At 36.2% G+C, this 72089-nt stretch overlaps 4 protein-coding genes across 7 annotated transcripts in view; 3 read left to right on the top strand and 1 right to left on the bottom strand.

Annotated features, from left to right (window-relative positions):
• Positions 1–22934: 22934 nt before the first annotated feature.
• Positions 22935–28338, top strand: LOC145165865 (agamous-like MADS-box protein AGL9 homolog). 3 transcript variants are annotated; one of them, XM_079084776.1, is made up of 8 exons: positions 22935–23305; positions 24745–24823; positions 27217–27284; positions 27407–27506; positions 27610–27651; positions 27748–27789; positions 27899–28056; positions 28146–28338. In XM_079084776.1, the coding sequence occupies exons 1-8, from the start codon at positions 23121–23123 to the stop codon at positions 28225–28227; spliced, it is 756 nt and encodes a 251-aa protein (XP_078940902.1). In that variant the 5' UTR covers positions 22935–23120; the 3' UTR covers positions 28228–28338. The 3 variants fall into 3 exon arrangements, with proteins under 3 accessions (XP_078940902.1, XP_078940901.1, XP_078940903.1); XM_079084775.1 differs by having other exon boundaries at positions 24742–24823; XM_079084777.1 differs by lacking the exon at positions 22935–23305 and adding an exon at positions 24347–24550.
• On the bottom strand, positions 25127–26051 carry LOC145165864 (AP2/ERF and B3 domain-containing transcription factor At1g50680-like). Its single transcript, XM_079084774.1, has one exon. It carries the CDS (start codon positions 26033–26035, stop codon positions 25127–25129), a length of 909 nt encoding a protein of 302 aa, XP_078940900.1. The 5' UTR covers positions 26036–26051.
• A 40621-nt stretch (positions 28339–68959) lies between the features above and the next one.
• Positions 68960–70502, top strand: LOC145165863 (uncharacterized). The gene is made up of 2 exons (XM_079084773.1): positions 68960–69676; positions 70154–70502. The coding sequence occupies exons 1-2, from the start codon at positions 69292–69294 to the stop codon at positions 70168–70170; spliced, it is 402 nt and encodes a 133-aa protein (XP_078940899.1). The 5' UTR covers positions 68960–69291; the 3' UTR covers positions 70171–70502.
• Positions 70503–71193: 691 nt separating this feature from the next.
• LOC145165861 (calmodulin-binding transcription activator 4-like) overlaps positions 71194–72089 on the top strand; it is a 4538-nt gene continuing 3642 nt past the window's right edge. The window contains exon 1 of one of the 2 annotated variants that reach the window (XM_079084771.1): positions 71194–71528. In XM_079084771.1, coding sequence (XP_078940897.1) covers positions 71516–71528 — 13 coding nt within the window. In that variant the 5' untranslated portion in view covers positions 71194–71515. Of the gene's footprint in view, positions 71529–71868; position 72089 lie in introns of those variants that run through there. The other variant, XM_079084769.1, reaches the window with a different exon arrangement.

The following is a 72089-nucleotide window of genomic DNA, read 5'->3' as shown; positions in this document are numbered from 1 at the left end:
AGGAAGGGCATAGAATTTCGCTGGGGGCCTGAGCAGCAGGCTGCGTTCGAGACACTGAGACAGAAGTTGTGTGAGGCTCCAATGTTGACCCTCCCAGAGGGTGTTGAGGATTTTGTTGTATAGTGTGATGCATCTATCATTAGTTTCGGGGTGGTGCTTACGCAGTGTGGGAGAGTCATTGCGTATGCTTCTAGGCGGCTGATGCCGCATGAGGGTTGGTATCCGACACATGATTTAGATTTGGGGGCAGTGGTGTTTATCCTCAAGATTTAGCAACATTATCTGTATGGGGTTCGGTGGACCATCTACACGGACCACAAGAGCTTGAGATATCTCATGGATCAGCCCAATCTAAACATAACACATCGCAGATGGCTTGATGTGGTCAAGGATTATGACAGTGAGATTCTGTAGCACCCAGGGAAAGCGAATGTGGTTGCTGATGCTTTAAGCCGCAAAACGAATAGTTCTGCTACCGAGAGCCTATGTATGAGGATATCGATTGAGTCACCATTGTTGGATTTGATTAGGGAGAATCGTGTTGAGGGAGTTAAGAATGAGAATTGGAAGCAGGAGAGACTCATGGGAGAGATTAACAGGTTTACTACTGACAATCGAGGGTTATTGACCCGGTATGGACGGGTTTGGGGGCCAGACTTTGGTGGGATCAGGAAGACTGTGTGGGAGGAGGCATACAAGTCAAGGTTTTCGATACACCCTGGAGCCACCAAGATGTATCGGGACTTGATACTTAGTTACTAGTGGTCGTGCATGAAGAGAGAGTTAACATGGTATATTGAGAGGTGCTTGACCTGTCGGATCGTCAAGGTCGAGCACCAGAGACCGCATGGCAAGCTGCAACCATTGGAGGTTCCCATGTGGAAATGGGAACATATTACTATGGATTTCATCACCAAGTTACCTTGGACGGCTAAGGGATTCAATGCGATATAGGTTATAGTGAACCGTCTATCCAAGAGCGCCCACTTTTTGATCGAGATGTTCGGTTCACATCCCATTTTCGACAGAAGTTCCACGAGGAACTGGGTACGAGGTTGCATCTTAGCATTGCTTACCATCCACAGACGGATGGTTAGAGTGAGCAGACCATTTAGACACTTGAGGACATGTTGAGAGCTTGTGTCATAGATTTCGGTGGGAGTTGGGACTCCTACCTTCCCTTACCTGAGTTTTCGTACAACAACAACTATCACTCCAACATTGGTGCACCGCCTTTCGAACACCTCTATGGGAGGAAGTGTGGAGAGGTGGGTCATTGGGTCATGGGAAGGACTGAGGTAGTCCTTCAGATGACAGAGCTTATTCAGCAGATTAGGCAGAGGCTACAAACATATCAGAGTCGGCAGAAGAGTTATGCCGACAAGCATCGATCTGAGTTGGAGTTACACGTTGGCGACATGGTTTTGCTGAAGGTATCGCCCTAGAAGGGTGTAATATGCTGCAGGAAGAGGGAAAGTTGGGGTCCCAGTATATTGGGCCATTTTGGGTGATTTCCATGGTTGGAAAGGTAGCTTATAGGCTGGATTTGACTGAGGATCTCAGTCGGATTCACAACACCTTCCATGTTTCTAAGCTTTGGAAGTGTGTGGCTGATGATTTAGCAGTTGTCCCCTTGAAGGATATCCAAGTTGATGATTGCCTGAATTATGTGGAGATACCAGAGGAAATTTTAGATCGAAAGACAAAGGCCTTGCGCAATAAGGTGGTGTCTTTGGTTAAGGTTCAATGGCAACATAAGAAGGGTTTTAAATGGACGTGGGAACCCGAGTCGGAGATGCAGGAGCATTACCCTGAGTTGTTCACAACAACGGACTTCGAGGACGAATTCTAGTTCAAGTGGGGGAGAATTGTAACATCTTGATGATGAGGTATTTCCAATTTTAACCCTAAGTATGAAGATTATTTGCATTTTAGCCCTTGTGTATGATAAGTATTGCAAAACGACCCATAGTGGCATTTTTGTAATTTTTGGGCGGGGCTCACGTATGTTGGGCGTACGTTCCAGAACCTCAAACCCTAATTATAGGGTTTGGACCCAATTTAAACATCCTTAGGTCCCAAGTCTCGTCCCTTCCATCAATCTCCAACCTCATTTCGACCCTTTTGCAAACCCTAAACCATTTGAGAGCATTTGTGAGCCTTTGAGTGTATTTTTGGTGACCTTGAAGGAGGAAGGAAGAATAGAAGATCGCCTTGGAGGAGTGGGACACTTTAGATCCAGAATCACATCAACATGTGGCATCATTTGGATGTAAAAATCTCTGAACTTGGTTAAGTGTTAATTAGATCTTGTTTAGTCATGACGTCTGGGTTCTTTTGGTCCCATTAGTTTGGTATTTTGAGTATGAATTACTTGAATCCACTTAGGTTGTCCTTTCAGATGTTTTGAAGTGTTTAGAAGCATAAAAATGTGGTATTGGTCATTATTTCCCTTCCATGCATGGGTTTAGATGTCTTAATGGGTTGAGAGCCTAGGGTTTTTGGTATTTAGCACTTAATGGTCACGCAAAACCATAAAGTTGAAAACTTTATGGTCAAGGACAACTTTTGGGGCCTAGATCTTTAGTTTGGACACAAGGACTTAAGCATTAAGCTATTAATAAGTTGGAAATGAGCCAGGCGCGTACATTGGGCGTACCAAGTGGTACGTTGCGTGTATGCAGTCAAACCCCCGCTTTTGGTTAATGCCCGAGTAGGCCCCGCGTACAGGCTGAGTACGCCAAGCGTACTCGGTTGACTTTTTGACTTTTGAATTTGACTAGGGTTTGACCAATCTTGACATAGGGGTATTTTGGGTATTTTGATTATATATTAATTTTGGCCATGATCTAATTAATAGGTGATGGGTAGAGCCGATATTCAGAGCAGAGATTTACTCAGCTATTGTTCGAACTGAGAGGTGAGTTTTCCTCACTGTACTTGTTGGTCGAAGGAACCAATGCCGACCACTCGGTTATGTATCCTGATATTTAGGATGATGTGTTATGCTAGTTATATGATATGTTAGTAGATCTGTATGATAACCTGTATTTACTGGATATGTGTTTATGTTATTTGTTCCATATGTCGACATATTGTGGTTGCATTGAGGCCGTCATGCTTGGTGCTGAAGGCCAAGATACCCAGGGCGGTCTAGATAGGCTGTAGGCCCTGCGAGGCGGTCCAGTCAGGCCGCAGGCCCGTAGAGCGGTCCAGATAGGTTGTAGACCCTGCGAGGCGGTCCAGTCAGGCTAAAGGGTCATTTTTGCATGCTATTATTGTTATGTAGTGTGATGGTACTTTTGGGGGGAACTCATCAAGCTTTGGCTTACGGTTTTAGTTTATTGTTTCAGATACTTCAGAGGATCGTGGGAAAGTGAAGACATGATCGTGCACATCTTCCAGTTTTTATGACAATGGATCTTTGGATACTCTGATGTTGATTATACTTTTGAAACAATGTTTTTGTAAACACTTTATGGTTAATGGATTGTTTTTGAAACATTTAAATTTCTTTGACTTTTGGGATGTTACATCGTGAATTCTTCATACGATCACATATTTTAACGATCGTTATATCCACACGTTTGTATTTGAGTCTACTACAATTTTTGTTTAGATTACTCTCCTTAAATAACAATATATTTTTAATTACGATTTTATAAAAAAAATATTCATACATACATTCATAAAGAACGCATGGATATAAAGATCAAAAGTAAAAATATATTACTTTTTAACGAGAGTAATCTAAACGAAAATTAAAGTAGACTCAAATACGAACACGTGGATATAAAGATCGTTAAAATCTGAGATCGTATGAAAAAGTTACGATGTTCATAACACAAGACCTAAGTCAAACCACAATAACTAAGCAACCAGACAGCCAAGGTCGTGATGACCATAACCATGAACAGCCCCCGGACGCCTTATTAATGATTGTGTCGCGTAGGATGACATGAAAAAAACCATAAAAACCGATTATAAGTACTGAATGTGTATAAAAAACAAGAAATACTTATTTTACAAAAAAAATATTAACGACTAAACGTGCAAAAAAAATATTAAGGACTAAATGTGTACAAAGTGAGAAATATATTACCCTTTGAACTCATTTTTTTTCGGATTACCTGGAGTAGCCGATTATAAGGACTAAATGTGTACAGTTAAACAAGTTGAAAGGGTAAATATGGACGATAAAAAAATCAGTGACCAAATATATACAAATAAAAAAATATATTACCTTTTTAACTGACAAAACTGCAAGATTGGTCTATGTGGTATTCAAAAAACTTTGGATAGGTTCCAAAAACTTTCCCACTTGCATAGAAGGTCTAAAATCAAGGTTTTTCCGTGTTTTTAGTCACTGAACAACTTGAAAACTTAGCATTTTCATTTCTTTTTTCTATTTTTTAAATCTATATTAATACATTTACAATTTAAAAATAAAAAAAATATATCTACCCACCCGTAACCCCTCCCATCCCCCTCTCTCTCTCTTTTTTGACTTTCTCCATCTCTTTGGCTCTCTCTCTCTCTCTCTCTCTCTCTCTCTCATTCTCACCACTGCTATTGTTGTCTCCATCCCTTCTCTGCACTTCAACCTGTAAAACTCACCTCTGTTCCAGATGTGTGAGGATGAGAAATCATTCAAATTTAAACCAAAATCAAACTAACAAAAAAAACCCAGAATCATGTTCATGTTCTTCACAACCACTGATCAAAAATAAAAAAAAAATAAAAAATAAAAAATAAAAAAAACTCTTCACACGTAGATACACAAACTTGCAACTAAAAAAACAGCTACAACTCTAAAAAAACAAAACCCACCCTCCCTTGTATCTTTCTTATGCAAACTAAAGAAATATAACATTATTCATCTTCATTGGATAACCAGAAATTACAAAAAAAATACATCAACACCCATTTCATAACCATGAACAGTAACACAAATGAAATTTTTGAAAACTCCATTCGACTATCTGCATTACCTTCCCATTCCAAAACTCACAAGAATCGATAAACAAAATCCCCATTCATCAACACAAAGAATTTCAGATAAAAATTTGGGCATTTATAGATCTTACATAGCTGATGCCAAAAAAACCGAAACAAATTTATTAGGAAAATCTTAAAATCGATCCATTTGCAGATTCAGATGAAGAAGAAGATGCACGGTTGAAGAGGATTTCAAGAACCAAAACTGCATCACAAATGAAAATCATACCCTGTATCTCTCTTATACACGAATCAAGACCTAGAACCCATCAAATTTCAATCAAAACTCCATCTTTATCCCTCGCCTTCTTCATAGATATCCAGATAAACAACAACCATCTATCTCCAAGAGATCAATCGGGATGAAGATCAAAACCCCATAATTGATTGTAAGGCGACCACCGGGCTGAACTCTTCTTTTCTGATCAGACGAACACCAACAGTAGGGTTCTTGATGATATGCAGTTCTTGTTGAGGTTTCGTCCCTGTCGGTTCCAACTCCTTAATGGTTCTTCTTACTACACTTCAAATCGAAAAAACCCATCACCGAAGCACAATCTTCGAATTGTAGCAGTATTTCCTCCTGGCTTTACCGGTAACTGTCCTTGAAGATGAAGATGCTTCTCAGATGGTTTTTGTTTCTACATAGCAAGTATCGATTTCCAGTAGAATTCGATTTTCAACAACCAATATTAATTACAATAGATTCTGTTTACTTAGCAAGCAATCGATTGTAATGAACCATCGATTTTCAGGAATCATTTGATTCTCACAGGAAATTGGTTCATGAAAGAAGACAACTCAAACGTTGACACATAATCAATCAATTCTTAGCAGCTAAATCGATTCATACTAGTGATTAGAGAGAGAGAGAGAGATGGGGGGGGGAAACGGTGGGTGGGGTGGGGGATAATTTTTTTTCTTTTTTCTTTATTTTTTAATTAAAATAGTATTAGAATAATTATAAAAATTTTAAAAAAGAAAATAAAAGGGCATAATCATATTTTCAAGTTTTTTTGGACCAAAATCACGGAAATGTTTTGATTTTGAACCTTCCATACAAGTTGAAAACTTACGGTTTCAGTTTATTGTTTCAGGTACTTCAGAGCATCGTGGGAAAGTGAAGACATGATCGTGCACATCGTCATGTTTTTATGACAATGGATCTTGGGATACTCTGATGTTGATTATACTTTTGAAACAATGTTTCGTAAACACTTTACGATTAATGGATTGTTTTCGAAAAATTTAAATTTATTTGATTTTTGGAATGTTACATCGTGAATTCTTCATACTATCACATATTTTAACGACCGTTATATCCACACGTTTGTATTTAAGTTTACTGTAATTTTCGTTTAGATTACTCCCGTTAAAAAATAATATATTTTTAATTACGCTTTTATAAAAAAATGTTCATACATACATTCATAAAGAACGCATGGATATAAACATAATAAGTAAAAATATATTACTTTTTAACGAGAGTAATCTAAACGAAAATTAAAGTAGACTCAAATACGAACACGTGGATATAAAGATCGTTAAAATCTAAGATCGTATGAAGAAGTTACGACGTTCAGAACACAAGACCTAAATGAAACCACAATAACTAAGCAACCAAGCAACCAAGACCGTGATGACCATAACCATGAACAGCCTCCGAACTCCTTATTAATGATTGTGCTACGTAGGATAACGTGAAAAAACCATAAAAAACCGATCATAAGTATTAAATGTATACAAAAAAAAGCAACAAAACCTTATTTCGCAACAAAAAAATATTAACGACTAAATGTGCAATATATATATATATATATATATATATATATATATATATATATATATATATATATATATTAAAGTCTAAATATGTACAAAATGAAAAATATATTATCCTTTTAAATCATTTTTTCCGGATTATCTGAAGTAGGTCATAAAGACTAAATATGTGCAGTTAAACAAATTGAAAGGGTAAATATGAACGAAAAAACCAAATACATACAAATAAAAAAATATATTACCTTTTCAACTCATTATCCCTTAATTTTATTCAAAATCCACATTATGGACTGATGTAAAGATGGTTTAATCTAATGATTTGTCGACACGTGCCACCATAGCCCCCGATTGGCTCAAGGATTATAAGGTGTTGATATGTCACGTTTGGACCGGGGATGGATGTTATATGATAGATCTTATCCCAAGAAACAAGATTGCTGCTCCCCTATATTACCATTTGTTCTACCATGTCTTATCATTGCTCCCCTATATTACATCCTTTAAATCATATTTTTAAATTATATTTGTTTATCACCGGACTTGAATATCTAATTTATTAGTTGAAGAACACCTTTCGATACAACTATACAATGGGCCACTACTTGTCCATAATGTGTCGTTCTAATTTTCATTTTTTCCTTTATGCAATTTGGAGTTGCATTAAGATAATATAACTTAATAGTTTTAAAAAATAGTTTTATATCAAGATGGTTGGAAAGCAGACAAAATTTGTATCGATAACCTTTTATGGATAACAATTTTTTTTTAAGTATTCTTAAAATTATAACTTGTAAGAGTACTGTGAATGATTTGTTGGACTTGTTAAAGAGCTTCACGACTCTTGGTAATGAAATCAAAAGTGTTAAATGCAAATAATACAAATATATATATATATATATATATATATATATATATATATATATATATATATATGGAAAAAAAATTAATGTGTTTATGTTTCGTTATAACATCGTGGTAGTGGTTGTATTTGCTAAAATACACAAAAGATATTAAGAGATAAAATAATTTTAATTGTTAATTTCTGATAAAAAAAAAGTTATAATGGTTAAAAACAATTGTTGTAAGATACATTCTCTATTGTCTTAACAATTACAAACATTGGTGTACAACAGAATAACTAAATAATAATTATAAATCTTATTTACCCAACTATTTATATGTACATATATCCACATAACATGTTTATGTGCATCATAGAAAAGTTTTCAGAAAATGAAAGCATTAATTTGTAGTTCAATTGCAAATTAACAATGATGCATGTTTGATAAAATTCCAAAAGGAAATATTAAAGCATAAATATCCAAAAGGAAACGTTAAAGCATCCGAGTATTGCAATTTTTAATATTGAAGCATGCAAAAATTGCAATTACTAAATATTAAACCATGTTTTCAGTACCATTACACATTAAAAATAGCAATTATTAATTCATAAAGTCAATAGCCTTTTGAAAATATTACATGCCTTTCTTGCCGTGAATGCTCACTTGTCTACATATTGCATCATTCTTACCCTTTTCACATGAGATTTAGGGGCCGTTTAATTCATAGAACAGATATTTCTAAAAAATAGAAGATAAAATTACAAAAATGGTCTCCATTGTATGCATTTTTTTTAGGTTTTAGTCCAAACCATGACTTTTTTGGATTGGTGGTCCTTTTGAGGTGGTTTGTTTGTGATTTTGGTCCCTCGGTAAATTGAAATGACTATAATGCCCTTCTGATTTATTTTTTATATGTTTTTTCTATTTAATTTAAATGAAAAAGAAAATAAATAATAAAGTTGGGCCCACCTCTCTCTCTCTCTCTCTCTCTCTCTCTCTCTCTCTCTCTCTCTCTCTCTCTCTCTCTCTCTCTCTCTCTCTCTCCTTCTTCGTTTGGATTGTTTGGAAGGGAATGGTGAGAATTTGATGAACAATGGGGATTCGGGGAAATGGGTGGTACTAGTGGTGATTCGGGTTCGGTTGGATCGATCAATTAGTCGATTTCAGCTTCAAATTTGACCTAAATTGGTGTTAACAACGAAGACGATGGAGTTGGTGGATAAGAAGGTTAAAGTATCTTTTGAAAGAGAGAGAGGTGGGCCCGGTTTTATATTTAATAATAATAATATTTTTAAAAAGTGAAAGAAAAATAAAAATTAAATTCATTAAGGGTATAATAGTCTTTTTAGTATGGACAGGGACCAAAACTGCATGTAAACTAGCTCAAAAGGACCGTCAATCCAAAAAAGTCGGGGTTTGGACCAAAACCCCAAAAAAATGCATACCACAGGGACAATTTTTGCAATTTTATCAAAATAGAATCAAACAACCTGAAATTTTAAAAAATATAAAATAAAATATGGAAATGTTTGTAAGGAAAAACTTAAAAATAATCTAAGAATTGGTTGTCAATATTGATAAATAACAAAATCATATATATATATATATATATATATATATATATATATATATATATATATATATATATATAATCGTATGAAAACTAACGACTATTGTGATAAATGTGTAACCAAATCCTGACCATTAGATGAAAACAATAAAAAAGATATGATCTTAGGGTGTATGTGATTATCATGGAATAACATGCACCATATAATACCATAAATATCAATAAAAATGTATTTTAGTCAATTAAAATTGGAAATTAGAAAAATATTTCTCTCTGTACATATATCACGTATTCTTCCTTTTTTAGTGTGCCATCGATTCAAATCTTCATATCATTCTCTTCTTCAACGGCAAGAGTCTCAATCGAACCTATTCAAGGCTACGACATCATTCTCCAACGGCACCATTTCTGGCAACCTTTGTGATTTTGTCGATATCTTCGTCTGGCGGCCACATTTCCGGCAGCCTCTGTCACTCCATTGACAGTCTCTTTCTTGTTTCCGACAACCAACAGGTATAGGTATGTGCCTCTCCCAAATCATTTCTTTTACCGACAATCTACCAGCCATCTTCGGTGCATGATGTACGATTCTACAATCTTCCCCCAATGTTTCTACTTAAATAATCACATTTCAAATCAGACGGGAACCTTGGCTGATCAAGGGCCTCATCCCCACCTCTTAATATCTCACAATCTAATGGTTTGCATACCATTGTAAGATTGAACTTCATGGGTAGCAACGACATATAAATATTACATATCACGTATGTGGCGCTTTCAAGATAATAAGACAAGTTTTTTTTTTCGAGTTAACAGAGGTACTCTTCTCATGTGATAAACTAATTATTCCCTTTTGCAACCATAAAGTCTAGTAATTTTGTACCATTACGAAACAGTGTTGATTTACTATCTGATGACCGATCATCGTCTCCTTTCTTTCAAGTTCATCATTTGATATTAGCATTCACAATATGTCTAAAATAGACTTACATATAGATTCTAAATCTGAATTGGAAATCAGTTATAGCTTGTTTCTTAATTCTGAATTCTTGTTGATTTGTTGCTAAATTGCTATTATAGTCTGATTATGGATAACAATCAGTTGACTGTTTTTATTGATTGAATTGATTTTTGTTGGTAGTATTCAAGACTTTTGTTGATAATAATTCTCCAAATGACAGATTATGTAACATCCCGAAAATTTCAACAAAATATAAAGTTTTTCAAAACAACCCTTATACTAATAGAAGTGTTACAAAACCATTGTTTTCAATTCATTATTTAAAATCAGAGTCTCCCAATATCAAGTCCGTTGAAAACCGAGGATGTGTACGGTCAAGCCTCCGACTTGCCACGGTCCACTGAAGTACCTGAAACCATAAACCAAAACTGTAAGCACAAAGCTTAGTGAGTTTCCCCAAATACCGCCACACAAACAGATAACATATACAAACAACACATGCTCAAATACTCCTGCCTGGCCCAACCAGCCTCAGGCTGGAATACCAGACATGTCTACGATGGGCCCAGTCATCCCCAGGAGGAATACCCTCGTATCATAAGCGGTTTGGTCCAATCAACTCTCGGGTTGGAATACCAACGTGTCGGGTCCAATCAACCATCGGGTTGGAATACCCCAGGCCTATTGACTGACACACAAAGCAATCCAGTCTCACCACATACCATATCGGGTCCAATCAACCATCAGGTTGGAATACCCCCAGTCCCACTCAACCATTAGGTTGGAATGCCAATATACAACGGGTATAGTCATCCTCGGGATGGAATATCCTCAAGCCCTCAGTACGCGTATAGCATACTGCCCGGTCATCAGCTCGTATCTGGAATGCTCCAGGGTTTGTTGGCTACAGCACGAAGCAGTACAACCTCAACCCAACACAACATGTTGATATATAACAGAGAAACATATAAACAGTCTACAGGAAGACATACAGATCTACAGATCACTAAGCATAGCATCCTATATACTAGGATACCGGTCCAACCGATCACTATGGTACAATAGCATGTAAAATCGGGTATCAATCCAATGGGTCGACATTGATGCCTTCGACCCTCAAGTATAGTGAGGAAAACTCACCTCTCAATCTGATCCGTAGCTGATGAGGTCCCAACTCCGAATGTCAGCTCCAACCAACACCTATCCATCCAAGTGACCAAATCTATCAAAATCCCAAAATATCAAAATGCCCAAAATACCCTTTAGTTCAAACTTGGTCAAAGTCAAAAGTCCAAGTCAAGGTCAACAGTCTATATTGACCCAACACACCGTGTTGACTTGCAAACACGTCGTGTTTTGCCATCATCCAAAAATTCAGGGAAAACCCCAGCCAACACGACGTGTTTTCCTGAGTTCTAACAACTTAATACATTAAGCTGCTTTCTTCGCCTCTAAGAGCTCCAAAGCTCAGATCTAGACCAAGATGTGATTAAGAAGGATAAAGTTTCCAACTCTATCCATTGGGACCACCAAAAAGGTCCAAAAACTCAAATCATAGGCTTGATGATACAAGGCTTAACCCAAAACGCACTTAATCCTTAAGTTCTGAAGTCTATCCTTTCTAGAAGTGATTTAAACACCTAAACCATCCCAAAGGTTGGTGCTTTTTAGACATACATCTCCAATGTATGTATTGAACCCATATTAGGTCAAAATGAGGGTTTATGACCTAACTTCTAACCATGGCATCATAACTCGATTATAGATCAGATCCAAGGCACTACTAGGTCACCTTGACCTGGAGATTTATAAAGTTGCAAACTTTATGAGATCTACCCATTCCAACATCCAAGAACAAGAAGAATAAGGGACAAAACTAGAGATCTAGCAACTTTGAATGATAAAAATTGGATCTTGGACACTTACAAAGGTCCAGAAGAGTGCCAAACTGAAGGATGTGACTTGCTTGCTGGATCTTTACTTCCTTCGTCCACCTTCTTCCTCAAAAACACCAAAATAGCTTCAAAATGGGAGGAAAAGATGATTAGGGTTTCTCTCAGGGTTTTAGTGGCTGATGGGGGATGAGGGTGAACAAACCCTAGCCTCAACTTTCCTTTAAATAGGGGGCAAAACCCTGAAAATTAGGGTTTCATTCCCAGCCACCAACACGTCGTGTTCCAAGAGGAAACACACCGTGTTGCCCAAATGAAACCCGTGCATTTTCTTATCTAGACATGTTGTGTTGGTGCCTCCAACACACCGTGTTAAATTCTCAAAAGGGAATTATACTCAAAGTTGCTCCTCAAATTTCCGGGTGTTATAGATTGTTCTTTCAAGAATGAAGTGTTGTTTTGAGCTTGATTCCTATGTTGAAATTTTGGTTATCCATTATTGTATTACGTTCAATTCATTTGTTTATTGTAGTTTTTTCAGAGCTAAAGTCACCTAAGCTATGTGTGATATTATGTCGATGAATGATTTTGCAATAATAAAAAAATAGATATAAAAATTATTTTTTTCAGAAATCACTTGTTATGTATGTTTCATCTACATTTCAAATCGATGAGAACTCATTTTGTTAATTTAACTGGAAAATGTATGAGATAAAATTTTAACATGGTCTTAAATCTTTGAATTTTAATCGATTTAATGAACAATAGTCTAAAATACAACAAGATGTGGAAGATGAGTATAATTATGGTGTGCTTTATATTCTTGTAATGTGTTGAGTTTATTGTTCTAATTGAATCATTTGAAAAAAATGATCAATTTGTTTTTAGGTCAAAACGGGTTTATATGCTTGCGATATGCAGTCGTCTATTTAAACTTTGATTATTTTATTGTTTGATTGTTTCAGTTCTAGTTATCATTCTTCAACTTTCTTTTCTCTTCTGAAATTAAAAGCTTTTTCGTTGCCGTTCACAATTATTAATTTGATGTTTTTTCAAATTTTTAGTTGCGAGATTGACAAATTCACGAGGTGAGAGATCGAAAATGTCATTATTAAAGAAACAAAAACAAAGAGAAAAATTGCATCCTTTCGTGACACATTTTTTCAAGAATAAGAATGCTGCTCCATTCTTAGAAATACTAGCAAATTATTAAACAATAGTCCTCTTAAAGAATAATAAGTCCATTCTATTATTGTTTCATCTTATCAAAAACTTTATATTTCTGTATTGTTTCAAGAAAAAGAGTGTATTGTGGCAGAATATCTTTCAGTCATTCAGTTGTTTTTTTTTTTCAATCTTAAAGAATGTAATTAGTTTAAATTAAAAAAAATATCAGTTTCTACTTTTTTTTTTGTTTTAATTATATGATTCTCATAAGAATTTAAGTACAAGTTTATCATTTGTCTTATTCTTTCAAGAATTTATTATATTTCTTTGAAATTCTTAAAAAAGAATATTTTAAATAAGGAAATCACATTCTTAAATAATCAAATGTGTTGATAAATGAACGAGAATGTTAAATTTAAAGTTTTAATTTTTTTATTCTTTCCGGAATAAAAAAAATTCGGAAACCGATGATTCTTTATTATAAATGTAGCTAATTGACACATTATTTAAAGAATAACAAAATAATTTTTGATAATTATAATTTAAATTCTTAAATTTTTTAAATTAATAGATTTATTTAACCATAAAATCCAAAAAATTTCTTATTTAACTTAATATTAATTGACTAAAATACCATTTTAGTGAGATTTGTGGTATTATATGGTGCATGCTATTCCATGATAATCACATATACCTTAAGATCATATATTTTTTATTTTTTTTTATCTAATGTTCAGAATTTGGTTACACATTTACACAATAGTTGTTATTTTTATTTGAAACTATATAAATACGTTTAGATATTTATTTATAATATATATATATATATATATATATATATATATATATATATATATATATATATATATATATATATATATATATATATTAAAAATAAATATCTAAACTTATTTATATATACTGAAAAATCCTTATATTTTAACTCATTAACAATTTAGTTTTTATTTTTTTAGTCAATTAAGTCTCAAAAATCAGTAATTGTTTGTATTTTGACATTTTTACGAGGTAAATCGGTTACCAACAAAATATGATGGCTTTTTCACAAATAAATAAACATATAATGATTTTTTTAACAATATATTATTTTTAATTTTTTAATATTATCTTATTATCTTAATAAATTTTTTTGTCTAACGGATTGTATTATCTTACATTAATTTTATGGTATTTTCTTTGTCTGATAGAGTATATTTATTATGAAAAAAAAATTCTTCTACAAATACGCTTTTTTATAATATTTATGTCTAATGAATTATATTATGTTACATTAATCTTATGATATTTTTTTGCCTCACAAATAATATCTATTATGAAAATTGTTTTTTTCTTTTATAAATAGTCGTTTTTAAAATATTTCAGTTTAATGGATTGTATTATCTTAATTAATCTTATGGTTTGTTCTTTTTCTGACAGAAAATATCTATTATAAAAATAGTTTTTTCATTTTAAAAGTAATTGTTTTTAATATTTCTATCTATCCCGTTATATTATTTTACATTAATCTTATGATATTTTCTTTGTCTGACAGAGAATATTTATGATAAAAATAGTTTTTATCTTCTAAAAACAATTGTTTTTATAATATTTTTGTCTACCGTATTGTATTATCTTATATTAATCTTATGATATTTTCTTATTCTATACAAGACTGTTCTTCCGCTTTGCAAAATCGTGATTGAAGATGCTATATAGGTTGTCAAGAATGTATGATCTTACCAAAATCATTTTAGAACATACAAATGTATTTTCATCCATTGATTACCATTCAGTTAACAATAAATACTTTAAGACCATGTGGTATGGGTTACCACAACGCTGTTAAGGCTAATGTCACATGCCCATAACACCGTGATAACATCAAAAACACCACCTCCAAATCTTGTTATGACAAATCTCATGGTAATGACAACGAGTTGCAAGAGAGAATTCAATTAATCAAATTTTTTTCTCTCTTCATCTCTCTCTCTCTCTCTCTCTCTCTCTCTCTCTCTCTCTTAACATTTTATAACAGGTGCAAATCGCCCCCACTTCTAGAAATTCTTGTGTTGGCATGCGATGTGGCTATTTTGGGTATTATAACATTGGACACATACCTATTGCTCTAAAACATGAAAGACATATCTAACATGTATCATTTTACCTAGGTGATCATAATATTATAGGATCAAGATCATGATTTTAACAACCTTGATATTATTTGTTTAACAATTTTTTTTCTAAAGATAACATTTTTATAACTTTTAGATTATTATTCAATTTTAAAGAGAATATTGTACGATAATAACAGAGTAAATAATAGTAAGATAATATTTTGTCACACAAAAACTATTACATTAAAATTATATTAAGATAATAAGATAATATTAAAAAAAATAAAAATGATATATTTAAAAAATCCTTATATTTTGATTTATTTGTGAAAAATTCATATATTGTCACACTCCCGGCCGGCGATGGAAACGTCGGGGTACGACACGTAGCGATGGATCACAGTTAACACATACATTGAGCGGTACAAAACTCGTAATAAAAACTACATGATTCCATTAACTTAAAATAACGATTATGTTGTTTATGCTCAAAAGGTACATCAAAACATTACAAGTGTATCTGAACATAACACTAAAACTTAACAGTTTCATGAACATATAGGCAATAACAAAAACAAGGAACAATGATTGATAACAAGGATTCCATATTATTCGTTGTGTGTGCACTCCCGGCTCTTAGGTTCTTGAGAATGCATGTGTTTTAAAATACGTCAACAATAATGTTGGTGAGTTTCATAGGTATTGACTCTACGTACTTTTAAAACCATATATATATATATATATATATATATATATATATATATATATATATATATGACTGGTTGACCAACTTATATAAAAAATGTACTTTTTATAACCAAAAAGTATAAAATTGGAGAATATAAGTACTTACCTTACTTATATGAATACGTGCTTGCAACCCCGTACAAGTGTGTTTGTTGTGTATAAGTTATGCCTGACATGTGTGATTTCATGCTTGTAACCCTATACAAGTGAGTATGTTGTTTATAATTAACTAGTTATAAAAATGTGAGTTTATTAACAAAAAAAGTTCATGTGATTCGTATATTTATAAGAATTTATTTTACTTATAAAATATATCGATACTTATCTATCGTTCTAAGTATGTGTTCATGCTACATTCAGTTATATTTTAACTCATATGAGTGCTTTTAGAGTGTACTATTGTAACATCCCAGTTTTGAGGTATTTTCAATTGTGACCCTATGTTTTAATAAACATTGCAATTTAGCCCTTGAGTGCAAGAAAGAGTGAAAAATGGCCCATGGTGGCATTTTGGTGATTTTGGATAAAGGGGAAGTATGATGGGCGTACGTTGTGTACGCTGAGCGTACTAGGGATGACCCTAGTACGATGGGCATACACCGCGTACGCAGGGCGTACGTGGAGAAACTTCTAACCTTAATTTTTTAGGGTTGGTCCATATATAAGCATCATTAACTCTTCATTACTCATTTCCCCTTCAGCTTCCAACCTTCATTTCGTCCTTTGAAACCCTAATCCCTTGTGTGTGATCATTTGAGCTCAAAAGTGTGTGTGTTTGTGGTGCCTTTGAAGCAAAGTGAAGAAAGAAGCGTCGTCTTGGAAGATCAAGACCTTCTAGATCCAGTAACACCTCACCTTCAAGATCCATTTTGAGGTATAAAGTTATGAACTTGATGATTCTATGCATATATCTAAGTTAGCCAAGGAGTTTGTGTCCTTTTGGTCCCATTATTTGGGTATTTTGAGTATAAGCTACTCTAGTCCCTTTAAGTTGTCCTTTCAGTCACCTTGAGGTGTTTAGAAGCATAAAAATGTAGTCTTGATCATGTCTTTCTCTCCATGCATGTGTTTTGAGGTCTAAATGGGTTAAGTAGTTGAGGTTTTTGATGTTAAGACCTTATGGGCCATGCAAGACCATAAAGTTGGAAACTTTATGGATAAAAACGTTATTTGGGACTAGGATCTGCATTTGGACGCGTTAAGTCGGAGTTTTAAGCTCTTAATCGGTAAAGAAGGGAGTTGTTGCGTACGTTGGGCGTACCAAAGGGTACGCTGCGCATCAGTAACATAATGTTATAAAACGTAGTATCATGTATGATTTGAGTATTGGATAAACCCATAATCAGAGAATTACTTCATGGATTCTATCACGAGTAATTCTAAGACGATAATATCTTATATTCTTAAAACGAAGATATATGAGTTGTAATTTACAAATCGGTTGTACATTGGTATTGCAAAAACGCATCAGTAACATAATGTTATAAAACGTAGTATCATGTATGATTTGGTGAGTAACGGATAGAAGCATATAAGTCAAAGTTTAGTCGTTCCTTTTTTCCTAACAGGAATAACGATATCCTTGGGTCCCTTGGTGGTTTGATGTTGACTTATAGTGCCGAGCCCATCCAGGACTTAATTGATGTGTTCAATTTGAAGTCTTATGACGTCATCACAAATCCAAAGTTGGGAAACATAATATAGGACAATGAGATTGATTTTAATCCATGTCTCATGTCCATACGATATCTTGAAGAACGAAGGAATGTTTGATCACTTGTCTAGTTTAGAAGTTATACTGGCAATTGTAGTTAAAGACTTATCCAAGTGGGAGACTGATGGATTAGGTGTCTAAGTCAATAACTAAATTGATATATACTTGAACTAGTAGCAAAGTCCTTTTGGGTTTCCCTCAAACCTAGTAATTGACTAGAATGCTTTTTGGAGAGAGATGTTGATTTATTGATCTTTTATAAGATTAATAAATTGCAATTAATGATTTACTAATATATTATGAGAATAATATATTAATTAGAAATATTATTATTTAATTAAGAATTAATAAGAAATTAATTAGAATTTATTTTGGGATTAATTGGATTAATAAAAGTACCATGCCCTAAGTTGTAACTGTTCAATAGTTGAACAAAAGGGGTTCCAGAACCTTCCCCAAAGTGGTGGACGGTTTCGGAGGTATATTCTAGGGTTTCTAGAATATCCCTTGGAGATAATTAGGAGATTAGATAATTAACTAATTTGAAATAATAGTATTATATTCAAATTAAGGTTTCCAAGGTTTCCTAGTTCAGCTATAAATAGGGCCTTAACCCTTCACATTTTCGTCCAGTCCTTATCTAAAGATAATAGCTGAAATTCTCCTCTATTCTCCTCTCTCCTCAAAGTGATCTAATTGCTAGGTGTTTGGGTACAAACCACTAGAGGCACGAGATTTCTGGTACTTGCTTCCAAGTCAATTCAAGAAGGATTATTTGATTATTTACTATAATAATCAAGAAGGTATGTAAACCTAAAACTTTTATGATTTTCGATTTTACTAGGTTTGCATTAGGGTTCTTGATGTTCAATATATTATAGCATTCAAGAGTGAAAACATAGATCCAATTAGGTTGCATGTGAACTTAAGAGTTAAGTTATTTTCCGTCACTTGAATTTTTGTAACTATAAATCCTAACAGTCTTGGAGTCGGTTGTCTTAGTTCCTTGAAATTGGCTCTTCTTGTGAAATGATGATGGAAGTGATGGGTTATGAGCATAACAACAAACCTATGTGTTCATGAAACCCTAATTGCTTTGGATCTAAGTTTTTCACTAATTGAACATGCAAGTTGAATACCAAAGCAATAAACCCTAGATCTGGCATACAATTTCGAAATTCATATACAAATTAGGGTTAGAAGATTACCTTACTTGTTATGTAGTAATAACAAGACAATGTTGAAGATACTTGACTGTTGAAAGCTTAGTGTCCCAAATGTTGCACCTCTAATGGTTCACAAACACCCAATGCAAGAGGATGAGAGGAGGGACAAGGATCATCAGCTAGGGTTAGTAATACAATGCATAGGCCGAAATTCGAAGGGTTTAGAGGGGTTTATATATGGATAGGTTGCTTAATCTTAAAGCTAGACTTGAATAAGGAAACGCTAGTTCCCATCCAAAGCCCTAACAAACCCATGGACCTCCTTAAGGAAGCCTTGGACGAAAATCTCATAGTGCCTCCTATAGTTTTCGTCCACTCCATTACAAGGAGTCCATTAGCCCTGTTTCACAACTAGTCAAGAGTACGGCTAACGACCCCCCACTAGTCAAGAGTACGGTGGGTAAGAATGGATACCCAATGACGGTCATTTTACAGGCCGCTTCCTTAAACACCCTTATAGACCAGCTTCGTGAATGAGGCCTACTAACGGTAAGACTGACTTTTCTTATACATATATATTATTAGACTTTTAATTCTATATAGTATAAGGGTGTATTTTAAACTTTTTAAAATACTAAGTGGTTTAATCCTTTAATAAATTAAACTTTTAATTTTGTTAAATTTAAACCATATATGGATTTATTAATTGTATTTTAATTAATCTTTTAATTAAATTATTAATAAAATCCACAATGATATCTTCTAGGTTTTCCATTTAAATTTTCCAAAAATAAACTTTTAATTTCAAATTCAAATTATAAAACCAAAAGGGTGTATTTTAAAAAACTTTCAAAATACTAGGTTAAATTTTAAATCAAAATAATCTTATCATTATCCAAATTTAACCAAATCCTTTAATTATGATAAGGATATCATATTACCTTTCAGAAAATTCGATTTTAGGCAGTAAAAACGGAAAAAGGCAATTATCCTAATCAAACGAAGATATCGAAATCGAAAAATCAGGGATCTGACGAGTCAACTCGTCGAGTTGGGCAATGGACTCGTCGAGTTTTATGAGCAGACAGCAAAATCGATTTTGTTTCTGCCTTGGACAGTTCACTATAGCATCAATTCAATTGAAAAACATCCTAGCTTTGATACCATTGATGGGTTATGAGCATAACAACAAACCTATGTGTTCATGCATCCCTAATTGCTTTGGATCTAAGTTTTTCACTAATTGAACATGCAAGTTGAATATCAAAGCAATAAATCCTAGATCTAGCATACTATTTCGAAATTCTTATACAAATTAGGGTTAGAAGATTACCTTACTTGTTATGTAGTAATAACATGACAATCTTGAAGATCCTTAACTCTTGAAAGCTTAGTGTCCCAAATGTTGCACCTCTAATGGTTCACAAACACCCAATGCAAGAGGATGAGAGGAGAGACAAGGAAAATCGGCTAGGGTTAGTAATACAATGCATAGGCCGAAATTCCAAGGGTTTAGAGGGGTTTATATATGGCTAGGTTGCTTAATCTTGAAGTTGGACTTGAATAAGCAAACCCTAGTTCTCATCCAAAACCCTAAGCAACCCATGGACCTACTTAAGGAAGCCTTGGACGAAAATCTCATAGGGCCTCCTATAGTTTTCGTCCACTCCATTGCAAGGAGTCCATTAGCCTAGTTTCACAACTATCAATGATTTGCAAAACAGCCCCTCCATTATTAATCAGTTCCTTTAATCCCAAAATTAATCCCAGATTAATTTCTGATTAAATACTAATTAATAATATGATTTCCAATTAATATATTAAACTTGTAATATATTAATAAAATCATTTTGAGTACCAATTTATTATTTCAAATAATAAATTCCACTCTCTCTCCGCTAGTCATCCTGTCAAATTGCTTGAGTGCAGGCAACCCAAAAGTATCATGCTACTATCAAATCAAGTACATACCAATAATAGTTATGGGCTTAGACACCTAATCCAACAGGAAGCTAAAAGTAGAGAAAGGCTCTATTTGGAGGAGGTGCATAGAAGTTATTCATAAGATTTCATTTGTGGACGGTAAGTCATTTGCAAAGAAACGTACTCCCCATGTTTGGTTGTCCGTCTCTCAAATTGGTGGGGATTTCAAGGAGTATGGGATTTTAATTAATAGTATTTTTCATTATATTGGTGTGGGGGGTAATACATATGTTTATGTCATGGAACCTAATAAAAATTGTTTTATTGCCTATAGAATTGCTATAGGGGTTGGCGGAGATGTTATTTGGACTTGGTTGTGGTGTAAATCACTGCAAATAGGGAGAGAATCGAGGTAGTTTGCAGATTTATTAAGGTTTGTTAAAGTCTTCAAGTTTTCTAATGGTTCAGATATTTGGAAATGGTCCGAAGGGTGGAAGGGGGGGGGGTAGTTCCAGGTGTTTCTCCATGAGTTCTCTTTGACACCTTATGGTTGTCTCATATTCGAGGGTGGAGTTGGGTTACTTTCGGTGGGTGAACTGGTTGTCATTGAAGATAATTGTTTTATTTGGCGACTTCTTAAGAATCCTATTCCTTTTGTGTGTTTTATGGTTCGTAGAGGTATTATAATTGTTCTTCCTTTTGTCTTTTTTATGGTTCGAGTGATGATTGGATGGACCATGTCTACTTTGAGTGTGATTTTGCGCGCTCAATATGGGATTGGTATTTCTCGTGATCTAGATTATGGTCCAATTTTCCTCTGAATCGAGAGGATGTAGTACACGGAATATGTTAACCGATAGTTTGGTTGATTATTCTTATCATTTTGGTTCGTGTATAGGAATACAAAAGTTAGTGTTAGTCAGTTGTTACGACTTTTAAACCATATTTTGATTATTCAGTTGTAATTGGTTTATGTTATCTTTTTGCTAACCTATTTATATTAATTATTCAACATATCAAAAAAAGTATGAGCAGGGGAAATAAGTTAATTTTGTTGAAGTCGACTATTTCTTATGCAATGTTGTGGTGGATTTAGAAGTCAAGGAACGTTGTGGTTCTTAACAAGTTTTGGATTACTCATTTGAAGATGACGGATGACATTGTGATTAACACTATTAATTGGGTTAGGTATTGTGCGAAAATGCACAATGTACATTGGTTCAAGTGTTGTAGCTTTGATGTTGTTGTTTTTTAACTTGTGTTCTCTTCGGTCTAGTGTCTTGCTAGTTTAGTTTGTTTTCTCGTAATATCCGTTGTTAAAAAAATCCATAAATTCCAAAGATAATTGATTGTTTTAATAATAAAACATAAAAGAATTTAAATTACTCCTACATAAAATCCATCAATCTTTAATTCAACAACCAAACACATATAATTGAATCCGCCTCACCAAACACGGCCTTAGGTATTCTTGTTATTGTTAAAGTCATTTATTCTACATAACTTATGTTAATATTTTAATTTATTTGAGCAAGTATAATCATAAATTTACCATAAAAGTGGAAACATAATGATAAAATTAATGGAATTGTTATTTCATACGTGGGATGCAATTGATGTTCGAATAAAGGATTCTATATGTAAATATAACTATGTCAAGCCCTTAAAAGATAATGTAATGGGAATTCTCAAAAATCCTTGACCAAATTCCACAAAGCAATGTTGCAAAACATTACATCCACAAATTAAGTGATTTCGTTTCATATATCAACAAGTAATTATTATTTTCTAAAAATGACGTTTCTCAACCATACAAGTCCATATAGTTGTACCATGTTTATCTAGTTGTACCTCTCAACCATAACCAAAAAGTGTTATATATCATGATTTATTTGTGTAAAGTTTCATTTTCAAATTAGTATTTATAACTTTCAATGATGTTATTTTTTTTAAATAAAATGCAATAAATGTGTTGAAACTAGTAGCACATTATAAAATCATAATTTATATAAAAAATTTATACTAAAATCAGATATAATGATTAAGAATGTTTAGATTGTAGTTGTGTACGATAAATAGTAAATAACGCACTGGTTTCCATTAAATAAAAGTTGATAAGTGTATGTGTAAAAGAAAGCGTGTATAAGGAGTGATACAAGGTAAGAGAGAAGCTAGAAACGAAAGAGAGAGATTGTGTCACCTCTGAATCTTTGTGTTTTTTTGGCGATAGATTCAGTGATTGTGAGAATGGGGAGAGGGAGGGTGGAATTGAAGAGGATAGAGAACAAAATCAACAGGCAGGTCACCTTTGCAAAACGCAGAAATGGACTGTTGAAAAAGGCTTACGAGCTTTCTGTTCTCTGTGATGCTGAGGTTGCTTTGATCATCTTCTCCAACAGGGGAAAGCTCTATGAGTTTTGTAGCAGCTCAAGGTATAACATATATATGGATATATGTACTGATTTTTGTATGTATCAAATGGAGTACGGAAACGGAATCACATTTTTTGTATCTTCTATTCGAATCTGCTTTAGATCTAAGCAAGCAGCTCGGACGGGAATGGATCGATCTCAAGTGCCATGAAAAAGCGAATTTGTTTTTCGTGTATCAAGTTTGCAGTTTTCGTGAATGTCTCGGCGTTTATGGAACTTGTAGCTTGTTTTTTTGATAGATCTGCGAGTGGAAAGCCATGAAAAGAAGATTTCTCTTTTCTTACTCTCTCTCTCTCACCATTTCTATATAAATGCATCGCCATTTCTGTTCTTTTGTTTCGATCACGAGTTCCTTAACCTTTTCTAGCTTCCTCTACGACTCGATTTTTTCAGAAGTGAGAGTAATTTGATTTTTTTGTTCATGAAAATTGTACAAAACTTCAAAAAGAATTTGTCATGAGTTTTCATTTCATGGCAGAATATTTTCTCTCTCCTCCTTTCGTTATGTTTCCTTTTGCTTCGCCTTAATTTGTTATATATATTCAATTCAAATTCTCATGTGTTCTAAACCTTTCAACCTCATCTAATTATGTAGTTACTTCCTGAGATCTAACATCTCATAGTTGAGGAATTCTCTCATTTCAGATATGTTTCCATCTCTAGGGTTTCTTTGGTCACAGTTGATTCTTTTTTTTTTTCTCTCGCTTTTTTTCAGTTTCGCCTTATAGGTTTTCCAGGGAGTTTTCGTTTTGTAACTTTGATTTTCTATATTCAGTTTTCTATTACCAGAAGAATTACACAAACTTCTGATCTACAGAAATTTATGGATACGAAGCTGGTAGACGACTTCTTTCAGCAACACTAATACTATGAAATCCAGCAAGCAGATTACAGATCATGTTAAATTATTCGTTGCATCTCTGTGTGCATAACTTCTGTTTTAGAGAAAATAAATGCAAATGGTCGCTGATTTTGCAGCAGTAGTTAGGATTTTCTCATTGAGGACAAGTTTGAATCCAACCAGTAGTTATTCCAATGAATTACACAGGATTCACTCTTTCTTGGATTGTTTCTCCAATCTTACTAATAAAATCTATAGGCTGCAATTGGTTTTGATCCTCAATTGGCTCAATCAATGGCGACTTTAGGGGAAAAGCTTGAAAGGATAGATATATTCTCTTCTTTCAGGACATGTAAACACCTTTACATGGTCCTTTTATCACACGTGAGAGAGAAAGATAAAAGGTTAAGTAATGAAAGTCGAGAGTTTGTGTTAAACATAGTCCTGAATCTCTCAAGTACCCTAACACATGTACTTAATTATGCTACTAATCAACTGAATGTTCATTCAGTTGTACATTTAATTAATTATCATACACAGTCTGAACTTGATTTTAGTATTTGTAACGTGTAATTAATTACAATTATTCTTCTAGCAGCATGCTGAAAACACTGGAGAGGTATCAAAAATGCAACTATGGAGCACCAGAGTCAAATGTCTCTGCAAGGGAAGCACTAGTGAGTATTCTCTTTTCTATAGTATAAACAATCATGCGTTTCTTTCTATTCTACTTTCAGCTTTCATTTCAATAAGTTTATGTATTGTAGACTTGTCTTTATAAAGGTTAGATTTTTTTAGCTGACACAAGTTTTAGTGGACGAATACCTAACCTAATTAATGTCAGAAGCTGAACTATATATAAAGGTTATCAAATATAGAATACATCTAAGTTCAATGGGTAAACCATAACAAAGAAAAAGAAACCTTTATTTAAACTAGAGATTCATATATAAACATTAAAAAGAAAAAAAAAAAAGTTGTCATTCAGTTATGAGGACACCAAAAAGCTTGAATCCTTTGGTCTTTACGCTGCTTCTTTCGATAATTTCATCATCCATCTTTTGATCCTGAAAACTTTCTTCTGTTTCCCTTCTTAATTCGCCATTTTCATGTGCCCCCACACCAAGTTTCAGACCTACTCCAATATTGCTACTAGACCAACACGTGTCGATAACCCAGAACCCCATATTCGATACTTGAAGATTCTCATGATAATAAAAGACAATCCTGTCCTTCGCCATTAGCTTCTTCTCTTTCACAAACTGATTCCACCCTCTAGTGAACACAAAACTTTGACTACTCTTCCAATAACAATAACGAAATTTCCACAATCTTTTCTGAACATCATAAAAAGAAAGATTCACCTCATCATTAACATGAACACCACCACCCCCTTCTGACTCATGATCAGGCACGTGTGGAAAATATCGAACAGCATACTTCTTAGGTATAACCAATCTGTTAAGCTTACCCACATCACTTGGAGTCAACTCCTTTTGAAAGAGAACCCTACATGAAAACCCGAAACTACCCTTTTGATCAGGAGATAGAACATTATTCTGCTCATTCTCCTTCTCTATTTTCCAAAAATCATCAAACTTAGATTGATACGTTCCATCTTTGATCATAGCTAAAACTGTTTCCATGGTGTAATGAGCTTGGAACTTTGCCTCTTGGAGGGTTATTTTCGTCCATGGAAAGTTTCTTGGGGCGTCTGCACTTCTAAGCTTGAGAGATGCCCTGTCGTAAGCCATGGCTGCATCTATTTCAGATTTGAATGTTCCTAGCCATATTCGTCGATTATTTGCGTATATTTGAGCACCCCAGTTTCCATTCTGTTGTGGGACCACCCCTTTGTATTTTTGTGAATAATCATAATTATTTATCATCGTATGAGACAAATTGCTTCCGTAGTTTGAAGAAGAAAATTCCTCCATTTGTTCACAACTTGTATAATTAAGAACTAGTATATATTCTGGATTAAATTGTTAGAATGTTAGTATATTAATATAAAGTTTATTATTTTTCTGTATTTAATCAGTAAAACATAAACTTTATCTCTCTGCGTGTGTATGTGTGTGTGTTTTCTTATATAAAAAAAAACTTCTTTTTGGTAAAACATAAAACCTAATAAACAATATTGTAAGAAAGATGAACATGTTAACAACATTGAACATGAATTAAAGGCTGTAGGGATCATAAAATGTCGTGTTTCTATATTTTTTTGGTGAAAATAAGTTAATAAGAAGAAAAGAAACGTAAACATATCATGTAATCTGGATTTGAAAAACCATTATGAAGTGAAGCTAACCTTTGGTATCTGAAAAAGCTGGAAAGAAGATGATTTTGAGTTCTCGTAGAAACGTTTCATCATGAAGATATGTGTATATATACAAAAGGAGGTGAAATTGTATTGATGAAAGAAGTAGGGAGTGATTTATGGAAATTATTTGTCATTCCGACAAATTCGTACACTTGTAAGAAAATTTTCTAAAACTAATATCTCGTATAAACTGGAAGCAAATTTCGTAATAAATCTTTCAAAAAATATACTATATATTTGTTTACAAGAAATATAGATATACGCTTATTTTACATATATATGTTATGTAAGTTTTTAAACCTTAATTTCAAATTATACGTATGCAATCTTTCATATTTTTTGATGAAGGATTTTCTTGAATTACAAAAAAGAAATATATCTAAGCTAACAAATCGTAACATGAAAATCATAAACTATCGTAATTCTGAAAAAATGATGTATAACTAACCCATGACATTTCGTATATTTTCCTTAATTCATTTAGTTATTTATGGTTCTTATTTTTCAATCAACAATTTACCTAAATTAACTCGAGTTGACGCGTTTTATCCACCTCGCGTACAATATTAATTATTAACAGATTAAAAAAAGGAGGAAATTCCGGCCAAATCAAATTAAAAATTAGTTTCTCTAATAATTAGGGTTTCAACTTTCAGCTTAAAACTTCCATTTATATTATTAATAAATAATAACAATATAAGAGACATGCATATATACATAATACGACTTCGTTTCTCATGGCTGTAGGAGCTAAGTAGTCAACAGGAGTATTTAAAACTTAAGACACGGTATGAAGCCCTACAACGTTCCCAAAGGTAAACAAAAAAAGAGCCAATATATTTACTTATTGTGTACAAGTTTTCTCTTTTTTTTTTTTTATTACTAATAAATGTTATTTAATTAATATGGTTGTTATGAACGTACGTACCTACCCTAGGAATCTTCTGGGTGAAGATCTTGGGCCTTTAAACTGCAAGGAGCTTGAATCGCTAGAAAAACAGCTCGATACATCACTCAAGCATATCCGATCAGCCCGGGTATTATATTTTTATATACTTTTCAACAAATTAAATTAAATTATATAATATCATATATCAATGTCAAATTAAATTAAATAATTATTTTGTACATATGGCACAGACACAGCTCATGTTGGACACACTTTCAGATCTTCAAAAGAAGGTAATAAATTATAGAACAATCTCGAAAAATTATATAAAATAATTCCAATTTTCTTTTTTCTGATATATATATAGTACTTGTTCATTATATATGTAGGAGCATGCGTTAAATGAAGCAAACAGGACCTTGAAGCAAAGGGTATATATTATAATTATGTTATGTAATTTCATTTTCATGTTCCGTATATACATGTAATTATATGTTATGCAATAATTTTTGTATTAATCTTAATTTTAATGTTGTGCAGCTGATAGAAGGAAATCAAGTAAACTCACTCCATTGGTATCCACATGCCCAACAGGAAGTCTGTTATGAAAGACAACCTCAACCTCAACACCAACACCAAAACGATGAAGCCTTCTTTCATCCCCTCGACTGCGGGCCCACTTTACAAATCGGAAATGGGTAACCAAGTTTTTAATATGTTCAAAAAATCATCCATTAACTGAAAATTTGTTATTTTAATTAATGGATGTGTTGTGATTGAATTTTAGGTATCAAACGGATTCACTAACGGCAGGAGCAGGAGCAGGGCCAAGTATGAATAATTACATGCAAGGATGGTTGCCATGTTAAAAAGAATAACATATATAATAATTAATTATGGTATGGGTTTGTGGGCATAAAAAAGATCCCATGCATGTGTGCTTAGTTAACTGCTATATATTGTAAGTTATTTGGAACAAATTTATGTCAACTATATATATATATATATATATATATATATATATATATATATATATATATATATATATATATATATATATATATATATATATATTCTGAAAACTGATGACAATTTTATGTTCGTCAAAAACAGTTTCACTATCTTTTCTTAATAACGTGGTTTTTTGGAAGAAAAAAAGACAAACAAGATTTCATCGTGCTGCAGTTATGACTTATATATGACAGCTGTCGTATATACCTACTTAACGTTGGTTGGTTTTAGGGCAAGCGTATACGTCATAAAATGCTAATTATGGCTGTGATAAATTACTTGATCGATAATTCAACTTTTGGATTTCTTTTTATATATGTCCAAAGGCTTTTAGCATTTCATCATTTGGCCACAGTCTTGTAGACTTGTAGTTAATGTATATATGACCTTAAAGCATTCAAGACTATATTTAATCACAATTAAGGTGCATTTATGGTAAGGATAAAACTTGTACTTCATTCACAATGTCCCGAAGACTGCACTACTATACAAACATAACGGGTTTGAGAAAATATCACAAACAAAATATATAAATGGTCCTTACGGTTTGGGATAATTTACATATCTGGTCCCTAACACTTATTTTAGACAGAATTCCATAAAATGGTCCATGTGCTTTCCATGGCAAGGTAACGTTAATTTCCACCTCTATGAGTACCCATTTAAACGCTTCTTCAATCTCTTTCTCTCTCCCTGGTATATGCAAACAAGCTCCAAAAAATCGAATTGAAGATGGTGTTTTGTTATTGTGGAAGGCCAACAATGCTCCTCACATCGTGGATGGAAATAACCCCACATAGGAGCTTTCGGCAATGCTCGAAATCAGGATCAAAGTACAGTTTTATTGGATGGTTTGAACCCCCCTTCCCCCCTATGTGTCTTAGGGCCATTGATATAAGCCTTGGATTGTTAACGGCAACGAATAGTCTTGAAGCATCTTTGTAGAAGATGAAGTTGCTTTTGACCTTATTTAGTGGTTTTTATTTTATTTTATACGTGTGTATAAAATGACAGGATTGTAATGGCATTGGTTTGTTATAACATAAATGTTGGTCTTGAAGCATGAATGCATGATGGGGTTTTGTTATACTTTATGGCGTAGTGTTAATTTGAAGTTGGTTTGAAATTAGAATTTCATTTGATTATTTGTAATGTCATTTTGAAGGTGGTAAAGGACTAGCAAAACACAAAACTGGTAAAGGAGTAGCAAAAATATAATTAAGTGGTGCATTGTAATTAACCAAAAGTAAGTTTATTATAGAATTGATGTCATCATTTGTAACGTCTGTATTTTTTATTAGACATCATTTTTTACGTTAGTAAATTAATGTAAATTATATTATAGGTAAATAAATAAGAATTTTTCTTTCATGTGTTTACAAAAATTAAAATGTTATTTTTATATAATTGTTTTATATGTGTTATACGGATAAATATTATGGTGATATAATATTTATATAAAATACAATTATAAACGTAATGAAAAGTGATAAATAATAATTAAATATTATTTAGGATAAATAATATTGATGAAAGTTGTAATAGTCATGATTACGAACTAGTAACTATAAAGAACGTCAAAATTTGACATTATATGAAGAAATGATTTTTCAAAGTTTCGTTTTCGACATAATATATCAGTGTGTGTCATAAAAACACGAAACGAAGATCGGTTACTCATTAGCCAAAATGATGTAAAGGAGAGTCGATGTCCACGAAAATATGAATTCGTCAATATAAAAAAAGTCGAAAACGAAGCCCGTATGGACAAGTTATAAATTCCGCAATGTCTTTTACAATGTAATCTTTACAGACTGTGAAGTGCAAAATAAAATGTGAATTAGCTGTTGAAATCTACATGAAAGTTGTAGTACTCATCAATATTAATCAATGGATATAAAGAACATTGAAAACAAAGCTCGTATGTGAAAATTACGATTTTTCAAAAATCGTTATATTTTACCCGGAAAAAGTGATGTGGCATCATAGAAAAGACGACATGTGGCACAACCGAACACCACCCCTTACCTACCCCAATGACACGTGGCTCCATAGGAATTGAAAACGTCATCATGCTCGGCGTGCCTTTCAAAAAAGTCTATATTTAGGCTCCCTTTTCTACATATTTGGCACACAACTTTCTCTAGATTCATTCCCGCACCAAAGAGATCAATTTTCTGAGTTTTTGATCATGTTAGCGAGCCACTGTGGTATTGGAGAGCCCGACGAAAAAGAGCTTTTGGTATCAAAGTTATGCCCGCAAAGTTTTCGAGTTTTCGCTAGAAACCCTAGAAGTTAAGCTACACTTACTATGCTTTTAAGTGTAACTTATACTTATATTCATAGTCGTTATTATGAACATATAAATAAGATTTATCAGTAATACTAGTTTTTATACTGATTGGTCTACTTATGGGAGTGATGCTTAGGCAAGATCTAGTGAGGTGTTAAAGTGGATTTCTAAACAATATATCTACATACCGAACGGGTCCTACTTCCAATATGATCTTACCTAGTCGTTATTTATCTGATAGAACTTAGTGTTCATTTAGGATTACTGATGAATCTGGAATATTGTTATTATAGCCGCGAATAATAATTAATGATAACTAAAACTAAGCTGCGTAATATTTGTACTTAGGTCTTTTAAAAGGAAAAGCTAAAGCGATAAACGAAGCGCTGACTTAACCACAAGTCTTTTACCTTTAACCAGATGAATGCATAATTACTTTCAAGAGCATAATCTTAATAAAAACATTCATTTCTTTAAAGATTAAATATATATACTAAATGCTTATTACTTTTGTTTTGTGTTAAATGTATATCATGTATTATAAAAGTTTGCATGAACATGAAACTGTATTGGAGTCGATTACTTATATTGTAATCTTGTTTTAGCTGTATACTAAGGCTTGTAAAGGATGCTTACTTCGAAGTAAGTTTAATAATTGAATAGTCTCTTTCGGGTTAATGTGCGAGATTAAGCAAAGTGTAGTAGTCCTCCTTTTTCTAGACAGCCAGCAATGGCGAGCATGTATCGGACAAACGGTAGGTATGTCTGGGTCATATCCCAGAGTAAGATGAAAACACTTGCTTATTCTAGACGGTCTTGTGAATTACGTTGCTAGTATGGACTTATAACCCACAAACGTAGATAAAATGGGATACCATATTTATCAAATATTCTAAACATTGGTTGCCTTTAAATGGATTACATTGGCCAAGAAATCCCCTAGTTATGTAGTCAATCAGTTGCTTAAATGATTCATCAGGTAAGGTGATTTTTCCAAATGATCATTGAAATAGGATTTATGAGAATCATTTGGGCCGGGTGTGTATGTGTAGCTTATCTTATAGATATCTATGTTGGATTATTTATCTATATTGTCTAGTAACGTTTATTTTTGCAAGAATATTGTATATGATTATTTATCGTTATAAACATCATGGGATAAAAACATTATGTGTCTCACCATGTTTCCCAACCTGAACCACTCAATTTATATATATCACAGGTAGCGGTACTAAGGTTGATGGAGTTTTAATAGGATGTTGAGTGAAATAAGAGACAAACATGTAGTAGTATGCAGGACCTTATGTTTTTACGTTGTAACCTATGTTGAGTATTCTAACATCCCAAAAATCATAGTAAAATTTTCATTTTTCCAAAACAACCCCAAGACAATAATTGTTTACAAAAAACATTGTTTCAAAAGTATAATTCATAAATCAGAATATCCCAAAATTCAATAACAAAAATCCGAAGGATGTGCACGCTCATGTCTTCACATTGCCACAATCATCTGAAGGACCTGAAACAATAAATTAAAACTGTAAGCTAAAGTTTAGTGAGTTCCCCCAAGGTACAACCACACAAACATATAACCAAACAAATATTGGGTCCACAACCTCCTGGTTAGATTACCCCTGACCCACAATCTTCCGGTTAGAATTCCCCTGCTTACAACCTTTTGGTTGGATTTCCTAATACATGTTGGGTCCACAACCTCCTGGTTGGATTACCCCTGGCCTACAACCTTCCGGTTGGAATTCCTCGGCCCATAACCTTTCGGTTGGAATGCCCCAGTTTGTTGACTGGCAGCACAAAGCAGTACAATCTCAACCCCACCATACCATGTCGACATATACATAACAAATAGCAGATATTCATCAACAAATAATCATATAACCAGTCATCAGAAAAACATGCAGATTTATAGATCACTACATCATAGCAACATCCTATATACTAGGACACAGTTCTAACAATTCAATACAACATAGAAACATCCTATATTTCATGATACATAATCTAGTGGGTCGGCATTGGTGTCTTCGACCCACAAGTACAGTGAGGAATACTCACCTCTCAGTCTGAATAGATAGCTGAATAAGTCATTACTCTGAATATCAGCTCTACCAGTCACCTATTCATTAGTAAATGACCAAACTTACTATAAATCAAAATACACAAAATACTCCTAGGTCAAAACATGGTCAAAGTCGAAAATCAAAACTCAACCGAGTTGACTCGGCTGAGTACGCCCAGCATACTCAGCATGTACGCTTAGCGTACTCAAGGTCTAGATCGGGCTACCAAGGGAGTATGCCCGACATACTCAGAAGTACGCTGGATTATGCCCGACATACTCAGAAGTACGCCCAGCGTACTCGACCAAAAGTCATTTCCCTTTTTAAGTGCTTAATACATTAATTCCTTTCGTCCAAACGCAGATCTAGCCCCTAAATGATGTCCTTAACCATAAAGTTTCCAACTTTAGGGTCTTGCATGGCTATTAAGTGCTCAATACCAAAAACCCTAACTTCTTAACTCATTAAGACATCCTAGCTCATGCATGGAAGGAAACTAAGGTCCAAGATTACATTGTTATGCTTCTAAACACTCCAAAACATCTAAAAGGACAACTTATATGAATTTAAGTAACCCATACTCATAATACCAAGCTTATGGGACCAAAATGAACACAAACCCATGGCTAAACAAGATCTAAGCATAGGTCCATCAAGTTCAGAGCTTTTTACCTTTAAATGGTGTCAAATGATAATGTGATTCTGGATCCAAAGTGCTTCACTCTTATAAGATGGTTTCCTCTTCCTTCTTCCTCCTTCAAGAACACCAAAATGCACACTCAAGGTCAAGATTGCTTCACTCGAGAGATTAGGGTTAGCTAGGGTACGAAATGGGGCTGGAGGCTAGTCAAAGAAAGGTTAATGAGGCTATAAAGGTGTTTAAATAGGGTCAAAACCCTAAAAGTTAGGATTTGGGACTCTGCTACGTACGCCCAACGTGTAACATCCGTGTTTTGAGGCTAAGCATTAATATGATAATGTAATAGTTATGGCCAATAATTGTAACCTACTTTGAAGAAATAAAAAGAGATTACTTGAATATTATGTGGATTATGTGATTTTATGTGTATTATACTTATTTATAAGATATAATAAATTAAGAATGAAAATAAGCATCAAAAATAAAAATATAGATAAACCCAATATCTATGGAGAAATTTGTAGTGGTCGTGACAAGGATTCCGTAGATATAAAGAACGCCGAAATCCGAGTTATAACGAAGAAGTTATGACCTGTCGAAGTTTCGCGACAAAACCGGCACGACGCTGTGTGATGTAAAAAGTGAGTTTACGATAAAGTGCTTTTTAGCCTAAGCGATCTAAACGAAAGTCGTAGTATACATTAAACCGAGAGTCTGCATAAAAAGAACGTCCAAATCTGACTTCGTATGAGGAAGTTATGAATTTTCTAAGATTTGGCATAACAGTGTATAGCCTGGAGTTCGAATTTCAGATCGATCGATTTTTAGCCAAAAGAACCTAAAAGATAATTGAAGATCTCATTAATAGGAGTTCAACAATAAAAAGACAATCGAAAACAGAGTCCGTATGTAGAAGTTATGAATTTTACACGGTCGTTAAACAATGTAATCTTCTCATACTGTTAAATTTAAAATCGGTCGAGAATTAGCCGATGGAGTCAAAAGGAGAGTTGTAGATCCTGTCAATACCTACGCGTGGATATAAAGAATGTCGAAAACAGAGCTCGTATGCGAAAGTTATGGGGTTTAAAAGTTGGAAGGGTGCTGCTGCGAAGTGGGTGACGTGGCGCGATCTGAGCCCTTGCTTTCTCCCCACCAGATGACGACAAGTGGCACCAACTCAACGAGTTGGACCAGAAACTCAACGAGTTGGGGGCCAGAAACTCGACGAGTTGGGCCAGAAACTCGACGAGTTCACCACTTTTTCAGCCTATAAATACCACCCGAGAGTTCCTTCATTTTTCACACCTAAAAATCCTTTCTTTCCCTCTCTACTCTCTCTCTAAACCTCCCAAACACCCCCCAGGCCTAGGAACCTTCCCTAGCACTAGAAGAAAGCCCCATAGCGCCCGAAGGCTCCGAGAAAAAGAGTTTTTCGGCTCGGAACTCTGCCCCCGCAGAGCCCGGTTTTCAAGCAGACCTCCCGGTTGCGTCAAAACAAAGCGATGTCCAAGTTGGAATCACCACCTTATCAAGTGAGTGCATAGTTACTTTCATCTTACACATAGATATGAAGTATTTTATATAAATTACGTGTTATGTGTGCATATTATTTGTTTACCTGAGATCTATGTTGGATGAAAGATTTAAACCTTTTTCTTTCAGATCTAAACTGTATATGTATTTTACATCTTGAGATCTATGATGGATGAAAGATTTAAACCTTTTTCTTTCAGATCTAAACTGTATATGTATTTTATATCTTGAGATCTATGTTGGATGAAAGATTTAAACCTTTTTCTTTCAGATCTAAACTGTATATGTATTTTATATCTTGAGATCTATGTTGGATGAAAGATTTAAACATTTTTCTTTCAGATCTAAACTGTATATGTATTTTACATCTTGAGATCTATGTTGGATGAAAGATTTAAACTCTTTTTTTAGATCTAAACTGTATATGTATTTTATATCTACAAATATGTTGGGTAAAACATGGGTAGATGAAATAATTGATGTGTGATAAAATAAAATGATGAGAGACCTCGAAGTTGACGATGATCCAGTCATCGAGCGAAGTATAGATGACGACCACAGACTTTTCTAGACAGTCCAGTGGAATGCTAGCAGGCTCGCGGCCTTTAGGTGTTGTGAACGATGTGTTCACCAGGTGTACTCTATCCCCCTCATGGTTGCCTTATCTGACATGTATTACTGAGGAATCCCCTAAGCAGTGTTGTCACCCCGATGAAAAATCCTTAGGCTAGATCCCTTATAATAGATGCTTTAGGGAGGTAAAGTGAGGATAACGGGAATAGGTAATCGGGTTAATTGTTTGATGATTAAATATAATAATTATTGTGGGTTGAAAACCCTATGTACTCACCAGGTTTCCCAACCTGACTCGCTCAGTTTATTTGTAGCACAAGTGTCGATATGAAGCTACATTACACTGAGAGATTAAAGAGATGTAAATCACTAGTGTTAATTAATGTAAGTTCTGTTTATGCTTATGTTTCTGTATTGACAATGACATCCCAATGTTTTAAAAATGAATAAAATACATTTCTTCGGAAATGCTTTGATAACGCATTTATCATGTTTTTATGGGAACAAATTCCGCAACATATTTCTTTAAAAGATACTCTGATTTTCAAAATAAAGCATAAACAAATCGGTCTTTTCTGGCCGTGAAAATGGGGATGTCACACAACGTACTCAACATGTCTCCAAAATTACAAAAATGCCATTAAGTACCAATTTGCAAACAATTCTCATACCAAGGGTGAAAATGTAAAATACCTGGAAGTCGAGATGTTACATGTATTAATTATGATATCCTTAGTGTTTTAGTATTTTAAAATTATATTGTTATCTCAAAAATGTTTTATTTGTAACATCCATAAAATTCGAGCCAATTTAAAACTTTTTAAATCATTTAAAACCATTCAGTGATTACAATTTGTTTCCAAAATAGTTTAAACATCGGAGTTCCCAGAAATCATAATCATCAATCGAGGAAGTGTACGGTCACGCCTTCGCCTTCCCGCGGCCATCCGCTGAACCTGAAACAATAAACTGAAAGTGTAAGCCCGAAAGCTTAGTGAGTTACCCCCAAAAAACCCATACACACAATAATACACATACAATAACAAACAACATACTATGGGTCCAATCATCCATCGGGATGGAATACCCCAGGCCCTCAACCATTGGGTTGGAATGCCAACATACCGATACACTTCGCATAACATATATACAACTAACAGCATGTACTGGGTCCACAGCTTTACAGACTGGATTACCCCTGGGCCCACAGTGTGAGTCTGGATTTTCTTCCCGGCCCACAACTCACATCTGGATTGCCATCGAGCCCACAATACGAGTCTCCCTCAACTCGTATCTGGAATGCTCTCGGGTTCGTTGGTTACCGCACGGAGCAGTTTCACCTCAACCCATCCCACATAATATGTCGACATATAACCCAACTAATGCACATACTGATAATCACATAATACGACATGTTGTCATACAGATCCACCTAACTGGCATAACTACTAGCATGCAGACAATCAGACCAACTATAGGTCACTAAGCATAACCACATCCGATCTACCAGGATACTGATCTAACAGATCATACTAGCATATAACCATCCTATCTACCAGGATACCGAACTAACATATCACAACAGTAATAATCCCAATAACAAAACAAAGGGCCGACCTTGGTGCCTTAGACCCTTGAGTACAGTGAGGATAACTCACCTCGCAACTGACGCGCTGAAGTGATAAGCTCCACTCTCAGATCACTGCCACAAAGTCCACCACCTATATTCACCACAGAACCATATTCATAAGTTTCCAATTTTCCCAAAATGCCCCAGAAGTTAACTAGTCAACCATTTGTCAAAGTCAAAGTCAACGGTCAAGGTCAACAGTCCATGTTGACCCGACTCGTCGAGTACAACCAACCACTCGCCGAGTTCCTTGAATAACTCGTCAACTCGCCGAGTCACTTGAGTGACTCGTCGAGTTCCTAATGTTTGCGGTCGTAAACTCCTTGGCCAACTCGTCGAGTTTCCCTTCAACTCGCCGAGTTCATGCGTGTCCAAAGGTTGGGAAAACCTTAGCTGACTCGCCGAGTCACTCTACTGACTCGCCGAGCCCACGAAAATCTTCATCGGACTCGTCGAGTTGACCATGCAACTCGCCGAGTCCCTTCAGTCCTTCATCCATTCAGATGCTTTTTAAGCCATGGTAAGGTTCTATATTGCAGATCCAGCTTCCCAAGGCATGTTTATCACGTAAAGTTGCAAACTTTACGTGCATGCAAGGCTCTAAAGTCTTATAATGACAAAACCAAGCTTGCAATGGAGTTTTACACTTAAGGAGGGGTTCATACTTGCCAAAGCTGATAGAGTTATGGATTTAGAGACCAAAGAGAGTTCAGATATGAAGTTACAACTTTAGATATGAGCTCATACCAAAGAATAGCTTCATAATATGCTAGAAAAGCCCTAATCTTTAACCAAATGAGATCTAGAATGGAATGAGGTCAAGATAACGACTTGATACCTTCCAAAAGATGCCAACTGAGGTAGATATCAGATCCCCACACGTTCTTTGCTCCTAGCCACTTGCTCTCCAAGTTCTTCTTACAAAGATCCACCTCCCAAAGCTTGAAACACACAATAATGGAGCACACTCCCGGATTAGGGTTTGCTGAACTCTCAAGAGGCTGCAAGGAGGCCAAAGGAGGCTAATGATCCCTTAAATAGGGTGCAAAATCCCGGAAATTAGGGTTTCATCCTCCAGCTCCTACTCGTCGAGTCCCTTCTTGGACTCGGTGAGTAGGTCACTTAAACACGTGGACCAACCCGCTGCTACTCGACGAGTCAGGGCATCCAACTCGTCGAGTAGACCTTGAATTATGAAAATTAACCATAAATTAATACTTGAGAATCGGGGCGTTACAATTCTCCCCCACTTGAACTAGACTTCGTCCTCGAAGTCTGTCGCCATGAACAACTCCGGATAGTGCTCCTGCATCTCTGCCTCCGGCTTCCACGTCCACTCAGACCCTCTTTGGTGCTCCCACTGTACCTTTACCAAATGTACATCCTTGTTCCGCAGAACCTTCACCCTTCTCTCAAGAATGGCCACAGAGCTCTCAAAATAATTCAGGCGCTCATCGACCTGAATGTCATCCAACGATACTACCGCCTCCTGATCCATGATGCACTTTCGCAATTACGAAACGTGAAAGGTGATGTAAATCCCAACCAAACCTTTTCATAAGGTCTATCCTACATGCCACCTTGCCAACTAGACAAAATTCTGATGATCCAAAGTACCGGAAACCCAACTTTCCCTCTTCCTGAAGCGAACCCCTTTGTGCTGACAGGATAATTGTCCCAAAAATATCATGCCAAATCAATCCACTAAAACACGAACGCTCATGTCTGGCCCAATCAGCCTCGGGTTGGAATACCAAACATATCAGGTCCAATCAATCATAGGGTCTGGTCATCCTCAGGAGGAATACCCTAGATTGGAATACCTCTATGAATATAACTCGGGTCTACTCATACTTGAGATCCAAGGATCCATCCTTGCGTCTCATCCACCATCCTCAGATTCGTCACAACCGAGTGCAACTCCCCCGAATCTTCAACAATACATCCAATCCGAACGTGCTCCTACAAAAGACATAACCAACACAATCTCTATGCTCACAGCCTATGACTGGAATACCCTTACGTGGTCCTCAGCATAGGTCTGGATTGCCTCCGAGCCCACGGCATGAGTCTGGTATGCCCTCTTCGGCCCTCGGCTTATGACTGGAATGCTCCCGATGACCGATCGACACTACTGTCGTCACTTCAGTTGCCCAACACTCCGGTCCTGTAGATATCCACTTTCCTCCATCTCCCGAAGGGCCTACTCGACGCTCTTCTCATCAACAAACAACATAACGAAACAAAAACTTCTACCACACATGAATCCCAAGTCATAAACCCACTTCAACTATTCCTGCTACCATATGATGTTTCTCAGACGAAGTTGAAACCTCCCTGGTCCCAACTTGTCTGCCCACTACCCGAAACATCGGACACCTCACCGATTACTGAACCAAAAGACACACACAAACAACAGTCCCACGCGTCTCCCAAAAAGAAAACCGACTGGCTGGACTTGCTTCTACGCCATGCCATCAACTTCTGCTAACATAATGAACGTTACATGACCCACGCCAGCCTCATCTCCTACCTGGTCTTCAGCGACCCATCTTCTCCTCACTTCAGATACGCTATGGCTCTTTCACAGCTGAAACCAGCCCAAAACACATCACAATAACTCAAACCATTATCAACATACCTACCAATACCGGTTAACCAGCACGACACTCATATCTAACCCATATCACCCCTTCGGGTTGGAATACCAACATGTCTAATCGATTCAACTATCGAGTTGAAATTCTCAGGGTTTGTTGGCCTACCGCCTCAACCCTACCGCTCCCCTTGAGCCTTCGTGCCTATGACTTTCAGTCGGCCCGCACCGGGTATCTTGGCCTACTGCATAAAGCGAGACCGCCTCAACCCTATCCAAATGCCATAGACGATCATGAGAAAGATCTAACCCGGTTCCCAAAACCTGAATGACAGAACATTCTAATCCTAAGTCTTCCTAAAGCTGACGAATACCCATTCGGATCTACTCCCAGTCCCCAACTGGAGTATTACCTGATCCAGGAAGATTAATCCTATGAGAAACTCTGAACTGATGAGATCACCAAGATCCTCTGTACTCCATCCGATCTCTAACAATAACTTCCGATCAAACCAAAATACACCGGAGTCTTTAGCCTACTCCAACAACATGTTCAATACTTGGGGATAGACCTACTGATTGATATAGAATAGCAGCATACTCAATACAAGCACATAGATTTACAAACACATACAGAGTCTTCAGCATGACTGGACCGCCTCACCAGGCCTTCAGTCTGTCTGGACCGCTCTAAACTGTTGAGCATCTCCTTGGACCACCCCTCCCGGTGATCCTTCCCATGCAGACTGTTCTCACCCACTTGGGGTTCCGAACTCCTGATCCATTCTGTGGACTCTAACCCCGACCTAACCCTAGGCCCCATGTCAATCGTCCACCCCCTTAGAAATATGTGGTATGTTCCCTGATCCGCATGTCTACCACATACGCTAAATAACCCGCACAACCGTGTTGGATGTACTGCCGATCCCTGGCAGCTAACAAAACCCTCAATCTATCAATCCAAAAACCCTCAGAGTCGAGCACACCCTCGACCGAATACTCGAACTGAACTCAATTCCTGACTAGAACTCCAACCTTGTTCCCCAACTTCTGCTACCAAGCACCAAGAAGACGTGTTTCTTATGTTGGGGAGTTTTACCGAACCCCCAATCAACACAACCCTCAAACCAAGCAGCCACTAGGGCCTCCATTCTCCCTGTCGGGTTGTGAAACTTATCCCCGTTTCAAAACCTCTCCCGCTTCCGCATCTTGGGGTAACTCTCCCCCACTTAGATTTGACTAAGCCTTCATAATACATGAAAATTGGAGGATTCCCAATCCTTCTCACTTCCTAACGATCGATCCGATGACAACCAACTCTTTCCCACTAGTGCTCCATTACTAGTCAATCCCAATTGATCACACACTTCTAAGAACCAAATGAACATTTCCTGAACCCCAGTGAAACCGACAGTCACTAATGCTTCAATGACCTCACACTCAAGTCCTGAAGACCACAAGATAGATGCTCCAATTAATACCTCGGCTACGAGCTACTTCCCTTGGCGCTTTGGTCCGTCAATCACTAACGGTTGCTAAAACCAGTGAATCCTGACAATGCTGACTAACCCTTCTGTGGGACCTTATCCACAGACCTCCAACATAATACCCCTTTTCCAAAGGTGTTCCAACAAGTTTTCCGCTCTCAGGCTCTAGGAATCATTCTCTTCAGGGTTCGCACCCTGACTCACTTACCAGCTCAAACGTCCACAGCTGAACTGCAGCAGCTGAAGCAACCTTTACCCTAAACCGGGCTACAACTACTCCCAAGACATATTCTACAATAAAAAAAGTGTAATAGGTCGCATAATCAATCTTTACTGCCTGATACAACAGATCCAAGGCAAAACGGACCTCATAATTACTTATGCCACATCGAACCACCTGCGCTCACCGACGCTGAAGTAATGTTGCCTATTCCTGCAACCAGCTGACCCCGAGCTGGAATACAATCTGATCCTGGGGTCACACGCCTGCTCACTCCTTCGAGCTCGAAAAATTGAGAGGGCACAATCCTTTCCCTACAAAACGACAATCCAATCCATCAATTAACCAATTCACTTCCAACTGCAAAACCCCAGCTAAACATAATCATCACTCCTTTCCGGAGTTCCCGCAACTCACATTCCGGCCTCGAGCAACCCCTGAGCCTTAAATCTAGAAACTCACGTGCTAGCCTCTCCCGCTCAACCCGCGGAAATTAATGAGTACAAATCATCTTCCTGATCCCAAATAACTGCAGCCCTCTGCTCATCAGAATATGCACCAGCAACAAGTCCCTAAACTGGAAAGCTCGACCAGCTCCTCCCCCTATCGTCGTTACAGCTGCTACGGCAGCCGTCTCAGCAATGGATGCACGGTGCTCAACAAAATACTCAACCATGGCGGTCTTGAAAGACCCAATCATCTCCAGAATCTTTCCCTGAACGATCTCGATCACCTCCTCCCGGATGATCTCCCTGACACGATCCTCTGACAAAACTGGCATATCCTGGCTACTAGCTCTCGATCTAGATCCGGATCCGGTCTCAAAACGTCTCGAACAATCCATACCATAACAGGGAACCAACTTCCAACTAAACCCCAGGGGTTGTGACTTCCTTGCTAAGCGTATGGGTCCTGTGCTTCCAGTAGTACGGGCCCATACTACCTTCCACACCTACCCATATTTGTCTCAAGTATCACCACAACACCCTAACAATATACATAAACATAGCGAGCGCTCAATCCTCACTCCTAGAGGAAGGTTAACTGTCTCACGACTGACCTACCGGTCCCATACAACCCACCCATCCATGAAACTTTCACCAACCCTGTAGCACTAGCGTATGCTAGCCATACATAACGCTGGACCCTATAGACTTTCGAATATCCAATCCTACACTAAACAACTACAGTAATGATGTCAATCTCGTATAAAGGAAACCCTAGGCTAGCAGGCATCATGTAATCAGGCAATTCTATCATGCAATTCCTGAAGATCCCTAGCCTAGTACTAGCATGTTGTTCTAACATATCACAATATCGAATAACCGTATGGTAGTTTGGGGTCTACTTACTGGCTCCGGCTGATCGTACACTTCGCATCCTCTTTTACTTATTTTGAAAACCACTTAAAATCATTTTGAAAATCTTTCCTTGATTTGAGACTGGATTCACACGAATGTTCCTCCAATTCACTCAAACCAAGGCTCTGATACCAACTTGTAACATCCATAAAATTCGAGCCAATTTAAAACTTTTTAAATCGTTTAAAACCATTCAGTCATTACAATTTGTTTCCAAAATAGTTTAAACATCAGAGTTCCCAGAAATCATAATCATCAATCGAGGAAGTGTACGGTCACGCCTTCGCCTTCCCGCGGCCATCCGCTGAACCTGAAACAATAAACTGAAACTGTAAGCCCGAAAGCTTAGTGAGTTACCCCCAAAATACCCATACACACAATAATACACATACAATAACAAACAACATATTATGGGTCCAATCATCCATCGAGATGGAATACCCCAGGCCCTCAACCATTGGGTTGGAATGCCAACATATCGATACACTTCACATAACACATATACAACTAACAACATGTACTGGGTCCACAGCTTTACAGACTGGATTACCCCTGGGCCCACAGTGTGAGTCTGGATTGCCTTCCGGGCCCACAGTTCACATCTGGATTGCCATCGAGCCCACAATACGAGTCTCCCTCAGCTCGTATCTGGAATGCTCCCGGGTTCGTTGGTTATCGCACGGAGCAGTTTCACCTCAACCCATCCCACATAATATGTCGACATATAACCCAACTAATGCACATACAGATAATCACATAATACGACATGTTGTCATACAGATCCATAACTACTAGCATGCAGACAATCAGACCAACTATAGGTCACTAAGCATAACCACATCCGATCTACCAGGATACTGATCTAACAGATCATACTAGCATATAACCATCCTATCTACCAGGATACCGAACTAACATATCACAACAGTAATAATCCCAATAACAAAACAAAGGGTCGGCCTTGGTGCCTTAGACCCTTGAGTACAGTGAGGATAACTCACCTCGCAACTGACGCGCTGAAGTGATAAGCTCCACTCTCAGATCACTGCCACAAAGTCCACCACCTATATTCACCACAGAACCATATTCATAAGTTTCCAATTTTCCCAAAATGCCCCAGAAGTTAACTAGTCAACCATTTGTCAAAGTCAAAGTCAACGGTCAAGGTCAACAGTCCATGTTGACCCGACTCGTCGAGTACAACCAACCACTCGCCGAGTTCCTTGAATAACTCGTCAACTCGCCGAGTCACTTGAGTGACTCGTCGAGTTCCTAATGTTTGCGGCCGTAAACTCCTTGGCCAACTCGTCGAGTTTCCCTTCAACTCGTCGAGTTCATGCGTGTCCAAAGGTTGGGAAAACCTTAGCTGAATCGCCGAGTCACTCTACTGACTCGCCGAGCCCACGACAATCTTCATCGGACTCGTCGAGTTGACCATGCAACTTGCCGAGTCCCTTCATTCCTTCATCCATTCAGATGCTTTTTAAGCCATGGTAAGGTTCCATATTGCAGATCCAGCTTCCCAAGGCATGTTTATCACGTAAAGTTGCAAACTTTACGTGCATGCAAGGCTCTAAAGTCTTATAATGACAAAACCAAGCTTGCAATGGAGTTTTACACTTAAGGAGGGGTTCATACTTGCCAAAGCTGATAGATTTATGGATTTAGAGACCAAAGAGAGTTCAGATATGAAGTTACAACTTCAGATCTGAGCTCATACCAAAGAATAGCTTCATAATATGCTAGAAAAGCCCTAATCTTTAACCAAATGAGATCTAGAATGGAATGAGGTCAAGATAACGACTTGATACCTTCCAAAAGATGCCAACCGAGGTAGATATTAGATCCCCACACGTTCTTTGCTCCTAGCCACTTACTCTCAAAGTTCTTCTTACAAAGATCCACCTCCCAAAGCTTGAAACACACAATAATGGAGCACACTCACGGATTAGGGTTTGCTGAACTCTCAAGAGGCTGCAAGGAGGCCAAAGGAGGCTAATGATCCCTTAAATAGGGTGCAAAACCCCGGAAATTAGGGTTTCATCCTCCAGTTCCTACTCGTCGAGTCCCTTCTTGGACTCGGCGAGTAGGACACTTAAACACGTGGACCAACCCGCTGCTACTCGACGATTCAGGGCATCCAACTCGTCGAGTAGACCTTGAATTATGAAAATTAACCATAAATTAATACTTGAGAATCGGGGCGTTACATTATTAAACACGGATTTTCCGCAACAAAGACAACATAGTAATTTAAAGTGTAAAGAAAAAATTTTATTTGGTTCTAAAAAATAGGGGATGTCACAGTTGGTATAAGAGCATTAGTTTAAGCGAACTAAGAACTTTGATAATTTCTAGACTTAAACTGAGAAGATAAGTGTTAATGGTGAGGTGTGTCATAGCATACTTTAGGATAGGTACCTAAATTGCATGGATATGGACACAAGCACTAGCATATTATATGAAGATGCCTTAATTGCTATTATGTTCTGAATATGTATATCTATATATTAGTAAGTAAATTGTTACTATATTAAACTACTCATATCTACGAGTATAGAAAGAAATGACGATTACAAGGAGTGTTAGGGTCGTCAATAACGATGGAGGTCCAGCACCTCAGAATGCCAGAGCTGGAGCTGCTTTTTCACTATGGATGAAGCTCGGTTGATGATAAAAACCATGCTAGATCAACAGCGATGTGAGTTTAGGGAATTCCTGACTCAATAACTAGAAAGTGCTAGAGGCGGAGTGCTAGTGATCAATGAGCGAATAATCATTGAACCGGTAAATGATGAACTGATTCCTACTCACACAACATCGGTTCAAGAATGAAATAATGAATCTAACAGTAATCAAGAAACACCTACCCCTCCAAAAGTCCAGAAGTCAGGAGGAATGATATATTCAGAAGCATGTGCGAGTATAAGGACTTTATGACTTGCAAACTGTCAACTTTTCATAGGAACGAGAATCCAGTTGGAGTTATGGATTGGATTTCTGAAATGGAGCTAGCATTCATAACATGTGGTTGCACGGGCGAGTTGCAGACCACTTACGTTGTGTGACAATTCAAAGGTGCAACAATTCATTAGTGGAATATGTTGGTAAAAACGATAATCCCTAACAAGTCACTGCAACTGACATGGGAAGAGTTCCTGGTACATTTCAAATGCAATATCTGATCAGCTCAAAACATACTGGAGCTAGAGAACCAATTCCTATCACTAAAAAAGGGTAGCATGTCCATTGATGAGCATACCAACGCTTTCACAGACAAAATGGAATTTTCTATGCGTATTGTCCCCAACGAACTATCAAATTTTGATAGGTATGCAAAGGGACTACCATGGGAGTACTCTATGCCAGTTTATCTGGCCAGTACTCTTGATGCAACCATCTGGGTTGTAAATTTTACTGAAATTATGATCAAGGGAAGGAAGATCGATAGATTTGAAGTCAGCAAGAAGAGGAAGTTTGACGAGTCCTCAGGGAACAAAAACAGAAAGAAGAAGAAGTCCTCTAAACCAAACTCTAAGAACAAATTTGAAAGCAACCAAGAAGCAAAATGGAGCGACCAATGTAAGAAGAAGCATTGGGGTGATTGTCTCATCTGCTTCAAATGCAAGAAGCCATGGCATATTTCCTCAAACTGCCCGATAAAAAAATAGTTTGCTTCAACTGTGGAGAGGAAGGGCACATTAAAGTCGAGTGTTCAAAAGCTGAGAAACCAACCATGAAGACCCTACCAGCAAAACCCAAGGGTCGAAGCTACCAAATGACACTCAATGAAGCCAAAGAAGAAATTGACGTTGCATCGGGTACATTCCTAGTTAATCGATTGTCTGCCAAGATTTTATTTGATTCAGGAGCAGATCACTCCTTTGTTTCACATAAATTTGGAAGAAATCTTAAATTATCACCGCATTGATTAAATTATCCAGTGATGGTAGAAGTAGCTGGTGGTAGGAATGTATTTTTTTAGTAATAAGTTAGAGAGTGTGACCATTGACATAAATAGGAACGTGTTTCGTAAAGAATTATTACCCTTTGAGTTAAACACATTTGATGTCATTTTAGGCATGGACTGGTTGGGTGAAAATCTTGTGGACATCTTATGTGGAAGGATGATGGTGTGCATAAATCCCTGGAAGAAAACCATTCGTCGTATACAGTGATAAGAGTGTTAGAACAAAGTTCTAGTCGGATCGATAGATTCCAAGCAGAAAAACAATAAATGACGTAATGAAGAACACAAGAATGGTTTAAATGATGTCGAATGATTAAGCTTTAACACCTCAAAAGAGCTCGATTAAGAACTTCGACTGTAGAGGTGTTTAGGGTTTCAAAGCAATAATAATAATAATCACGACCGTATCTAATGTATACATGCATGCACTATTTATAGCTTAACCCTACATAACAATCACGGATGGACAGGCCCAATCCGGATATACAAAACTAAGCCCATGACGCAACATAAAATACCCAACAATCTCCCCCTTTGCGTCAATGGAGCCGAAAGCTCAGTTCGGTTGAGCTATAGAAGATTTCTTGACAGTCTTGAACACCTTCGGTATAATGGCCAGTAGAGTATGACGAAAAGTGATATACCACCGAAGCATGTCCGTGAAGTTCTTCTTGTCTGCCTCAGTGTTCTGCTTGCATCGATGGATGATATTAATTATGTGCTCCAAGCAGTCCGTTGAGAACAAATGTTTATCAACAAGAGCGAAAAGAAATATGTTAGCTTCGCCTCTTGTGAACATCACTGTGAGATGTTTAGAATCAATTTGACCCATCTTCGTCTTGTTCACATCTCCAGGTTTTGCAGTTGGCTTTACAGTTGGTTTCTTCTTCAAAACTTTAGCAATCTCCTGATCCATTGCAGCAACTTCATGGATATAGGAAGCAAACATCCTCTTCAGATGATCAAGGATCGGCTCATACTCCTTCGCATTTGTGAGCAATATGTTGAACAACAAGATCCAATCATGAGGATTCAAGTTAGGAAGATCTGCCAGGGAAATAACAGAAACCGAGTTGTCTGAACCTCGGGTTATTTTGAAATTGACATTAATAAACTTCCCTGCAGGCGAAGGTTTCAGCACCTTGACAGTTGTAATCTTTTGAGCACTCCAAGTCAGGTACTGAGGCTGACCGAACTTGAGATAAAAATCGATAAGTTCACGATCAACCTGAGGGTGAGGTGAGGGAACTTGAACAGTCGAATCAAAGCAGTGAAAAGTAAATGCCTTTCGTGTTATAGGCATATCAAACTGTGAGTCCCTCGAATTCTCACAATTAAACGAAGCTACAGGTTCCAGCCAGTACACGCTAAGAAACTCTATCGCTTCTTTGATGAGCGTTTCCCTAGTCCAAGGAGGAAACAAGGCCGTTTTGAAAACTAAGGCATCTTGCTCTTCCTTGTTCTTTCGCTCCCTCTCTTCTGCTTCCTTTGCAACTCGAAGGGTTTCATCCAACTCCTTATCCCTTTTCTTCCGTTTCAGGGCTTCGGCAATTGTTTCTTCTTCATCACTATCATCAGCAAGTCCCTTCTTCTTATCTTGATTTCCAGAACCCGAAGCTTCATTACCCTTCGGTTCTGTTTTGACAGCGACTTTCGGTTGAGTTGTCTGAACACCTTCTCCCCCTTGTTCTGGAGGTACGAATCGCTCCGAAACACCCTTCATTTCATGTAAAAGTGCAACGGCAGGAAGAAGCTTGGAAGTCAGGTGAGTCCGGATGGTCAGCGTAAGAATCGGATCATGAGCACTTAGAACATGGTTTAGCATATTCTGAACATCACCAGCACAACTCCAGAAAACAGCACGCTCAGTCTTCAACAATGAATCTTCCTTTCAGCTTGAGCCAATTGAACCTTCTGAACTTCAATGGTAGAGGTTTGACATGCAAGATCCTCCCTTAATGCGCTCTCCTTTGCTAAATCAGCATGGAGTGTTTCAAGGCGAGAATTCACTGAGCTTAGAAGAGAAGTGTTCTCAGCTTGAATTGAAGAATGAACATTCTCGAATTTGGCTTGCTCCTCTTGAAGTGACTTTGATAAAGAGTCAACTGAAGCGTTCACTTTAGCTGCATTCTTATCAGCATGACTCTTGAGGGATTCAAGAAAAATCTTGGAACTGTGAATAAGTTCTGCAACTTTAGTTGTAGCCTTCTGGCAAGAAGAGGTTGAATCTTCAACTGCCTTCGTTGATTTGTCAATGGCCCCCGTATACTGCTCAAAAGCGGTGTCCAAAAAAGCCTTGAGCACCACATCGTTATACGTCTTAGTAGAGGCAAGCAATTGATCAAGCTGTTCATCAAGACTCTGCACTTGTTGTCTTGTGACGGGAGCATCTTCATCTTCATCAGTGGGAAGCCGATAAGGACTGTAATAGTTTGATTCAAACTCAAGATTGGCACCACCGAGAGTATCACCAGAATCTGTTGAGGGTGATGGTGAAAGAGGTTTGGATGTAACAGGAGGTTCGGTTTCAGTATTAGCACCCGAATTAGATACGTTGACATTTAATGGAGGTTCGGTTGTAGTGGTGGTAGTTGCTTGTGAAAAGATAGGAGGTGGTAAAGGAGTGGTAGAGATTGGTATGGTACTAACTGGTGGTGGTGGTAGTGCAGAAGTGGTGGTTTGAGATGTAGGAGGTGGTGGAATGGGAGCAACCGAAACTGGAACAGTAGTTTTCGGTGGAGATGGAGGAGGAGTTGGAATCTTGTCATGAAGTTGTTCAGTAGGAGTTGGAGAACGAGGAGGTGTATTACCTTTTGGTGAACCATGATGCTGAACTTCTTCTTCCTCATCTGCCGATCGCTCCTCATCATGTTCTGAGCTTGAAGGAGAGGGACTTTTGGATTTCCTTGCCATCTTCTTAACTTTCTTTGGAGCCGAAGAATCAGCCTTTTCAGCCTTTCGCTTTTTATACTTGACAGGCTTAGACGAAGGACCTTCGGTTGCCACTTTCTTGGTATTTGCCCTTTTTCCTCGGTTGGCTGGCTTCTCCACAACATCTAAAGCAGCTTGCTGTTCATGAGTCAGTTCTCTTGGTCCTTTGGGAGGAAGCTTTCGGTAGTCAGCCATCACTTTACTTTCGTTTGACACATACATGTACATCATTTCAGGTATTGAACCATTGTGAGAGAACTTGGTGGCATCGGAGAAGATGATTTTTTTCGTATGAAAAGTAGCCACAGAGGAGACCAATGCATCCTTCATGACTAGAATCTATAAAGTGTCAATTGCCCTTCGAGTGACGATGGTCTAGAAACGACCACAAGAAATCTCTGAATGTCTCGTCGATGTGTTGAGACTTTGCACCAGTTGCGACCAAATAATCGACCCATAATCGAGGTTAATGTCATTATAGAGACCATAGAGAATGGTCAGAAAACCCTTACTGGTACCATCTGACCCAACAACCCTTTCCGCTAAACCCTTGTTGATAAGAGTAAGTAACCCATTCCATTGCGGCGGCAAACACGATTTCTTAAACTTCGTCACTGTGGTAAGAACATCTGTGTACCCCATCTCATAAAGCATTGTAAACAGTTGGGTTGTGGTGACGAAATCAGGAGAGATAACAGAAGCATCGACGGCAATCTTTAACAGGGAACAGAATTACCCTTTCGAAATCGATGCCTTGTGAGAGAAGATTTGAAAAAAGATCATCTCCTTGTTCTTGTCATAGGATGCAGTAGAATAGACTTGGGATAGTAGAGACATTGGAACAGATTCCATCTGCGTGAGTGCGATAACCAGAGGAGAGTACTTGAGACATTCAACAACGTGGAGCATGTACGAATCATACAAAAAGGGGTTCAGTTGAATCATCAAGTTCTGATTAGGTTTGATCACAAGCAGTGATGATGAAGCAGTTTGATCTTGAACAGATGATGATTCCGCCATTGTTAATGTAAGAAAGAAGATGAACAGTTGCAGATCGCCTTGTGTATTTGAGAGAGTTTGAAGAGGGTAAGAAGGTACAATTGGTGTGAGAAACCCTTTATATACCGTTGCCAGGAGAGAGAAAGTATATTCGTGATGATGATACGATCACTAAAACGTCGCCTGAAAAAGCGCGATGTGACAGGTTGGTTACCCCAGATAGACGTCATCAAGCGTGGTTTAGGAACTGTTCAAATTCATGCGCCCAAAATCTTATCCACATATCGTCTTTTCAAATTCACTTTCGCTCCAGATGTTATAAGAACCATTTTCGCGCCTAAAAGAAACTTTAAACGAGCCATAAGGAACATCAACCAGAATTTTGGAAAATCACAAAGTATTTTTGTGTAAGAGTGTGCCAAAAATAAAGAAATAAATCAAAATATGTATAGGATGTGAGTGATGTCGTTAATAAGACATAAAGCAGATGATTTCGGGCAAGAATCTCTTCCTTCAAAGTTAAGATAAACTTGAAGTGCTTGCGTGGTTCCCCGAGAAAATACGATCGAGTGTTTGTAAAGAAACACCGAAAGGCTTCTTTTAAATAATAGTTTAAAGGGTGGCTTATCTTCAACCGAACATCGATTCTTAACATAAGACCAAACGTTGGATGAAGTACTTGTGAGACCGATGTGGTATGTTGAACAAGTAGGTTGGATATAATTTGTTGTGACTAAAGATGTTATAAAAATCTCAAAAACAAAAACAAACTGGATCTTTTTGGGAAGAAATGCCTTGGTGTTGTGTTAGACAATTTCATAAAAGACCATTCAAAAAATAAAATAAGATTTTGTTAGGTAACAAGTGATATCTTGAATATAAATATGCACCGTCAATTCATTGTTGGTGTTGGATTTTGGGTCTCACTTAGCACGTAGTGTACGCATCTAAGATCATAAACACAGATTTTGTGCAACCATAAACCTCAGTGGTAATATCTGAGAGTCTCAAGGGTTACTGTGTTGAAACGAAAGTAGATGGAGAATGTAAAGGAGGTGGTTTAAGAACCGAAAGTACCTCTGCTATATAAACGTGACAAAGCAGTAAACTCTTAACTCATTTGAGAATAGTAAGGTAGCTCATGACTTGAGTGAATTTATCAGCCTGATTGGGAAGAAACGATAGGTATAGATCGAATCATTAAGGCCTTGCTCCTAGTCTTAGAGGCTTCGGTCTACATGCAACAACATGCTTTTAGGGACAATTCACTAGTTCATATTAAAATAATCATACCTACCCTAGCACCAATTTATGTAGCAATGATGTACTTGGTACCTAGTAAAGAGAATAAGCAAACAAACAAACCACACAAACAAAACAAAATAATTAAGAGAAAAATAAAGGAAAAAATCTTTTGGAAAAATATTTTTGGATTTTTGAAGTTTTCTGAAAAATAATAAAAACAGAAAAATTATTTTTGGATTTTTGAAGTTTCTGAAAAATAATAAAAACAAAAAAAAAATAAATAAAATGAAATTAATACTAAACATTCTTGAAATAAAAATGGAAGAGAAAATAGAATAAGAAAAAGATTTTAAAAAAAAGAGTTTACAAACTATACAGCCGAACCCAAACCTTAAAAGAATGAAGCGAAATAAGCCGAGCGTTCGGTTCATTTAGGTTCCCTAAAATTCCAGAGCCGAAATAGACCGAACGTTCGGTTCATTTCGGTTCCCGAAAATTATGGAGCCGAAATAGACCGAGCGTTCGGTTCATTTCGGTTCCCGAAAAATCCGGAACCGAAATAGACCGAGCGTTCGCTCTATTTCGCTTGTCTAATTTTTAGAGTGAGGTTTGAGGGTTCGGTACCGACTCTGCTTCCATCATTCCCAAACCTTGTAAAATTTTATTGAAGCTAGCTTCTGGTAAGGCTTTAGTGAAGATGTCAGCCAGTTGATCAGAGGACCGAACGAAATGTACTTCCACGTTCCCATCTTCTACACGGTCCTTGATGAAATGGTATCTTAGTGCAATATGCTTTGTCTTTGAGTGTTGCACTGGATTGTGACATATTCTTATCGCGCTTTCTGAGTCACAATAGAGAGGTATTTTCTTCATACTCGGTCCGTAGTCTCTTAGTTGGCTTTGTATCCATATCACTTGTGAGGTACAAGATGTTGCAGCTATGTACTCAGCTTCGGCTGTTGAAAGAGACACACGGGTTTGCTTCTTGGACTGCCAGCTTACAAGTTTACCGTCAAGAAATTGGCATCCTCCAGTTGTGCTCTTTCGGTCCAGACCGCATCGTCCAAGATCGGCGTCAGAAAAGGCTTGAACAAAGAATCCGGATCTAGCAGGGTACCAGAGACCGAGAGAAGAGGTTCGCTTCAGATAACGGAAAATATTTTTCACTGCCACCATGTGTGGTTCTCTTGGATTTGCTTGAAACCTGGCACAATAACAAACAGAAAACATAATGTCTGGTCTACTAGTTGTTAGATACATAAGAGACCCTATCATTTGACGATAGAGTGTTACGTCAACGGCAGGTTTTTCCAGAGATGGTGTTAACTTTGTGCCAAACGCCATGGGAACCTTCACCTTCGAATCTCCCGTCATACCAAATTTCGCCAGCAATTTCTTCGTGTAGGCCTCCTGGTTGATAAAAATACCTTCTGGTCCCTGTCTTATATTCAATCCAAGGAAAAAGTTAATTGGACCCATTGCGCTCATTTCAAATTTAGTCTCCATCAACTTCCTGAATTCAGCCGCTAAGCTAGGATTCGTGGAGCCGAAGATGATGTCATCGACATAAATCTGAACTATCATTATATGTTCGCCTTCTTTCTTTCGGAAGAAGGTTGGGTCAACCGAACCTTGCTTGAATTTCGACATTTTAAGAAAGCGAGTTAAAGTTTCATACCAGGCCCTTAGTGCTTGCTTCAGACCATATACATCTTTATCCAACACATAGCAGTGATCAGGGTATTTCTCGTTCACGAACCCAGGTGGTTGCTCAACATACACCGTTTCTTCTAGTTCTCCATTTAAGAAAGCACATTTCACGTCCATTTGGAAAACTTCGAAGTTTTTATGAGCAGCATATGCCAGAAAGATTCTAACTGATTCCAACCATGCTACAGGAGCAAAGGTTTCCTCATAGTCTATCCCTTCTTCTTGGAAATATCCCTTCACCACCAACCGAGCCTTATTGCGTACGACGTTGCCCTCTTTATCCAACTTATTCCTGAAGACCCATTTTAAGCCGACCACTGAAGCATCCTTTGGAGTGGGAATCAGCCTCCAAACTCGATTACGTTCAAACTCATGGAGTTCATCTTGCATTGCTTGTACCCAATCAGCGTGATCAAGTGCAGCATTAACCGTCTTCGGTTCGATTTTGGAGACAAACGAATTAAACATACAGAATTCAACATTAGAGAATAATGCAGTTTGTTTCGCTTTCAATTGAGAACGTGTGAGAACTCGCTCAGATGATTCACCAATAATTTGTGCTTTGGGATGATCCTTAGTCTATTTCGTTAGAGGAGGGTAATTAGGGTCATAGGCAGGATCCAACTCTGAATTTACCTCTTCTTCAAGTTCTGATTGATCACCTTCGTCATTTGTATTCTCATTCTCCCCCTCAAATGGCGAAGCGTATCCCTTGTCAGGTTCAGGATTCTCCTCCTCTGTTGGAGTTGGATTCTCCCCCTCGATTGGACTAGCATTGGTTGGGATTGGAGTTGGATTCTCCCCCTCGACTGGACTATCGGTTGTTTTTGGTACAGATGAACCCTCCCCCTTGAACGTTGAGCTGTTGTTTGGAGGGTCAGTTGAGGGTTGACCACCAGTCGGTTTAGGAGGTTCATTTTCCATTTCTTTTGCAGCTTCATCAATGATCTTCTTCAGATTGTCGATTTTGTTGTCTGCTGCTTTCGCCTCTGAGTGTACAGCCTTCTCTGGTTCATCAAATAGCCTTATTTACTCTTCAAACAAGTTGGAAATGGGAACCGAGACTTGTCCTGATTCAGGAAATATTTCCCCCAAGGCACTTTCGCTTCTTTGAACTTTCTTCATGTAGTTGTCATCAAAGGTTACATAGTATGTTTCTTCAATACGTTTGGAGCGTTTGTTCAAAACTTTGTATGCCTTTGAAGTGAGTGAATAGCCAAGAAAAATTCCCTCATCGGCTTTGACGTCAAACTTGTTTCGGTTCTCTTTGGAATTGAAAATGAAGCACCTTGAACCGAACACGTGGAAAAACTTAACATTGGGCTTTCGATTGTTCAGAATCTCATACGGAGTGATGGAGAATCGTTTGTTAAGTAAGGATCGGTTCTGAGTATAGCACACGGTTGCAACTGCATCGGCCCAGAAGTATAGCGGAAGAGAAGCGAAGCTTAGCATGGTTCGGGCTGCCTCACATAAAGAACGGTTTCGTCTTTCAACAATTCCATTCTGTTGTGGTGTATAGGGGGCCGATAAGTTGTGAGATATCCCCTTTTCAGCCAGAAAATCCTCGAAATGTTTATTCTTGAATTCAAGCCCATTGTCGCTTCTAATATTCCTCACCAGCTTTCGCAGCTGCACTTCCACTTGCTTGATAAACGTCTTCAACTTGGGAGTCGTGTCTGATTTCTGTTTAAGAAAGAAAACCCAGGTGAAGCGTGAAAAATCATCTACTATGACAAGAATTAACTTACTACCACCGAAGCTTTCGATAGCCGAATGTCCACATAAGTCAATATGCAGAAGTTCAAGAGCTTCAACAATCTTTGTATTGATACGTGTAGGATGGCTCTTTCTGCTTTGTTTGCCCATCTCGCACGCTGCACATAGGTGTTCCTTATCAAACTTGAGAAGAGGAAGGCCTCGAACATGATCACCAAGCACCAACTTATTAATGTCTTTGAAGTTCAGGTGCGATAGGCGTCGATGCCATAACCAGCTTTCATCAGTGTTCGCCTTTGACAGCAGGCATATTGCTGGTTTTCCTCGAATTGGGTTGAGATTTAAAGGATACATCTCTCCCTTGCGTTCAGACTTCAACAGAACTCTTTTGGATTGCTTCTCAATTATTTCTGATCCCTCATCATCGAATGAAACCTTCAAACCAATTCCCACAACCAATTGAGATACACTGATGAGGTTGTGCTGCAACCCTTCCACGTAAGGCACTTTTAGAATCGTGAAGTCTCCGTTGGTTATCATTCCATATCCTTTGATTGTGCCAAATGAGTTATTTCCATACTTCACACATCCACCATCCTTAAGGGACCGAAACTCCCTTAGCTCTTCCCTCCTTCCTGTCATGTGACGCGAGCAGCCACTGTCTATGTACCATTCGTCATCGAACTGCTCGTTACTTATAACCTGCAAATTCAAGCAGATTTAGGAACCCAAAGTCTCTTGGGCCCTGGTGAGTCTTTTACAGAAAAAGGAATAGCAGCAGAAATATCAACCAAATAAGTTCTTTTGATTAGAGTGGTTTTGTCTTTTCTTTTGATGGTATACACCTTGATTTTGTTTTTATTTTGTTTAAGTTGTGGTGTATTAGATGGTGTGTTGTTAGATGGTTTTGGAATATTCTTTTGAATCCTAGGGTTAGCTGACTTTTTCTTATTGTTGATATCAGTATTCGAATCAAGCTTTCCCTTTCCTTTGATGTCCTTCATTGAATTTGGCTTTTGTTGGGAGCATGAAGGACCGAAACTAGACTTTCGGTTGTTAGCCTTGACGTTGTGACCGAAACTTGATGTTCGGTTCTGTGCTCTGGTGTTAGAACCGAAACTGGATGTTCGGTTCTGAGCTTTGGAATTGGAACCAAAACTGGATGTTCGGTTCTGAGCTTTGGAATAATAGGAGTTTGGACTAAAACTTTCCTTTCGGTTTGGCTCGTCATTTTTCTTAACGTTTGACTCTTTCTTGGAAGGAACGTAATTAGGGTTCTGAGACTGCCAATACCATTTTCGCTCATTCAGATTCTTCATGTATCTCTGATTTCTTTGGCATTTCTGTTCAGCCAACTGCTTTTGAGATTTATGAATATTGAAGCTTGATTTTGGCTTCTCCTTTTGAGTTTCGGTTGTCTTGGAAGGAACATTTGGTGTTTTCTTTGGTTCTTCTGGTATTGTTCCACTCGTGCTTGGTTTATCAAAACTCGAGGGTTTGTTGATAGGTTCAGCAACGTATCTACCTTTTACCCTCCACGAGGTTCGCTCCGATAAGCCGATGGTTTCGTCTGCATTATCAATAGGGGCTGACCAAAAGTAATCGTCGCACCCTTCAGCATTGTCTGTGTCGACCAAGATTTTCAATTCTGCTGTTTGTTTTTCAGTGACCCCTGTAACAGCATATACCTGATTTGGCACAGTTTGAACTTTCTGATATACCATCGCTTTCTCTTTGAGTTTCTGCGGCTTGTCCTTTGACAGGCGATAATATTCAACCGAGTTCTCAGATATGAGGGGTTTTTCATTCTCGGTTTCGCTCTTCATAAATTCAGAGCAATCAACCACATCTTACACCGAGATTTCGCTCATCTCACTTTCTTCATCAAATTAAGACGTGTTTTCTATATTCATTTTATGTTCTGAAATTAATTTGGCGTTCGACGAGTCAAATGATTGAATGGTCTCGGACTTAATTTTCAACCTATCATTTTCATCTAAAAGATTTTTGAGCATACACTTATGTTCCTTAGAGTCAATAAAGGTCTCTATCTTGTCTAGTCCGATTTTATAAGTGATGGATGTCTCTTCTGAGGACATAATGGATTCACACTCAGCGATGACCTCATCCTCCTTAAATTCAAGGAAGGGTAAGATCATCTTGTGTATCTTTTTCCCTATTTCACAATTTAAATGCAACTGAGTAATATTCGTAGATAAGCATTTAGCAATTAAGCAAAAAACATTTCGTTGTTTCAAAAACTTTAAATTGTCTCGTTGCAAATAAATAATCTCATCCCTAGCCCTATTTAACTCCGTCTCCTTCAGCTCAATCCACATTCTTCTTTCCTCACTCTTCGAAGACACCCTTCTGAGTTGGTCAGTTAGGTTAGAGTTCGCTAAGCGAGTTTGCATGAGACTGCCACTTAAGTTAGAAAATTTAAATTTTAGTTCATTTAATTCTTCTTCATAATTCGTTACCGGAACTTTAAGTGATTCAATGATGGATTGTACCTTTTTGATCAGCCGATCACAGTCGTTGATCTTCTCACTCACGGGCTTGGCTGCAAAGCACTTGTCCTCAGTCAGGTTCGTCTCCTTAAGCTCACCTTCGGTTGGTCTTCCAGCTGTAACCATCAAACATTTTCCAGCCAAACCAGTATCTCTCGCCACATAAGCTCTTCCATGTGTGGGTTTTCTCACTTCTTCATCCTCAGAATCGGTTGACCAGACTTCAACGCCACCGAACTCATCTTCATCCACATTTTCCTGCACAATCAAGGCATTCATTGAACTGTTAGTTGCCTTCTTTTTATTGATTTCTTCCAACCTTCGCATGTAATACGCCTCATCATCTTCACCATCCCTTTTCTCAGCCATCTTCCTCAGCATGCAATCTTTGGCAAAGTGGTTCTTGCCATGACAGTAATTGCAGTCGAATCTAGAGTCTCCTGCAAGCTTGCTTTCCTTCTTGCCGTCATCCTTTTGAGAAGTATTCTTCGTTTCTTCTTTCACCTTCTCAGAACTATAACTTCCTTGCCAGTTTCTGTTTTTATTGACAGGGAACTTCTTTCGTGCAAACTTCTTTGGGTTGGTGACCATCATTGCATATTCTTCGCCTGTAAGGTCACACTCAGACATATCTGAATCCTCCTCTTCTTCTGCAACACTTTTGCCTTTTGAGACAAGGGCCAGCGATCCCACACCCGAAACTATCTTTGCCTCCTTGGTTACCACACTCTCATGGGATTTAAGTATACCCACCAGTTTCGCTAGTGAGTATGATTTAAATTGTTCGTGAGCTTTCACTGTTGAAACCACTGCCATCCATTCTGGTCTTAAACCATTCATGAAGGTTACCTTTTGCTCGATCAATTTTCTTTCAATACCATGCTTGATCATCTTGCTAAGGAGATGATTGAAGCGATCGAAGGTTTGTATCAGTTTCTCTTCAGGTTTCTGTTCGAAAACTCCAAATTCTGAGAGCAACAAGGTTTGAATTGAGTGTTCTAGATCCTCATCGGTTGAGTAGAGTTCTTTCAACCTATCCCAGATTTCTTAGCCGTCGTGCATGAACCAACTAACCGAAAAGTGTCAGATTGTAGTGCGAATCTGATCATTCTCATGGCTTTCACATTACATAGCACCTTGTCCTTTTCATCCTGTGGCATCTTATCTACTTCCGCCACAAGCTGATTATATTCTTTTTGAGTCTTCACTGTCCTGTTCGTTCCAGAGTGAACAAACGGCCCAAGTGTGATAGCTTCCCAGATAAGATAACCATTATCTTAAGATCCAACTACGTAATCTTCAAAGTGATGCGCCCACACTTCATAGTCTTGAGTGTAAAGAATGGGAACCCTTGTAGTGGATCCAATGTTGTTGGAGATGTTGATGGGATTAGTTTGAGAATCTTCGTGAGACATGGTGAGCCTTTCCTTAGAACTGCTAGAATCGGACCTATAAACTTGAGATTAGGGTTTTATCAAACACAAGAGTTACCGTCAACAAGAAGAAGACGGCTTCTTTATATTCGATAAAAGCGGAAACCCTAAAGAATTCTTCAAACAGAAGGAATGTGTATTTGATCACACAGTCTCCTGTTCTGATACCAATTGTTAGAACAAAGTTCTAGTAGGATCAATAGATTCCAAGCAGAAAAACAATAAATGACGTAATGAAGAACACAAGAATGGTTTAAATAATGTCGAATGATTAAGCTTTACCACCTCAGAAGAGTTCGATTAAGAACTTCGACTGTAGAGGTGTTTAGGGTTACAAAGCAATAATAATAATAATCACGACCATATCTAATGCATACATGCATGCACTATTTATATCTTAACCCTACATAACAATCACGGATGGACAGGCCCAATCCGGATATACAAAACTAAGCCCATGACGCAACATAAAATACCCAACAAAGAGTAGAGTGAAATCTAGAATCATTATAATGATGAAAGCCAGAAGATGCTTTACCAAAGGATGTACAATGTTTTTTGCATATGTGAGCGACACAAAGAAGGAAAAGAAGGAAAAGAAGGAAATTATTGAAATACCAATGGTGTGTGATTTTCTAGAGGTATCCCTAGATGATCTACCAAGATTACCACCAGAGAAATAGGTAGATTTCAGAATTGACATACTACCATGCACGACGTCGGTTGCAAAAGCACCGTACGGTTTAGCACCTATATAGATGAAAGAGTTAATGTCGCAGCTCTAGGAATTATTGGACAAAGGTTTCATCAAACCTAATTCATCACCCTGAGGAAATCTAGTACTTTTTGTGAAGAAGAAAGACGGTGTGATGAGAATGTGTATTGGTTATCACGAACTAAACAAGGCTACGATAAATAACTGATACCCACTACCCAGAATAGATGAGTTGTTTGATCAATTGCAGGGAGCAACTTCCTTTTCCAAAATTGATCTCAGGTCGGGTTATCATCCATTGATGGTAAAAGAGCAAGATATTGATAAGAAAACCTTCCGAACAAGATATGGACATTATGAATTCCTTGTTATGTTGTTTGGACTAACAAATGCTCCAACAACATTTATGGATTTGATGCATCGAGTTTGCAAACCTTTTCTCCATAAATCAGTAATAATGTTCATTGATGACATCTTGATTTAGTCTAAGAACAATCAAGATCATGGTAAAAATCTTCGAGAAGTATTAGAAGTCCTGAAGAAGGAGAAGCTTTACGCAAAGTTCTCTAAGTGTGATTTTTGGATTCGAGAAATACAATTCTTGGGTCATGTGGTCAGCCAGAAGAGTATAATAGTCGACCCAGCAAAGATCGAAACTATTATGAAATGGGAGATGCCAAAGAGTCCCATGGAAGTTCATATTTTTATGGGATTGGAAAGTTACTACCGAAGATTCATCAAAGATATCTATTCTATTGCTGCTCCACTGACAATCTTGGCCCTAAAAAGGATTATATACACGTGGAACGAGGAGCAAGAAGCGGCTTTTGGTGAACTAAAGAAGCGATTATGTGAAGTACCAATTTTCTTCATACCGAAAGGGATTGATGACTTTTCAGTATTTAGTGATGTTTCTGGAGTTGGGTTAGGGTGTGTTCTTACCCAAAGAGACAAAGTGGTGGCTTATGCCTCGAGACAATTGAAGGTTCACGAACAAAACTATCCAACACACGATCTAGAGCTTGTGGCGGTGGTTTTGCCTTGAAGATTTGAAGACACTGTCGTCATGGAGCTAAATGCAAGTTGTTTACATATCATAAAAGATTTCAATATCTCTTTAATCAAAAAGAATTGAACATGAGGCATAGACGATGGCTGGAACTACTCAAGGACTACGATTGTGAAATACTTTATCATCCCGGTAAAACATATTTGTAGTTAATGCTTTAAGTAGAAAAGTGAATCCAGAGTGGAAAATAGCAAGATCTTTGAGTATTCAAATGATCTCAACGATTGTAGAAAATATCAGGAAAACTCAGACAAGAGCTTTAATAGATGATAAAAAGAAAGAAGAACATTTGGGCAAGATGTTAGTGTTCGAAGAGGACAATCAAAGGTTAAAGGTATTCAAAAATCATATTTAGGTGCCAAAGATAGGCGGTATACGGGATCTTCTCATGGAAGCGTCTCATAAAACCATGTATTTTATACACCCAGGCAGCACCAAAATGTATTTGGACCTGAAACCCTATTATTGATGACCAACAATAAAGATCGATTTAGCAACTTACATGGCTGAATGTGTGACTTGTTCGAGAGTTAAAGCACAACATCAGAAGCCATATAGGGATTTGTAACCTTTACCCATACCCATGGATTTCCTAACCAAGTTGCCAAAGACAAGAAAAGGCCACGAAATGATATGGGTTATAGTAGACCGGTTGACGAAGAGTGTGTACTTTTAGCCACACGGGAGACTTCGTCTATGGAAAATTTGGCAGAAACCTACGTAAAGGAGATTATCAAGATTCATGATGTACCCTTATTGATTGTATCAGACAGAGATAGTCGATTCACTTCCAGATTTTGGAAGAGTACGCATGAAGAAATGGGTATGAAATTGTGTTTAAGTACTGCTTACCATCCACAAATGGGCGTACAAAGTGAAAGAACTATTTAAACATTGGAAGATATGTTTCGGGCATGTGCTTTAGAATTCACTGGTAGTTGGGACGATCACTTACCATTAGTAGAATTCGCCTACAACAATAGTTATCACTCAAGCATCAAGATGCCTCCTTATAAAGCATTGCTCAGAAGATAGTGTTGTACGCCATCTTGTTGGCTTAAGCTGGAGCAAAAACACTTTGTGGGGCTTGGAATCGTTCAACAAATCGCTGATAAAGTGAAAATTATCTGAGAAAGAATACTTGCTGCTCAAAGTCATCAAAAGAGCTATGCATATCTGAAGCGACGACCTGTGACTTTTGAGGTCGGTGATCACGTGTTAGTTAAAGTCTCTCCATGGAATGGACTTATCAGATTTGGTAAACGTGGGACGTTAAGTCCTTGTTTTATCGGACCATTCAAATCACTTCAGAAGATATGGAAGCAAGCATACAAGCTTGAGTTACCAGTTGAATCGGAAGGTATTCATAACACCTTTCATGTTTGTTATCCGAGGAAGTGTCTGGGAGGATAACCTGATATGATTCCACTTTCGGAATTAAGAATTGATGAAAACAACATGTTAATTGAGGATCCTGAAGCGATTGTTGATAGTAAAACAAAAAATTTACGGCACAAGATGATCGATTTGGTACTTGTGCGTTGAAAGCATACTTTTGGGTCAAACCTTACTTGGGAAACAGAAAGTGACATGAAAAGTCGTTATCCACAACAGTTTGCTGATGCATGATTCCAGTACAGAATCATTCTAAATGGGTGATCATTGTAACGCCCGTATTTTTCATTAGACATCCTCATTTACCAGTTGTTGTATCTAGCCCAAACGGATTGTCAAAATTGTTGGTGGAGTGTTTGGATTTTGATCCATGGTGAAGTGTTTGGCTTTTGGATATATATATATATATATATATATATATATATATATATATATATATATATATATATATATATATATATATATATATATATAGGATCAAATGTGAATCACAAGTATTGTGTGAATGTATGACCAAATTATGGTCATTAGATTAAAAAGAATGTAAGGATCTGATCTTAGGGTACATATTATTAACATGGACCAGCATATATAGTATATAATTATAATTATTAATTATAAGGGCAACTATGACATTTTATAAGGAGAGAGAAATGAGAATTATCTATATTTTAGGCAGTTAAGTAGAATTAATTAATTAAAATGAAATCAAATCTCATATTTTATTCAACATATTTAAATTAAATAAATTTTTTAAAATACGTCTTCATGCAACACATATGAACATGTATTTTGATTCTTCCATTCTTAAAAAATATGATTTTGTCTAATAGTTTTTTCTCTTTCGGTCTTAAAGATTTTTTTTTGAGAAGTAGCGTTTTTAAAAAGTACACCTTATATATAAGCCAACAACATGTCATTCTTTAATAACAATATATTAAAATTCAATCAAGAATGTATATAATATAAAAATAAAACCATTTTTATAACATAAAACAAGAATATATACACCATTTTAAATAATATACAGAAACTTCGATACTACATTCTTTATGAATCTATCATCATTTTTAGGAATATACAAAAAAAAAATGTATAATACATTCCTTAAGAATCTGTCATATACAAAAATAATTGTAATATAGAATACATTCTTTAAGAATCTGTTATCAGAAGAATATACAAAAAAAATTATAGTGTAAAATACATTCTTTAAGAATTTGTCATCATTCTGAAAGAATCTCTCATCATTTTTGAAGAATCTGTCTTTTCTTTTTGATGGTTGTTCCATACCTCTATCTTTGTTTTTTATGGTTTTCTCATACCTCTATTTTTAATACCCGCAACATTCCTGAAAAATTAGTCCTTTTTTTTTCAGCCTTTCATTCTTAAAAATATACATTGGTTTTAGCCTTTCATTATTAAAGAATATCCTTATCCATTTTGTAACCTTAAGTTATAACTATCAACACAATAAAAAATTTACATCCTAAATGAGGAAACAGAAAGATGCTTTAGAAAATGGCACAAGAAAAATAGTATGTTTTTCATATCAAAACAAGGTAATAAGGCTTGTCAATTACTTGTTTGAGGATTCCTCAAATAAAATCATGCCAAATTTCATAAAAAGAACCATTTTAACATTAATAAGCTAAGTTTTTCGTTGCATACTATCTATCATTTTTGCTAATTTGCAAAAAAAAAATGTTATAGCTTCAAATTTTAGCGACATTAATAAATCTTGGAAATGGAAATGCAAAAAAAATCTCATCTTTAGTCTAAGAAAATACAAGGTAAAGTCCTAATCAAGAATATCAATATAAAAACACAAGGTTAGCACAATTCATTTGGTAATATTAGCAAACATTTGGCAAGCAAGAAAAACCTACAAATTTCTGGAGAACTAAGCGAGCACCAATTTTCTCAAAAGAAGAACACTGGATAAAAATTTAAAAAAAAAAAAAAAAAAAAAAAAACTGAACTGAAAATACATCTCTTTCTTTATACATTCGTACCAATAGAAAAAAAATTAAAAATAAAAATCAATCATGGTTATGCATGTATGTATTTATGTGTGTGTATAAGTCAATGCCCTTGTATAAAAAATCAATCAGGTATGTATGTTACCGTATTTGTGTATGTATCAGTAAAAAAACGCAGCAGGAAAGATTAATCAGAAAAAAGTTGACCATTCATTTAGTCCCGACTATAAATAAATTATAAAGCCCTAATTACACATATACACACACAAGAGTTTCTGTATACTTTTTCTATAGCAGGTTTTAATCAAACTCGGAAATATACAGATCATTGGTAAAAACTTACATGCTTGCTTTTCCTTTAATTGCCTTCTTTCTCCTTTACCTTCGATTCACAGGTTGGTAGAAAACGAGATCAAGACTCTTCTAGGAGGTTGTTAATCTTGGCGGTGATGATGGTACAAGTTGCAATGTTGGGGGGTCTAAGAATGGAGTTATTATTGTTCTATGAAGATAGTGATTAAAGGTTAATCGAGAGATTTTGATGGGTTTTATTTCCAGATGATTAGCGATCATGATTTGGGTCGATGGTGATGAAGACGATATGGTGGTGATGTTGATATAAGGGTTTTAAACCGATAGGCCTATTTTAAGGAGTTATTAATTGATTTATTTTTTACCATAATTAATTATAGCTAAAGTTACTATTATACCCCTATCAAATGATTGGTCCAGAATGAGTCATACATTCATACAATACTTGTAGTTTATATATGAACCTAACTCTCTCTCTCTCTCTATATATATATATATATATATATATATATATATATATATATATATATATAGAGAGAGAGAGAGAGAGAGAGAGACGTGTATGTATGTGTGGATAGTAGATGAAGAGATAAATGATGTGAACAAATAAGTTGGTGTATTATTGTACTTATAAAGGTAATTCTTTCTAATAAATGAATGTTTTTTTTGCTTTGTCACTTTGTCCTGAATTATGACACTTGGCATTTTATGGTGTTTTTGAATTTAATAAAATTCACATGTCATTTTCTTTTATTTATCAATTTTATTTAAAAATGTCACCTAATTATGTATTTGTGAGGATTTAAGAATACACGTTCCTTCCAAATTTCAATTCCTACATTTAAGACCATTTAAATCAATTTTCCGTTTATTTTTCTTATTCGATATTATTAGCCTAAAATTATGCTACTATTTCATAAAGGCATTCAAATTCACATATATTCCATTTTTTTAAAAAACTTTTCAATGTATCTATATATGTTATACGGATTTAAAATTATGCTACTAACATACTTTTTTTTTGATATTTTTCTTAGATTTTTTGTTCTTTGTTTTTTTATTTTCCAAATAAAATTTGTTTAAACATCTTTTTGAGAATAATAAAATAATAGAAGTTATTAGCAAACTAAATTATTTCATTATAAATATTTTAAATAAAACAATGGTATTACTATGTATGAGTATAGTTTTTTCTTATATATTAAAATTTATATTTTATAGTACGACATGATGATTGTATATTAATCTTGAGTTAAAACACATTGTTGATGTTTTGATATTTAAACTTTGATACATAACTTTTATTTTAATCAACACATATAATACACAGGTCGCACACCTAATATGTTTAAAATATGAAAGAAACAAGTTTTTTTCAAACTAATAGTCTTTTGTAACTGGCGAGAGATGAGATGGTCAAAGTAAAAGAAGGTTAGTAAAAGGCTCCTATTGACCGTTCTCCTTCATTGTCATGACCACGATCGACAACGTCACAAACACCACCATATGTCCATATACGCATGTGGTGTGGACAATCTGTGGTGGCCAACCATAATGAAAACAAACCATGCTCATGAGGATCTTATTAACTCATTAATCATTGATTATTTTGTGGTGTTGCTAACTTTTACGAAAAAAAAAATACCAATAATTTGTTTCCATCCTTTTCATTTTCTCCAAAAATGATATCTCACCTTATTTGACTTGTACCTATTGGTTCCTCAAGTTCTTCCCATGGAACATTTGGACGCTTCTTCCAGTCTTGTTATTTCACATCTCATGAAAACGAAATTAAACAAAAACAAAAAAAAATTGAAACAAAAAACAAAAAAAAAAAAATACCTCCACATTGGTCTTTTAAAACAAAACGAAAAAGTGAAAAAGAAATCATAAAAGGAGAGCTTGTTGGGCCCCGACATTCCCACTAACCCGAACCTCAAGTCGACGCGCTTCCGCAGCGCGATGATCGGAAACTTGTGGTCTTGCTGGCTCAAGTTAGATAAGGTTCCACGTCAGCCATCAGCGCCGACACTGCTCCAACATGCTGGCGCGTTTATCCACGCTCCGTCATTTATCCATTCACATTATCTTAGTGAACTACAGATTTAGTCCCTAGACTATTAATAAAGTTCATCTTTTAGTCTAAAAAAGAAATGCTTTTGTTCTATTGATTTAAAGAAAATTATCTTGTCATGTTGCTGTAACTATAAGAGCTTATCAACGTTTTGGAATTTCAACATCTTTCCTATTCTATTTGTATTTTTTATTTGTTTATAAAATTTAAAGATATAAATCGAAATAGTAAATCAAATCAAACACATCAAAGTTGAATTGAGATCATAAAGTTGTTAATCAAAATCTATCATCTTGAGGATTTGCTCAAATGGTAACTTGAACAATCAAGAGATTTGCTCAAATGGTAACTTGAACAATCAAGAAACATAAATATGAAGTGTATGACAAAACAGTAAATGTCTAGTTCTTTTTTTTAATGTTTGATATGTTTTGGATTGGGTCTGGTAAGAGGTTAGGTTTGAATAAGTCAGATTCAAACTATTTGATACCATTAGGTTATTCATTATTTGGATAAAACCGAATTGTCCAATTGGATAATTTGAATTTGAATATTTGGTTCGAATATTCTTATTTTCGGATTGATTTTCAACAAAATCGAATTATTACTTTAGATTTCGGATTGACTTTAATATATAAAATAAAAACCGAATAATCTAAAAAAACCGAACAACAATTTATTATTTATTTATTTTAATATATCTATACTTATTTATTATTTTATTATTTTTTCAGATAGATTCAAAAAGTTTCACCTAATAAAAAACCTTAATATGTATTTTTTTTTCTTAAAAGTTTTTATCTATAAAATATTAAACTTTAATATATTTTTTTAGTAGTTGATTATAAACTTTAAACCACAACTAAGTTATTTGTTTTTTTTTTTCCTTTTATAAAGTTGGGTGATATTCTAATTATATGTGGTTTTAAAAAATATTCCGATTTTTGAAAACCAAATTATAAAAACCGATCCAACCGAATCGTAATTTGATTGGATCGGACCGATTGTGAATTTAGTTTGAACTATTTGGATTTATGTCTTGAAAACCGAAATCAATTTGGATTCATTTGATTGGATCGGATCAAACCGATCCATCCAAACGAACACCCCTAGATACCATAATTAGAAGCATCTGATTCAGTCTTATAGTCTCTGATATACTTCTTATTGGGTCAAATAAGAGGTTTAGTCCGACTGAATCGGGCATTGACTCAATCAGCAATTCTCAAACAATCCCTAAAGGTGCATTTTTTTAAATGGCCTATATTGACAAACTTTATAAGACTATTTTTTTACCATAAATATGAAGATGAAACTCAATTCTTTACACTTTTTAACCAACTTACAACTCAATAGACAACAAACGAACATAAAAGAACTATATGTCTCATAATTAATGAACAATTTGTTGAATATGCAAGTCGTTTACAATCCTATCCTACAGTTATGTTGTTGATTTTTTAATGCTAACAAAATAAGCCAACTTTTCATAAAATAATGAGGATCGATCCCTTTAGCAATTCATCATTTAGGATCCACAAGTGTTAAATCATTATTTTAGATCCACGAGTGACATTCAACAAATAAATAAAAATTCAAACAAAATATACAAAAAAAAAAAAAAAAAAAAAAAAAAAAAAAACCAACAGTATTTTGCCTATTGAATAGAGGTCATAGAAGATCATTGACAACCTAGCTTCAAGCTCAATGGTAGCACCTCAACAACTTAAGAGGACTCCTCAAGTAGAAAAGAATATGGTCTAAGCCACTCGCCCACACAATCCCATTTATAAGTCTTTTCTAATAAAATTTTGCAAAGCCATTTAAGTCAATTGGACTTTTACATTAGAGGTAGCCACAATGGCCTTAAAAGTGACTATGTAAATGTCTAAGGACATGAAAATCATTAGAAAACTAATGCACATTTGATACTTTTGACTTTTGTGGTCGTGAACTACAACAAGAAAACATTCGGTTTTGGATCACTTAAAGAAACAAATAAGTTCAACAAGCTAAACTGAAGGTAGGTGAATAGTATAGGGACTAAATTTGTAGCTTCCTCCTTTATCTAGTTACGTTATCTTGTACCTACTCTTTATTTAAGTTCATCCCTTTCAAGATAACCCTCATAAAAATTCAATTCAAGATTTTTCTCATAATTCTCTGTGCAAATCGTAATTGCTACTGTATTATTTTTCTGTATTTGATCTCTGATCGGAGCAGATAAGTTACTGCGATCTAGACTGCTGCATATGTAATTCGATTTGAGAAGATTCGAAAGGAAAAGAAAATAAACTACAAGTAACAGATTCAATTTTGATTTCGTCAAACCCTACTCAGAGTTTATCCAATCGTCTCGATTTGAGCAAATAATACCTACGAATTGAGCATCAATTCTCCTTGATTTGGATAACGAGTAATTGTTATTGTGGATCCAAACAAAGATGATGACAAGACAACCTCACCAAGATGATCAACAATCTAGGGTTTTCTACGAGTTATCTGCTTTGATTCTTAACTTACTTCGACATCCTCCTACGCCGATTCAATTCTCCGATGAAGTGTCTACGTCAACGCGGAGGCAGCCGCGTCCGGCTCCCCTATCGCAGATAACGCCGGCGGGATTCGCTTCTTTGTTATTGGGGATATCGTTGGCTTTAATGTTGTGTGGATCAATAACGTTCTTCATAGGGTTTTTGTTGATGCCCTGGGTTCTTGGATTAGTTATGTTGTTTTATGTGGCTGGAATTATTTCGAGTATTTCCATGCTTGGTCGTGCCATTTTCTGCCATACTCTGTCTCCATCTTCACCTAGAAAGAGCGTCCCTGGTATGATTTGACTCTTGTCTGTATTAACTTTTACACTTCCTCAATTTGATTATCAAAAATTGAATAGAACGCCACATGGGGTTTTTTCTCCGTTGAAGTACTTCATCCATGAAGATCTGGGAAGAATCACAAATTCTTTTGTGGATGCATTTACATGGGATTCTTATACATAATTGCCTGTTTTAGCAAGCAATACCATGTGTATATTGGTGTTTGTGGAAGCTATAGTTATCTATCTATCTATATGTTGTTTTAGCCAGCAATACCCTTAATTGTATTAAACTACGCTTTATACATAAAATCTGCAACTTTTTACAAAACGGATTATCTGTTATGTAATTTCAGGGATTTCCATTTCATATTATCGTGTAATCATTAACACTCGGTATTTCAGAGTTGTCAATATCTTCACAATTAGTGTTTTTGGAAAGATATAGGATTATGTTTGATCAATGGTTTATATTTTTGATTTTGCAGCTTGGAAACTGTTGTGAAACAAGAGATCCGTACCATGAATGTTGTTTCTGATTTGAGCCTCTTGAAGTATTAAATGCAGGAAGGAACTCTGGATGTTTAAGAATTATTTATAAAGACATACAATATAGGCATGAAGTTTTTTTTAGGTTTTCTTTTTCCGAATTAGGGTTGTGGGTGTGCATTCTTTACTTCAAGAAGCATATGGTGGTTATGGATGATGTGTGTATAACAGTAAAAGCTAAAACATGGTGGTGGTGGTATTATGGACTTGTTTCTTACTTGTACTTATATTGTTGTTTTTTACAATTGATCTATATTATACTTTATACACACATTTATTATTTCTAAATCACATATCAATTTAAGATCCATTGTTATATGTTCTGAATAGAATATATGTTGTTTATGGATAAGATTGGATGTGATAATTAGTCGTTTCTCTTTGGTTATATGTGCTGAAACGAGTTTAATAAGTACGCATTTTTTTATTAAGTCTTTCATTATTTATTTACGTTAATAAGTTAAAGTAGTTGGTTCAAATGAAAGTCGAAAATGATTATTCTATGATAAAGGTTATAAACGTGTTATGCCTTTGTTATATTTCAATTTATTTGTTTTTATTGTTTTTAACTTTTGAAATGTTTGTGTTTACATACAAATAGCATTTAGCATATGTATTAATTACTACACGCATATACTTAATATAGGCTTTCAATTATTGTTTTTAATAATAAGTTTGTCACAAGAATTATTAAAAATATGTTATTATAAGATAAGATGTGATAAGACTCCAATTGTTAGAGAGCAGAATATTTTTTGTGTCTACAATTTACTTTCATATGTTGACCTTGGAGTGAGGGCGACATAAAACCGTCGAAGTATACGTTTTATTTTTTCTGTAGTTGTATAATAAATGATAAACTTTAATTAATAAAAGTTTATTAAACTAAAAAACAATATAATTAAAAATTATTGCTTTATCCTATATAATAATTCGACTAAAGCATAGTTGGGATATTTAATTGAAAAATGTCCTTATTTTATTTTGAATAGTCTATCGCGCATCGCAGCTTCCTGCCAAAAACTCATTGTCCTGTTGCCAAGACTTTCTCCCGAAGTGTCTATGATTCATGAATCCAACCACCTACCGTCTCCTTTCAATCAACAAAGTCACGGAGGAGACTGCTTAATTCCGTCGTCGTTACCTGTAATCTGTGTATTGTTGTACTCGACGGAAAGCATCGATCGTAGTTCCTGCAGCATAGCAGCGTCAGATATTTCTCTAGCGTGCTTCGAACCTATTCGGTGTTAACAACTTCGTTGAGAGCTCCGTTGTCAGTCATTTAAGAGTCGAATATACAAATGACGACGTCGGGTGAGATTTTGAAATTAACTGTTGTACTGATAGTTGAATTCTGATCGTGTATTTGAAGATTACCTGTATTCGTATGTGTTATCCAGTTCTAGTCAGTGCGATTTACAGCTTACATTTATGCTCTGAAGTATTGAGAACTTCGAAAAGCATGTCATGTGATTGAAACTTGCTTACTAAGTATTGAAAGCTGTAGAAGGATTAATTCCTAAATTAATTTGGATAAATTCGTATCTGAACAAAGTTATCATGATTTATGGGTTATGGCAATTTTGGGCGTCGTTGTAACTGGTTATACTCAGTTTCAATATTTTAATTTGAGGTGGTAGTTATTCCATCAACATAACAAGTATTCAAGTGAGATATACATTATAGAAGATCCAACAGCAGCATCCATCCTGTTGATATAGAATCATAACTGGCGTTTGTGAGGTGTAATGAATCAACAAAAATCATGAGATGTGACAGGGATCCCCACCTAGACTGACCTAACAAAAACTAGTGTTGTTTTTAATCACTGGAAAATAGAGGATGAGAGAGAGAGACCTAACTCTGCACATTATG

This window comes from Lactuca virosa, chromosome 3 (genome assembly GCF_052849685.1).
Source record: "Lactuca virosa cultivar CGN04683 chromosome 3, Lactuca_virosa_CGN04683_v6, whole genome shotgun sequence".
NCBI classification, from domain to species: domain Eukaryota; kingdom Viridiplantae; phylum Streptophyta; class Magnoliopsida; order Asterales; family Asteraceae; genus Lactuca; species Lactuca virosa.
The sequence above is the reverse complement of the archived record's forward strand: the minus strand, read 5'-3'. Positions and strand labels throughout refer to the sequence as shown.

Coding starts and splice junctions, on each gene's coding strand:
- LOC145165863 (XM_079084773.1), top strand. CDS start 69,292: ATGATGACAAGACAACCTCACCAAGATGATCAACAATCTAGGGTTTTC.
- LOC145165864 (XM_079084774.1), bottom strand. CDS start 26,035: ATGATAAATAATTATGATTATTCACAAAAATACAAAGGGGTGGTCCCA.
- LOC145165865 (XM_079084775.1), top strand. CDS start 23,121: ATGGGGAGAGGGAGGGTGGAATTGAAGAGGATAGAGAACAAAATCAAC. Junction 23,306..24,741: donor GAGTTTTGTAGCAGCTCAAG/GTATAACATATA, acceptor TTATTCTTCTAG/CAGCATGCTGAAAACACTGG. Junction 27,652..27,747: donor TTTCAGATCTTCAAAAGAAG/GTAATAAATTAT, acceptor TTATATATGTAG/GAGCATGCGTTAAATGAAGC.